Raw genomic sequence first — 69,222 nt, 5'->3', positions numbered from 1 at the left:
TGACATTGAGGGGCTTACTGGAAACAAGGTACGAACCGATGAATTTTGCTATTTATTGGATACCCTTTGTAAGTATGGCTATGTGAAAGTTGCGGCGGAGGTTTTTAACAAGAGGAAGGCGGAGTTTCATGTTGATGTCAAGATTTATACGGTTTTGATATATGGGTGGTGTAAGATTGGGCGATTTGAGATGGCGGAGAGGTTTTTGAAGGATATGATCGGGCGTGGGATTGAACCGAATGTGGTTACTTATAATGTTTTGTTGAATGGGGTTTGCAGGAGGGCGAGTTTGCATCCGGAGGGGAGGTTTGAGCAGACAATTAGGACTGCAGAGAAGGTGTTCGATGAAATGCGTCAGAGAGGGATTGATCCTGATGTGACCAGTTTCTCTATTGTGCTTCATGTGTATAGCCGTGCCCACAAGCCGGAGCTATCACTTGATAAGTTGAAGCAGATGAAAGAGCTTGGCATCTCCCCGACCGTCGCTACATATACTTCGGTGATCAAATGCCTCTGTTCTTGTGGGAGACTCGAGGAGGCCGAAAACTTGGTAGGAGAAATGGTGAGAAATGGAATCTCTCCATCCCCTGCAACTTATAATTGTTTCTTCAAAGAGTACAGAGGTAGAAAGGATGGGGCAGGTGCTTTGAGATTGTACAAGAAGATGAGGGAGGATTGTCTATATGCTGCTCCTAGTTTGCATACCTATAACATATTACTGAGCTTGTTTCTAAATCTTGACAAGAAGGAGACACTGAAAGAGGTGTGGAATGATATGAAGGAGAGCGGGATTGGGCCGGATTTGGATTCGTATACGACGATGATCCACGGGTTGTGCGAGAAGCAGAGATGGAGAGAGGCCTGTCAATTTTTTGTTGAGATGATTGAAAGGGGGTTTCTTCCCCAGAAGGTGACCTTTGAGATGCTTTACAGAGGGTTGATACAGTCTGATATGTTGAGAACTTGGAGGAGATTGAAGAAGAAACTGGAAGAAGAGTCTATAACTTATGCCTCTGAGTTCAAAAACTATCACATTAAGCCTTACAGGAGATGACAATCATGTGGTAATCCACAATTACACCCTACTTTTTGTTATAATCCTTAGTTACTTCATGCATATCTTAACATATACTGACTAAATGTGCATTATTTCCATGTGGGTCAACCAAAGAATGACAAAATCTCCGCATCAACGAGTTTCGAGAGCTTTACGAGGAACGAGAGTGATATGAACCAAGATATCTCGATCATGCAACATGAACTTCAAGTAAGTTGTGAGGAAATATGTTATTCAAATTATCGTTGTTGCAATTCATGCCATATTAAAGAAGAATCAAGGTTTATTTGTTCTTGGATGGTTACCGATTTTGTGTGGATAGTAATCTAGAGTTATGATGTTTCGATTATGTATTTTAAGGTTGCATTTATATAATGGCTAATTATGGTCATAAAGTATGAAGTCTACAACTCTTAGAATGTCTCCTCGTGCAAGGTGAAGGGTTTTATTTTGAGGTTAAGTAGGCTTGGAAAAGGTAGTAAAAAGTTCGTTAGCTAACGGTTCAATTTTTTTGCAATTCTATGTAGTTTAAGTTGAATGTTTAGAATCATTCAAGCTTGACGGAATGATTCAAATCTCAAACAACTATTCTTGTTTTGAGGTATCCGATCACCCATGTAACCTGAATCTTACTTTCATTGGGTGTGGTTTTTATCGTTTTGGAGTTCTTGGATAGTTAGATCTAAAGGTTTTCTTGATCAACAAGGTTTTTAGATCGAATTCCCAAGAGTTGCGATCGTTTGGATATTCTATGTAGTATGTCTTGTGCATCGCATCGTTCAAGCTTGATTGTTCATTAAATTTGTGAAGGATTTCAAGCTTTGGAGCGAACAAATTCACTCTATTCAAAGCTAAGTGGATCAAGTCTTGTCGTGTGGGTTTATAAGGTATTTGTTCGCACAGTAAATGTGTAACGTTTATTAAATTTAGGGACCAACTAGAAACTAGACTCGAAACCTAGGAACCAAAATGATATTTTTTCTATAATTTACAAATCTAATTTGTCATTCTATTTTTTAACTAAAAAAAGATTTAAATGTTTATCTTGGGTCATCGAAAAATTAGGAAAAGAACGTTTACCATCCATGAACTTTGAAAAATAGTCTCTTGAGTTACGAGTTCATAGTCCATATGCTAGGGAGAAATGACGTCAACTATTATATTACTTTTACTTGGTAGATATTGTTCGCTTTGGCTCAACCTCACGGTTTTATAATGCATCTACTAGGGAGAGGTTTTTACACTCATTCGTTCCCCTTTCAAATTGATGTGGGCTCAGCGTCCTCATTGGCATACCGCTTGGTGTCTAATTCTGATACTATTTGTAACAGCTCAACCCTATCGCTAGCATATATTGTCCGTTTTGGCTCATTACGTGTTGTCGCTTCACGGTTTTAAAACGTTTCTACTATGGAGAGGTTTTTCCACCCGTTCTCCTCTTCAACCGATATGGAATTTCACATTTGTTGTCTTGACCTCGAGTTTCACAAACGTTGGATATATTAATTAAAATATAAGGCATAATTGATTGAAGTTAAATGAGGATGTATTTGCAAAAAAAAAAAAGGCTCAAAAAAAAAAAAAAAAAAAAAAAAAAAAAAAAAAAAAAAAAAAAAAAAANCCACCGTTCTTCATCGCTCCATCTGCTTCAAAATCAAAATGATTCGAGGTTCGAACACGACTCTCCACAATGGTATGATATTGTCCACCTTGCAGTATAAGCTCTCGTGACTTTGCTTTGGGCTTCCTTGACTTTGCTTTGGGCTTCCTTAAAAAGCCTCACACCAACGGAGAAAATATTTTTTGTTTACAAATTCATGATCATTCTCTAAATTAGCCTACGTGCTACTTACGTCATCCAACTGACTGTTTATAAATCCATGATCATTCCCAGGTTAGTCTCGGACTTACCAAACCAAAGAGTAGCAATTTAGCAAAGGATGCAAAAGCCCGAATATTCATAATGCAGCACCAGTGTACTTCTCGTATTCTCAATCTACAAATTCTCGACGGCGAATCATTTGCAAAACAAATTCTCGACGGCGAATCATTTGCAAAACAAATTCCAGCAGCCACTTCTCTCTTTTTTCTACTTCGATCTTCACTGAAACTGTCCGACTTTCCAATCTCAAAAAGCTGAAGTTCTTAATCTTCTCAAGAGGTGCCTTTTGAAATTTCATTTTTGATGTATGTAATCAGCTTGAACTGCGTACATTGTGTATTCTGTCATGTCCTACTTGCATAAACTTACAAAAATTTCCGTTGTTTCTTCTTCGATTATTGCTGATAGCAATTTCAACTCATTTCGTTTCATGTATTGGATAATTGGATCTTCCTCTGTTGCCTCGAACCCTAGATTTTATCGCACTAAAAAGCCTCCTCAAACAGGAGAATGTGGAAATTCCGGGGGAATTTCGACTAGGGATAGCAGGAATGGTAATCGGATTCCTCGGGCCACTAGAAAGGCGGCTCAGTTTATGGATGCTGAGAATATGAGTAGAAATTCACCGATCTTTCTTGAAAAACTTCTAGGAAGAGTTGAACATGAGAGCGATATTGGGCGATCGATTACTCGATTCTTGCGCTATCATCCGATTAATGAATTCGAGCCTTTCTTTGAGAGTGTAGGCCTGCAACCTGCAGAGTATAATGCGTTTCTTCCCCGTGATTTGATGTTCTTGAGTGATGATAGTTTATTGCTAGAGAACTATAATGTGTTGTGTAACTATGGAATTGAACGAAATAAGATAGGGAAGATCTACAAGGAGGCGACTCAGATCTTGGTCTCAGCCAAGCTAGTGTAGTTAAATTTGTTGTTTGTAGCCCTTATCTATTGGTTGGTGGTGCTAATGAGGGGTTTGTCATGGTATTAGATAAATTGAAGAACATTGGATTTGAATCAAGCTGGGTTGAAGAACAGCTGAAGGATGGTAATCAGCCAACATCCAGATTTTCTATTTGAGGATTCAGGAGGTAAGTCCCTTTCCTTAGTTGGGTTGTTACTGAAAATGGGATACTCATTGATCCATATATGTTCTGTGTTCGTGCAATTCCCTCGATTCCGAGTTGGTAAGTTTGTTTCGAATATAAGGCTATGCCTTTTGTTTTTGAATGAAATCGACATGGGTATGCAGGAGATACAACACCTTTTCCAGTCTCATCCCTTGCTATTGGAATCATTTACTCTGAAAAAGACGAACAGCTTACTCGTTGTCTCGAATGTTGGGAAGAAACTGTTGAGATATGATTCAAAGTATTCAAAATGAAGATATGATTTGAAGTAGTTGAGATATGATTCAAATATTCAAACTACCAAGATTTTAGGAGATTTTAGGAGATTGTTAGTAGATTTGAATTTTGATTTACTATTTCTGGTCTAGTGTATTAGGTATAAATACTGAATTGTGTAACCCTCTAGGCATCAAGTCAGTAGACATTAACAAAGCACGGCAGCTTCTATCTATTCTCATTTATTCCTATCTCTTTCACTATCCCTCTTTCCAACAATTTTGGTATCAGAGCCAGGTTCGTTTGACACGAGGGCGAGTGATTATTTTCTTTCACAAAACAAAAATGGCAGTAGCTGGTTTTTCTTCCTCTGCACCGTTGTTACCAATCTTTAATGGTGAGAAATATGAGTGGTGGAGCATCAAGATGAAGACCTTGCTTAGATCGCAGGAGCTATGGGACTTGGTGGAGCACGTGTTTGCTGATGTATTAGAACCCACAATAGAAGAAAAGGAGAGACTAAGAGAAACCAAGAAAAACGATGCCAAGGCTCTATTCATTATTCAGCAAGCAGTTCATGAGACTATTTTTTCACGAATTGCAGCAGCAACCACATCAAAGCAGGCATGGTCAATTCTACAGAAGGAGTTTCTAGGAGACTCAAAGGTCATGACAGTGAAATTGCAATCTCTAAGACGTGATTTTGAAACTCTACTCATGACGAATGGCGAATCAATTGCTGATTTTTTGTCAAGATCAATGGCAATAGTCAGTCAGATGCGTACCTATGGAGAGAAAATTTCAAACGAAACAATTGTTGCAAAGGTGTTGAGAAGCTTGACTCCAAAGTTTGACCATGTGGTGGCCGCCATAGAAGAAGCTAAGGATCTATCCATACTCTCCGTTGATGAACTGATGGGCTCGCTTCAGGCTCATGAGGCAAGAATCAATAGAGCATCAGAAAGAAACGAAGAAAAGGCACTACAAGTGAAGGAGACAACCAATAACGAAAGAGAAAATATTCATTTAGCAGGTAGAAGTCGTGGAAGAGGAGGATTTCGCAACTTCCATGGTGGTCGTGATAACAGGTGGAGAAGTGATGGACAGAGACAATTCAATGAACAAAGGAATGTCATACAATGTTACCATTGTAGAAGGTATGGTCACACAAAATCTGATTGTTGGTATAAAAATCAACGAATGAATTTTGCAGCAGAGAATGAAGAAGAAGAAGAAAAGTTGTTTGTGGCGTGCATGGATACTAATCCGGAAAAAGGTAACTTATGGTTTGTTGATAGCGGATGCTCGAACCATATGACAGGCACCAAATCCTTATTCAAAGAGCTTGATGAGACGCAAAAGATTAAGGTGCAACTTGGAAATACAAAAGAGATGCAAGTTGAAGGAAAAGGTACAGTGAAAGTCGAAACCAGTCACGGTAAGATAAAACAATTAGATAATGTTCAATTTGTACCTGATTTAGGGTACAATTTATTGAGTGTTGGACAATTGATGACCAGAGGACACTCAGTTCTATTTGATGATAACACATGTGTCATCACAGATAAGAAATCAGGCCATAAAGTTGAAATTGCCATGACTTCAAATAAGATGTTTCCACTTGATGTTTCTAACATGGAGGATTTTGCTCTTACTGCTAGCATGAAAGATGATTCAACATTATGGCATCTCAGATATGGACATCTTCATATGAACGGCCTGAAAATACTTAGGGATAAAGGTATGGTTTTCGGATTACCAAGAATTGACTCAACTAATTTATGTGAAGGATGCATTTATGGCAAGCAGACTAGGAAGTCCTTTCCTGTTGGAAAAGTTAAAAGAGCTTCACATTATCTAGAACTAATTCATGCTGATTTATGTGGGCCAATGCAAACGAAGTCCTTGGGTGGAAGTATATACTTTTTACTATTCGTTGATGACTATAGTCGCATGAGCTGGGTTTACTTCCTACAACATAAGTCAGAAACTTTTCAGAAGTTCCAGATTTTTAAAGCTATGGTAGAGAACCAAAGTGGCTGTCACATTAAAGTTCTTCGCACAGACAGAGGTGGCGAGTTCATATCTAAAGATTTCAATCTCTTTTGTGAAGAAGAGGGCATCCAAAGGGAATTAACAGCTCCCTACACTCCAGAACAGAATGGAATCGCTGAACGAAAAAATCGAACTATTGTGGAGATGGCAAGAAGTATGTTACAAGCAAGGAGACTTCCAAACCAATTTTGGGCCGAAGCCGTAGCAACATCTGTTTATCTATTAAACATCTCACCAACAAAGGCGGTTATGAATCGAACTCCTTATGAAGCATGGCATGGAAGGAAACCATCTGTAAGTCATTTACGAATCTTTGGTTGTGTTGCTTATGCTTTGAAACATCCTCAAACTCGTCAAAAGCTTGATGAAAAATCTGAAAAATGCATTTTCATTGGCTATTGTACTCAATCAAAGGCATATAAACTATACAACCCCGTTAGTGAAAAGATTTTAGTTAGAAGAGATGTAATATTTAATGAAAACGTGAGTTGGGATTGGAGTAAAGAACAGGAGCAACAAAAGATTACAGTTGAAGTTTCCCCAAATGAAGAGACAAGGGTCAACTCCAGTGCATCTCCCAGTGGATCCACTGCAACACAAAGTGTGTCAAATTCATCATCTTCAGCATCACTTAATAGCAATTCTTCTCTTGAAGAACTTTCGGATGAGACACCTCCAAGGAAGTATAAATCTTTAGCTGACATATATGCATCATGTCAGTTTGCTCTTACTATTTCAGACCCTATGAATTATGAAGAAGCAACTGAAAAAGAAGACGGGAAGAAAGCCATGACAGTAGAGATGCAGTCCGTTAAGAAAGATGGAACATGGGATATGGTTGACCTACCAAACGAAAAGTTTTATGGAGATTTACAAGAAGAGGTTTATGTAACACCGCCAGAGGGATTCATAAAGGAAGACAAAGAAACAAAGGTATACAAGTTGAGACAGACATTGTACGGGTTAAAGCAGACATACTTACGAAGCCCTTGTCAGAAGAAAAGCTCTGTACTTACATCTGCAACTTTGAATCATGGGGGAGTGTTGAGATATGATTCAAAGTATTCAAAATGAAGATATGATTTGAAGTAGTTGAGACATGATTCAAATATTCAAACTACCAAGATTTTAGGAGATTTTAGGAGATTGTTAGTAGATTTGAATTTATCTAGATTTGCATGATTTACTATTTCTGGTCCAGTGTATTAGGTATAAATACTGAATTGTGTAACCCTCTAGGCATCAAGTCAGTAGACATTGATAAAGCACTGCAGCTTCTATCTATTCTCATCTATTCCTATCTCTTTCACTATCCCTCTTTCCAACAGAAACGGCTTTGTCGATTTATCTTAGAGAATCCAGAGGAATTGAAGAACTGGAAGCGCGGGGCAAGAGTTACACCGCTACCAGATACTGGAGAGGCGATGAGATCAAGGCAACAGAAAATTCGATTCTTGTTGAAATTAGGACTGAAGGAAAACTTGGGTAAGATGAAAGAAGCACTCAAGGTGTTTCGAGGGAAGGGAGCAGAGTTTCACAATCAGTGGGGCGAATGCGCCCTGAGAAAGTCATCGAGGACGATGACTAAATTAAGTGGGAGAGAATGTCACAATCTGCAATATGATTGTGACCCGAGTAAGTCATCGAGGACGATGACTAAGTTAAGTGGGGAGAATGTCACAACCATACTATGAAGAGAGTAAGTTGTGACCCTCACGCCATGACAAGCAAAGTGGCGTCCCTCAAAAGAGCCCATCCGGCCATATGCGGGCCAACAGAGAAGAGTGTCATGATGCGATCGAGGAGGACTGGGCCATATGCGGGCCAACATAGAAGAGTGCCATGATGCGATCGAGGAGGACGATGCATCATCCAACACACCACCACGCAAAGTGGGCATTTAAAGGAGGACGATGCATCATCCAACACACCACCACGCAAAGTGGGCATTTAAGACATGTTGAGACATAAGTAAGACAGAGACATCAGAATAGACATGAAGAACAAGATAGGCTTGTTGAAGGGCCGGGTAGGGCCCCGGGCCTTAACTTCAAAAGTCGGGGTTTCGGAAGGAATTTAGGTATGCAGTTCGGGAGTTAAGTCCGTCCATATGAAATATGAATGCTCGCCAAGTTTGGTGTCAATCGGACATCGGACGGACAATGCACGACACCGTATGACACCTCGCCAAAATCATGTCTACATTTGGTAGAATGAAAATGGCTCAAAATGTACTCAATACCCACTTTGCGTGGTGGTGTGTTGGATGATGGATCGTCCTCCTCGATCTCATCATGACACTCTTCTATGTTGGCCGGCATATGGCTGGATGGGCGTCTCTTGAGGGACGCCACCTTGTTTGTCATGGTGTGAGGGTCACAACCTATTCTCTTCGTGACATTTTCCCCCACTTAACTTAGTCATCGTCCTCGATGAGTTACTCGGGTCACAATCATGTTGCAGATGAGAATCATGTTGCAGATGAGAAGGATGTTTATAAAATGATTGAAGTTTCTCCGCAAATCCTTAACCAAAAGAAGGATGTAATAGAAGAAAAGATAGATTTTCTTGTAATTCTGTTTCATCATTACTAAATTTCCCTTCATATCTTTCCTATACAGCTCAGAGGGTCACTCTTAGGTTCTCAATGTATAGTTGGCTCAAGGAACAAGGAGCAGCCGACCCTGCATTGGCGTTGCGCACCATTGTTGTGTGTTCGGAAAATACATTTCTAAGACGGTATGTGAATCATCGTCCCGGGGCCATGGAAGTTTGGCAGAATTTAAACAGAGAAATATGTTTGAATTCTTTTACATCTCGTGCTCGTTAGACTATACTCGTGCTGTTATACTGCATTTTTTTCAATAATTCATGGATTTGAGGGCTAATCTGCTGTTAAAGATCAGTGAAAACGTTCGATTTTCCGGGAAATGACAGTCGAACTTCGAAGTGTTGCATCATTTTCACAAAGTAAGTTCACATACTAAATAGTTTGTTGCTTGCAGTTCCTGTGAAACTGACCTTACCTGGTTCAACATTTGCAGGTTTTGATGGTCCTCTTGGGGGAGTGTAACGCAAAATTGTTTTGTTCAGTACTGGCTATTCGAGGTTCCTTTTACATAGTACTTACTAACTTCGAGGCTTCGAGGCATATTCTTTAGTGGCTGCATATGAAATCCTCATTATGTAACGGCCAAATCCCACCGCTAGCTAGCAGATATTGTCCTCTTTGGATTTTTCTCTTTCGGACTTTCCCTCAACGTTCTTAAAACGTGTCTGCTAGGGAGAGGTTTCCACGCTCTTACAAGCAATACTTCGTTCCCCTCTTTGATGTGGGATCTTACCGTCCACCCCCCTTGATGGTCCAGTGTCATCGCTGGCACACCGCTCGGTGTCTGGCCAGTCACCGGATGGTACAAGGCACTGGCCGGAGTAGGGCTAGACCCTCTCCATAGTAGATGCATTTTGAAACCTTGAGGGGAAGCCCGAAAGGAAAAACCCAAAGAGGACAATAGCTGCTAGCGGTGGGTTTGGGTTGTTACATCTTATGTGCTGTTGTGCTAGTCACCGGATGGTACAAGGCACTGGCTGGAGTAGGGTAGACCCTCTCCATAGTAGACACGTTTTTAAAACCTTGAGGGGAAGCTCGAAAGGAAAAATCCAAAGAGGACAATATCTGCTAGCGGTGGGTTTGGGCTGTTACATCTTATGTGCTGTTGTGCCAGTCACCGGATAGTACAAGGCACTGGCTGGAGTAGGGTAGACCCTCTCCATAGTAGACGCATTTTAAAACCTTGAGGGGAAGTCCGAAAGGAAAAATCCAAAGAGGACAATATCTGCTAGCGGTGGGTTTGGGCTGTTACATCTTATGTGCTGTTGTGCCAGTCACCGGATGGTACAAGGCACTGGCTGGAGTAGGGTTAGACCTCTCCATAGTAGACGCGTTTTTAAAACCTTGAGGGGAAGCCCGAAAGGAAAAACCTAAAGAGGACAATATCTGCTAGTGGTGGGTTTGGGCCGTTACTTCTTATGTGCTGTTGTAGCAAAGCATTTATATATATATATATATATATATATATCTTATTCTATCAACAACCAAGTCTTTGATGGCATCGGTAGTACTTATGGTGGTATTTCTGTTGATATGTGACGAGCATAGTATCGGTGTCTACCGCCTTGCTAGTTTGCAGTCGAGGTGAACAATTTCGAAATACATGTCTAAATTTCATTTAACACTTCTGTCATGGTCGAGTATCCGTCTTACATGTGCAACTTTTTTAACTTGTTGAGTTTCGAAATTTCCCATATTATTGTAGTTTAAGTTGTATGTTTAGCTTGTGATCATAATGCATCTATGCATTAGATAGAAGATAGTTATTGACCGAAGCTATCACTTTGCTGCTCCCTAATGACGGTTGAATATATATATATATATATATATATATATATATATATATATATAATACACGTGAACGTATGAAAGAGCACGAGATCTTTTTGGAGTTCTAAATTTTTTGTAAAAAAAAAAAAAAAAGGTTAGATTTCATGTTCTTTTGTTAGCTCTTCGTATTTTCTTAAAATTTTAAGGGATTTGATTTTGATTCTTGGAATGAGTGGACAGACTAAGCGGTTGTTTGGGCTTAGCTAAGGTCAAGATGGTTCGGGGGCTACAAAATTCAAATACTCTGGTAGTTTTTTTTCGTGCGGAGTTTAGTACTTTTACGTCTCGGTTCTTTGGTTCCCTCATCTAAACTCTATTATTTCCATTATTTCGTTCTGTGTTTGTGTTCTAGTTCCTTATTTGATTATTACTCGACACTTGAAGAGGGTCGGGTAAGGTCTCGAGCCATAACATCAAAAGTCGAGATTTCTATGAGTTTTGGCATGTAGGTCGGGAGTTAAATCCGTCAATATGAAAGATGAAAGCTCACCAAATTTGGTGTCAAATGTACAGAAGGGGGGACGTATTTGAATTAGACGTTAGCTCGTCCAACCTTAATCTTTTTATAATTTATTTTAATAAAAAAATGAAAAATTGGCGGGGAAATATAAGAGCGGTGAAATTTTGGCGGTCGGAAAAAAGAAGAGGGATTCAACCTTTTCGATGACGTCAACGCGACACGTGAATGTCACGTGCGTCTTTTTTTTTTTTTTTTTTTTTTTTTTTTTTTTTTTTTTNGCGCGGAACCCAACGGGAAGAATTAGCCAATTTGAAACATTAATTTAAAAATCCGCCCACAATTATTTTGATTTGATTTTATTTTGATTTAATTTAAATATTTAAATATTTAATTATTAATATCTTCCTGGCTCCACCCTTCTCCGCTAATTCCCCTATCTCTCTAATTTTCTCCATAGCTTTTAAGAAACCTCGATTTCCTTCCCCGCCATAACTCTCCGACTCCACACTTAGGGTTTTCACCTTCTTCTCCTTCTTCCTCCAATTGTTCTTGCGTTCTCTCTTGATCTCTGCAACTCTTCTTCCACTGCTTGCTTTCTTTCTTTCTCGATTTACTTTCTCGATCTCGATCTGTACTTCCTTACAATGGATATGCGCAAGCGAGGGAGGCCTGAAGCTGCCTTCAATTCTAATGGTTCCTTTAAGAAGCATAAGCAAGGTTCGCTTTTTTTGTTTTTTTTGTTTTATTTTCTGTTTTTTGGGATTGTGTTCGTTGTTCTGTTTGTTCGAGTGGTAGTTCGATGCTTTGTCTCGTTCGTTTGTACCACTAGTTTGAGCTTTGTCTGCGAGGAGAGAACATTTATGTGCTTAGCTAGTGCTTTGCTTTGTTCGTTGTTGGGGGAGGATGGTTTTTTTGGCCTCTGTTTGTTATTCGTTTCTTTTCTGAAGTTGGAACTTTTCGCTTTTACTGTCTCACTGGTTCTTCTTTTATTTGTTTCTACGGATTTTTGAGTTAGTGGCGCCACGTGTTCGAGCTCCGTGATCTACCCGTATATATGCGTTTGATCCGATGTCATTTTACTATACTTCTTCAACTTGGGATAACTGGAATACTCCTTTAGTGAGTGCATCTGCTTTAAGTAATTGAAGACGGTTGTTGTTTGTAAGTTATGAGAGGGGTTAGATATAACTAGTGGTGTAATAGGAGGGTTAGTAATTGGACGACTTTTAGAATTGTGCCTGTTAGTGGTGAGATGTGGGAACATGTGAGGGTTGGTTTTAGTTTTCATTGTCATCCTTTAGCAAAGTGTGCGTTGGGTTCAGTATCGAATTACAAGTATGGTGAAGCGTGGAGCCCTTTTCTTGTTTTCCATCACTTCTGTGTTTTTCATCAACATTCTCAACAGACCATGGTTTGGTCTCTCTCCACTTTTAACACCTCAGACTCGATCATTATTGCTTTATGTAGTAGTATGTTGAGAATGTTGATGAACGGCAAAGAATTGGGAAAGACTATCTCTTGTTGAGTGCCTCTTCTTTCAACTATTCTCCTTGGACTAGAATCTAAAATTGGTAATGCAGATTTGAATCCAATTTCTTTCCATTTATTGTGAACTTGAAATTGTCGTAAAAAAATTCCAATCAGTTTGATCCTTCCTTTTGTTTTATTTAATGTTCTGCCTTGATCCACTTGGCTACATCCGCCCCTACCCCCGCACAGGTTTAAGTCTCGAGTTTTTATTCTTTATTCTTGATTACAACTTTCAAGTCTTATATTATGGAAAAACCCTTGGTTTTTAAAGCTCTAGGATTGTTGTAACTCAGAAGTACTGGTCACCATCCATCAAAGTCGCTAGTTACCCTGTCCTAGGTGACTAGCTTCTCAGCCTTCCAGCATATTTGAGTTGTATACACTTTGAAGGGAATATGGGTTGAATATGGAAGAGATCTATTTCAAAAATTATGACTTTAAGAACAATTCCTGAATATCTTGTTCATTTGCTGCAATATTTTTTCTTTGAGCGATGGAGTGAGGGAAACAATTGTTTGCATCATATTTATTTATGGAAAAGGTACACTTTGGATAAAGAAAAGAAAATTAAAATTGTTCTCGGAATAATTTTATTTCCTTAGGTCAGTCATTAAGCTTGGAGTGGAGGGTTAAAATACTTCATCTACCATTGACAAAATTTGGATCTGGGTGGTTTTTTTTTTGTTTAAAAAATAAACTTTGTTTCGGTGTTGGGCCTTATTGTATATATAAACCTAGGTAACCCCACAATTCAACTGAAACAGTTGAAGTTACCAATCATATATTTAGATTGTTACCCTACAGCAACAGAAAGCTACAAATTATTTAGTAATTGTTTTAGTTGCCTAAATAATTTAAGTGTGAAGATGTATTAAAGTATTAGAGTAAAAATCTTAACAAACTGTAACTGAGAAAGAATAATTAATGTTTTGCAACAGAACTGGAGTCCTTATCAACTGTAGGGGGCAAATCGAAGCCATGCACCAAGTTTTTCAGGTTCATATCTTACCTACCTAAATAAGTATTTAAGCTGCATATTATCTCTCCCTAATCATCTAAACTTGTTGTAAGAATTTAATTGATCATGAATTACAAGATAAAGCTGAGTAATTGCGCCTCTGAAAACTGGGAATACAGGTATAAATTATTACTCTAAGCCTTCAACCAAGTCAATAAAACACAAAACACAGAGGCTCTCTCTCTCTGTTTCATTTATATTTTGCACTGCACGTGGGATACCATCTCATTCTCATTGGTTACAAATTAGTTTGATCCGTTCTTTTTATTTTTTATTTTTATTTTTTATTTTTTTTTATTTTAAATTTTGGTTGATTATTATTCCCTTTTGGTCCAGTTCTATTTTACTAGCTTGCGTCCATCATTTATCTTTGTAATGAGGTTTTGAGCCCTAATTTTTTTTGTCCACATCTCTTATCTGAATAGAGATGACTTATCTTCCTTTCCCTTGTGAATCTCTAGTAGAGAGAAATATGGTCAGCATCTAACCTTTAAGCACAAATTGTTTTTTAATAAAAGAAGAATAGAGGGAAAAATCAATTTTGTACCCCTAAACTTTGAGGCTTGTATCAAATAAAACAATAATTGTATAAATTTGATTCCTAAACTTTCATAAGTGAATCAATGTAGACCCTATATTAGTGAGTTATAACAATTTTAACTTAATTTCATTTCAAATCAACTCATAGTTGGGTAAATATAATTCTTCTTCCAAAAGTCTGCTAAAATAGTAGGAAAACGTATCACATAATTCTTCCTTAATAAGTAAAGAAAAATAGAGGAAGAAGAAAAGATGGAACCACTCATAAATAGTGAGAGTTGCTACTATCCATTTGATTCTTCTCTATTAATGTCATATACATGTGTGAGAATTATGCATTAAAGGTCTTAAAATAGAATCCTAATGAAGGGTCTAAATTGATTCACTTGAAAGTTCAGATTTTCATTGATACAATTATTAGTTTGAGGTTTTAATTGATACAACTCTAAAATTTGGAGGTGTAATTTGATTTTTATCTTAAAAAAAAAAAAAAAAAAAAAAAAAAAAAAAAAAAAAAAAAAAAAAAANAAGAAAAAAAGAAAAGTTATTACAGTTGCCTTTGCATTGTTTTTCCTTCTAGCAGCTAATTTAACTAGAGCATGCCATTTGCTTCAATTTTTAGTACCTCTATTTAATATTCTTCAGTATATTGATGGCTTGTAGAAATATGGGTAGAAAGTATGGGTGGAGGGGTTGAGGCTTAAAAGTATTTTGTGATCTGTGTTCCAATTTGCCACATTGTATTCGGTCGATGTTTGAGTTGTTTGTTATCAGCTGTGGGTTTTCTAGTATTAATGGATCATGCTGATGGCTTTTCCTTATCTTTGTATTTGTTGGCACTTCATGTCTTTCAATCTCTTTTTTTCCCCGCTATAAATCATTGTAAGCGTGCATCTTTATTCTTTTAAAAAGGACACAGGCCTCTGTTTTTTCTTGTCCCAGTAACAATTGATTTTCTAATTGTTTGTGACGATCTACTAAGTGCCTATAGTTTTGAATTTCTTGAATGGATTAGACCACTTACCAATAGATTTATTGTCTGCTTATCTCGTGAAAAGTGTTAAGTTTTCATATCTTTCTCCCAAGATTTCAACTCATGTCTGAAATAGATTTTCTTGTAGGGCAATAATTAGCCATAAGACCCTCCTATTCACTCTCCTGATTGCATTGTGTTTAATCTTTTATCAAGATGTGAAGATTTAGTTTGGGTTATTTGATTTGCTTAAGCTTCTCTTTGAGGTGTGGCAATTTGATTTGGTTACTTGATATGCTTTAAACGCTTGCCAACCTTATACTTGATACACGGGGTCCTACTTAAGATACTAGGTTGAACGTTTAAAAATAGTTTTCTGTTACCAAGTATAATTTTTTTTTTAATATGGATAACCCGTTTGGCAGGATAAATTTTCATCAGAATAAATAGCGGTAGAAACTAGAAATGAAAAAGAACAGAAAATAGTTTTAAAGTAATATGTAGTCTAATGTTAGGACTGTTTGGAGGCTGTTTCTAAAAAATGAAGTCTTGTTTCCAAAAATGAAAAGAATTAACTGTGGTTTTAAGTTTCAAACGATGGTGGTGGTGGGTTTTTTACTTTAATTTCTGCGCTAATTCTTAAAAATGATTTTGATCTTATAATAAAATAAAAATATATATTTTGGTAGCACGGTGAGGGAGAAAACTGTTCTAAAAAGGATGGGACCTTTTAGCACTAACAGGGAGTTGGGGCTTGATGGGAGGTTGGTTGACAGATTTGGTACTTATCACCCCAAAGGGGAGAAAAACTGCTAAAGGTTGCCAAGTTAATTGCAAAAGACACAAAAGGTCTTTGTGAGGAAGCTCGAGTAGCAACTTCGTTTCTAGTGGGGCTGCACTTTACAAAAAGGCTGTTTATAGTTTCTTTTTCCAGTAGAGCAGATCTTTGTTTTATTTGTTTCGTTCTAAAGTTTCTTTCTAGACTGAAGAAAGCCATTTTTCAAAACTACCCAAAATATCTCAGAAATTTTTTATGCTATTTCTCAATAATATACAACTTCTGGAGGAGTTTGGGCATTTAGAAAGAGGAAAACATGATATTACTTTATGTCAAAAGATATGCATGCGGTTCTTGCGGAGATTGATTTCTCCTCTTTGTATGCTTGTGTTTGATTTCTCCGAGTGAATACTAATCTTTAGATTTATGAATTTCCGAGGGATTCTGGTTCGGAGGTTTGGTTGATCTAATAGTTGTGTTCATCTTTTTGGATTTCAGCACTGCTGGTTGCCCATTTGGTGAAAGCTGCCACTTTTTGCATTACGTTCCTGGTGGTTATAATGCTGTTGCTCAAATGATGAATCTTGCTCCTGTTGGTTCTCAACCATCTAGAAATATGGCTGCCCCTCCTGTCACCAACGGCGGGTCCTCTGCTCCGTCCCAAATCAAAACTCGCATGTGCAACAAGTTCAACAGCGCTGAAGGCTGCAAGTTTGGTGATAAATGTAACTTTGCCCATGGAGAGTGGGAACTCGGGAGGCCTACCCCTCCATCTCACGATAATCCCCGTGGTATGGGAGGACATATGGTTGGTCGTATGGGTGGGCGAATGGACCTGCCACCACCAGGTCCTGCTGCAAGCTTTGGCGCTTCAGCTACTGCGAAGATTAGTATAGATGCATCCCTCGCTGGAGCGATCATTGGGAAGGGTGGGATTAACTCGAAACAGATTTGTCGCCAAACGGGTGCCAAACTCTCCATCAGGGACCATGAATCAGACCCAAATCTCAGGAACATAGAACTGGAGGGCACTTTTGAGCAAATCAACGAAGCAAGTGCAATGGTGAGGGAGCTCATTATCACAGTTTCAATGTCAGGACCCGGCAAAGCCCATGGTGCGATGGGAGGAGGAGGCCCTGCTCCTTCAGGTAGCAACTATAAAACAAAGCTATGTGATAATTTTGCAAAAGGTTCTTGTACTTTTGGTGAGAGATGCCATTTTGCGCACGGAGCTGCCGAGTTACGTAAGTCTGGAGTATGATCAAGTTCCCGATTTTGTCGAACTTTTATTGTTATAAGGGAGTTTTTGCTTTTAAAGCGTGTCATCGACACGAGTGCGATATTGAAGTTGAAGTTGAGAAGGGTTGGCGGTTCTTGTTCTTGTTATGTTGTAGCTTTATGAGAGTGTCTTAATATTTGTTGATTAGAAGATAATTAAGTTAAATCATTTTCTTTAATGTCCATTGCATCAGATGTTTTCATAATTTACATAACTTGGTTAAATGTTTGGCCCTTTCAATCGTAGAACAGCAAAGAGCTAAATACAGACTTCGATATTTTTTTTGTAAATCTCGAAGGACTAAATCGAAATTTTGAGTTGGTTGGGTTGATGACTCGAGCAACTCAAATAGAGTGTCTAATTCAACTTTCTACTTTCGAGTTGGATTAAAATAACCATACTTATCCATAGTTCTTGTTACATTAATTATTAAAATTTCATAAAATCAAATGTTAAACATTCACGTGTGTGATATAAAATATTTTTAATCTTTACAATAATTTTAAAAGTAAGTTGTAACGCTATTTTCACGTTTGTTAGGTTGACCCGACTAAAGTTGTCAACCTACGAACCAACCCAGCATTTTCATTCTTCTTTGACGCCTTGTTTAAATAACCTAACTATTCTTACTCCCATGTCAAACGCGGTTCCTCATTAAGACTAAGTCACTTCCAAATATCGAATGGGAAGAGAGCAAAATTCATCAAAATCTAGTTTTTTAAACGAACACCTCCCCTAAATTTGTAATCAAAATAATAAAAATTAGTTTTGATATGAATTTCAATACGGAAAGTTGAAAGAGAGCGAAAAGTAAATTCAATTATAAATGTCTATAAGAGGAGGATTCAAACATGTTTCAACCCTAGTAGAAAATGCACCTATCTATGTGCCCAATGTTTCTAAACTAGGTCAGGTTAGCAAGTGATTTTTACCTCAATATACATGCATCTCTCGAGTTTTGTAAGTTCGAGCAAAATGCTACTTGATTGTATTGCTATCCAACTATTTTCAATACGAGCTTAAGTAATTAAACACATGTCTTACAACGGTTAAAATGAACAACTTTAAGGACTCTAAATATTAGGTACTAAACACAAATCTCATTTTCTTGGTATTTTTTTAAATTGATTTTTTATATGAAAATACGTGACTTTTTAACAATTTTTAGATATTGTTATTAATTTATACATTTTGTAGTGTCCTCAGGTAGTGTGAAATGAAGGTATAATGTAGTGAGGTTCGTGAGAGAAGTTTGTGTAATTCAACAATCTCGATCTTATTTTTTATATGTAACTTCTCTTTTTGCTATTCTTATATGTACATTATACTTGTTAATATATAATTATAATATTTATTATTTGCTTTCGTATATTTTGTAGTGAGAAGTCTTTTACACGAAAACTTGACGATATATCGGTCGAATAGAAGTAAAACATGTATCAAATTTCACTTGTCAACCTAATGCGTAACTTTTCCAAAATTTTGGTAGCTTTAAGGCAAATTGTATATATATTTTCTCAATCTTTAGCTCTTAAGCAATTACTTATTGGCTAGTTTTTTGAGAACTACAATGTAATTGAATGGCTAGTTTTTTGAGAACTACAATGTAATTGAATATAGTTTTCTGATCAATGTAATAGAATGATGGAATGTTTTGAAATGGTCATTTTACTGACATATTTAGTTGGATTGAATTGAATTGAATTAGTTATAACAGAATTACTGTACATATTTGGTTGGATTGAATTGAATTAATTATAACAGAATTACTGTACAGATCAATTTTATACAAGTTTTGAGTTCAAATTATCGATTTATATAAGTTTTAAACTATCATTTTATACGGAAACAATGGTAAGTATAACACGTCCTCTAAAATTTGTCTTTAGATATATATGATGACATTGGGTATGACGTTAGTTTAGAACTGACATCATAGTTAATCGTCATTGTATAATTATAATGACACTAGATTTGACGACCATTCACAACTGATAGTATTGACATCAATCCACAACCATTATTATTGTACCTTCAATTGAAAGCATTGGAGGACAAACACAAATCATAGCTAAAACTACTTCCTAAGTTAACCTATTAAATCTATTGACCTAAACTCGTGAGTGATTTCTATTTGTTAATAAATCTAATTTGTTAAATTGTAAGAAAGAATAAGTTAAAGAAAAAGAACAGATTTATTTAGTAAAAGTAATGCAGCCAATTCATCTTCTAAACATGGCACCTTCGAATTCTATTGTAGCAGATAATATTGTAACAATAATATTTCTGTTCTACAAGGAAGGGATTCAATTGACAATTATCTCACAATTGACAACACAACAAATCCAACCATGCAAATCTTTTCTTTTAGAATTTAAATCCTCCCATTTCCTTCTCATTTTCCTGGGTAATCTCGCACAATCGACCAAAAGGAATTTCTTCCATCTCGTGGAGAAGTAGCGATTCAAAGGTTTGAGAGGGCCAATAGAATGGAATGCATGCACAATCCTTTCACCCCTAAACAAATTTATTCAAAAGGATTTCCTATTCCTAGACCCTTGTGTTGAATCCTAGGTAGCTAGATTCAACGGTAATATCTCTCTTAGATTCTCCGATCAGCCACTTTTACAAAGTACTGTAGGATAAATTGATACTAAAATGGTATATGATTAACTAACTGCTTACTGATACTTAGGAGGGAAGTCCTTCCTCGTGAGATCCTCCTATAATGTTAGGCGAGGTGCTTCTGCTCTCTTTGATTTAGCGAGTGGCTTTCACTCTTTGGTCTATCTATTGATGTCCAGTCCTGCATCACCTCCCTTTCATTTAGTCCTTGACTCATGGACTAGTAAATACACCTAGGAATGCCAAGGAAGTTGGGATAGATAGGACCAAAATGCAGTAGTCCTTAGATGTCATGAGGCTTCATATAGAAATGTTCGCCTTACCTGTCATCTTATACTAAAACAAACCCAGAAAAAATGAGAAGGTCAACCATGCAAATCGTCGATCAAATTCGCCTAGATTGGTGATCTGTGTTTTTTTTTTATGCACAGAGAACTAAGAGTGGCTTGTAAAATCGTCCAAAGCATCAAATTGCAGACTTATAAGCAAAATAGCAACCAACCAACCAACATTCAGCCTTCTCATCTGAATGATATTGAAAATAAAGAAGGTTGCTTTGTTTTACATAAGCAGAACACTGACAAACTGGCCTCACAATACACACACACAGATATATATATATATATATATATTACAGACAAAAGGGCATGCTTTCAACAAAATTCTCAGTTTCATCAAAACCTACATTACATACTCAATATCATTGGATTTTGTGAGGAAAAAGAAAACTATGAACTCACAAGCAAATCTCAACTGTTAGAAAACCAATAAGGGAAAGGTGGAATTCACAAGGCCCTGAGATTAGCAAATGCAGAGACATTATTTGTTTCTTTTTCTTTTATTTATTCATTTTGTTACCCATTTCTTAAAGTAGAAACTTTTACATTATTTTAAATATANTGCAGAGGGTTAGCTCTCAGCTACTCATAGCAAGTAGAGTACCAAAAAGGAATTGGCGGAAACAACTAGTTGACAATTTAATATAGAAACAGATGGGGGAAAAAAAAAGAACTTTTCCTTGCCTTTACCATCATATTTGACTGTAAAACCCACGTTTTCCCGTCCCAATCAATCAGTCACCTTGTAAGCAATAAAGCTGACGGATGTTCCCTGAAGCTGCAGGAACAAAAAGACAACCAAAATAAGCCATTTAACTATCATGCAGCGCGGTAATAACAGGCATAACATATTACAGGTTGAAAGAGAAGCCATGTTCATTACTACATAAAAAATAAAAAAAAATAATAAAAAAAAAAGAAAAAAAAAGAGAGATTAATAAACGTCTGTTGTCCTAATAATCTAGCTAGTCTAGTCGCCTCCTTTATCCAATATCTTAAATGCAACCTCAGGAATTTGAGGCCCGACCTCTCTCCACTCAAATCAACAACTTTTCTCCCTTTTACTTTTACTGCAGATGGTAGGATAGGCTCAATTGAACTCATGCTGATAGTATTCTGTTAATTGGTACCGAAATTCTCTATTGATATGCCAAATGAAAACAAGATGGCAAGTAGATCGAAGTAATGGAATCAAAAAGTTGGGAATAGTGGCAGAAGAATTCAATTTGATCCAAACAGAAAACATCTCTGAATCCCTAGGAGTAACCCAACTTAAGACGAGGAAACCAAGCATCTGGCAAATGCCATTAGCGCAAAAACAGGTTAATGGCCGAGGAATTGGCAAATGTGGGGATGCAACGACCAGTAAAGAAAGAAAGAGGTAGAAAGAGTGGAAGAAAGAGGTAGAAAGAGTGGAAGAAAGAGGTCAGTTCACAGGATAAGCTACCATTGTTCAATGGCAGCAACCCCTATGGATGGGATATGAAAAAGTTCAATACTTCGATGCCAATTGAGCAAAATAATTAGAAACATTATCTCCAGTAGGTTTGGGCGAGATCAGGGAGGCTATGGCAAGATTTTTTTATGGGTCAAAAGGAGGTGACAATTGCAATCGTGGGAGAATTTCAAGCAGGCATTGATCGTTCAATTAAATCTAATCAAGAGGAAACTCTATTGAGTAATTTTTCTCGCTTCATCATGAGAGCAATGTGAGACAACATTGGCAGCTTCCTTACTAAAGGTTCGACTTTGTAGTCGAGAAACTTCTTTAATAGGATGAAGACGGAGACCAGAGTGGAATTAAGGATGTTCAAGCTTGTGAGCCTGAATGCTACAATGGAAGTCTTCCAATTGGCTGAATATCAAAGCATAGTGTCAAAAATAAAATATTTTTCAAGAAATACAGGCTTAGGATGGGCAAATGCTTTTAGCCCAACCTCTTTTCCACATCAAACGAAACAGTTACCAACTAAAGAATGCACAGAACAAGGACTAGAGTAATGCAACTGGGTGAAAAGTCAACAGTAGCTCTAAGTGTGAAACCTTGTTCAAAAGGGAGTTAGATGTTGAGTTACAACATCAAAGGTAAAAGGCTATGTTTTTGATCTACAACGAGATTGCTGGTTCAAGAAGACTACAACGAACTATCAAAGCTAGAACAAGGAAATGAAGAGATTGCTGGTTCAAGAAGACTACAACGAGAAAGGGAGCAACATCATTGCAGTTAACATGTTAAAGGACCATCAAATGTTAACGTCTCAACTGTAAGGGTATTCTCCAGCTTCAAAGAACGAAATCCAGGGTCTAGATGGAGAAATCTTGGCCACTTAAATTATTGACAATTTCTTTATAGCATAGTTGATGAAAGATAAGGATGAGAACCAGAGATTTTGAATGCATTATGGATTAATCGTGAGGTTATCCTAGCCAGACAGACCTAGCTATGATTTAAGCTTCTTCATTGTCATCTGCATCCAGTTCTGTGTAATTATTTATATTTAAGATTAACTCAAGTTGGAATTTTGAGCCCTGTTAATTTATGGATTACTTTGTAAGCTTTTCAATAAAAAAAAAAAAAAAAAAAAAAGTGACTTCAANTTCGATCTCAATTCATATTTATTTTCTATGTTATTGATCATCTTATATCCATGAACCTTCATGCCAACTTGCGCAGAGATAAGTAGATCATTCTTTGCAGTAAAAAATAGGGCTCTTAAATTAAAATAACAAAAATGGACTATTATCAATCACGACTTTGATGTATACATAGAGTACATGCAAAGAAAAGAAAAGATCATTACCATATAGCCAGTCTTTGAAGTATACATGAAGTGCAGATGATAATTCTCGTTTGCGGTTCTCTTCAAGTGGGGTTTCTCTCAATATTTGCAGCACTTCCCCCAACGACTTTTTCTGAGGGAAAAAAAGATATAATAAGTCCATTATACGGAGTAATTGAAACCCACAAAATCTAAAATGAGGTCAAATAAAGACAAAATCTTAATGCAATTGTTTGACGAACATGCACATGCCAATGCAAGCTTAAAATCTAATCAGGACAGTTTGATGGACATACATTCCTCTCAAGAGAGGCCAAATAAGCATCTGGTAATGGGAATGGATTGCAGTCCGTAGCTCCAGGAAATTCACCAGAAACCCAGTTTGGAATCTGCAACAGAAGATAGTGCACCATAAGAAAAAATGTAAAACGATCTTTTCCATCCATAGAGGGGCAGAAACTCACGTGACTCTTATAGGAAACTGCTGTGACAGACTCTAAAAACTAGGCAAACGAATTCATCAATCAAAAGAGAGAGGGTATACCAAGACCGTGATGAGATATCCTCAACCAGCCAAAGGGATTATGAAAGGGACTCCCAATTGGTATAAATTTGTATCTAGCCATAATTACAAAAGTCAACATGAAGAGACCACTCAAAACAACAGAAGGGAACAGTCTGACTTGATCTCCTCAACCAGCCAAAGGGATTATGAAAGGGACTCCCAATTGGTATAAATTTGCATCTAGCCATAATTACAAAAGTCAACATGAAGAGACCACTCAAAACAACAGAAGGGAACAGTCTGACTTGATCTTGAAAATCTTAACGGCAAGAGTCAAACCCTTGAAATTGAAACAATTTCTGGCTTCTTTCATACCGAAGTATCCATAAAAGAGCCACTAGACAACTTAATTATATCACAATATTCTGATAAACAGAACTAAACAACTCTAACTAATGGTTGCATGAAACAGTAAGGAAAAATACTGCGCAACGTAACTTTTTCACCCTAAAAGAATAAAAGGCCTACCAAAAAATTAGTGAACTGGTCAGGATCCAGACATGTAGCAGTCTCAGTTTGTACATCAGAGACACCCGCAGGATGAGATAATGAATCATGAGGATCTAGAACTCCAAGGGCAAGTGGTTCGTCCCATCTGTTCAGAGCTGCCTCGATGCCAACTTCACTCATGTGGGATCCCAATTGAGAGTAAAATGTATTATATGGTGCTACCTGCGATGAGATATAAAATGTCCAGTTTCATGAAAATTTAAGGCAATTCAAATTTCTAATGAATATGATTAAATAACAACTCACCTGCAACTTGTGATTATCACCAACAATCAGCGGTCGTTGATTTACCCCCAAAAAGAACAAACACTCTCGACAATTTGCAATGCAAACTCTTTTTGCAACTGTTATTAAATGAACTCGCTCACAATGTTCGACTCTTACAGCCTGAAAAGAAAAGAATACATTTAGGACAGCTCGGATGAAAAATTACTTTTTTCATGGGAATTTTTTATTATTTATTTCTTTTTATAAGAGACAATTTCATTGATGATTGAAATTTACAAGAGGGTATGTATAATCCACGGTGTTTACAAAAGACCTTCCCAATTTGCAATGAGAGAGGTATAACTATAGGAATTAAAAATATTAGATATTTTACACCAAAATATAGCTTGGTAAACAACATTGTCAAAAAGTTTTGTGTAGGTCTTTGTCTTTTCTGCAAATATTCTTTAATTTCTTTCTTTCCACATATTACAAGAGAAAGCCATGATGGGGCTTTTCCATAATAGTGCTTTTGCATTCTTGAAAAGGTGGGGTGCGTTAAGGTCATATCCAAAAAATCCTTTATCTCCCTAGGAAATTTGAGATGTCATCCAAGTATATTGAGAATCGTTGTCCAAAAATTCTGAGTATATATGCATTGCATAAACAAGTGACTTTGTGATTCGTTTTCTTTCTTGCATAATGGACACCAATTTGGAGAGAGAGTGATGTAAGGCATTCTTTTTTGAAGATTTTCACTTGGGTCGATGACTTTATGCGCTATTTCCCAAAGGAAGAACTTCACCTTTTTAGGTTGATGTCCTTCCCATATTGTCTTTGCTAGCGTGAGATTTATTGCTTCTACTTTTCCCCCCATGTCCATCATCAAGGATTTTGTAAAAAAGACCCCGTCAGCGCTGGGGAGCCAAGTCAGTGAGTCTTCTTTGTTTGACAATACCACAGGGGCAAAGTCAAGGCTTAATTAGGCCCACTCCGTTGCTTCATTATCCTTTAAATTCCTACCAAGCTTCAGGTCCCAAAATTTGTTGACAACATTCCACGTTTCTTTAATCGTGGCTTTTTTGCTATGAGCCTGTACAAAAGTGGATACTTCAAGGCTAGCGTGGTGTTTTCAATCCATGGGTTGGTAAAAAATGATGTGCTTCCCCATTACCCTCCTTATGGCGAGTTCCGTTGGTGATGAGATTTTGATGTTTCTTTATGCACTTCCAAGGCCCTTATTTAGAAGATGGAAGGGGTGATTTTTGTTTGATGTAGGAGTATATTTAGCCTTTATAAGATTTCACCATAAGGTCTTTTCTTCATGATGATATCTCCATATCCATTTGGCAAGGAGAGCTTTGTTCTTCTTCCTTATCGAGAGAAGACCGAGGCCTCCCTTTTCTGTTGGGAGGTTTATAATATTCCAACGAACAAGGTGTACATCATCTTTCCACAAGTAGTTTTTTTAATAGTTTTTCTATATCCGCGGCCACTTTTTGTGGCATTTCAAATAGAGACATATAGTAAGTAGGGACGTTGGACAATGTAGCTTGTATTAGGGTGAGTCTTTCGCCTTTTTTAGTATAACATGTTGACCATGTTGACAACCTTCTTTCTATTTTCTCAATAATCATCTTCCCGAAGGAAAAGGATTTGTGGTTCCCTTTTAGAGGTAGTGTTATGCACATATTTGGCCATTCTCCTTTTTTACAACCATATATGCTATCAAATTCTTCAATGATCTCTGTGCTAATATTGATTCCTATGATTTCTACGTTTTTGGAGATTGATATTTTGTCTAGAGAATCCTTCAAAGGTTTTTACCGTGTCAATCATGTTTTTTTATGGAAAAGACATCAACCAAATCAGAAAAGAGGATTGTGTCATCTGCGAATTGAAGGTGGTTGATGCTCAGGCCTTCATTACCAATCTGAAAACCTTTTATCTGCCTTTCGTATTCTGCTTTTGATAGTAGGCAACTGAGGCAGTCCATTACCATGATGAAGAGAAAAGGGGATAGTGGATCTCCTTGTCTCAGACCCCGTGTGGCATAAATCTTCCCTCTCGGTCTTCCATTGATAATGATGATGGAGAAGTTTAAGATTTATGCAAGAGACCTTGGGCCCAAAGATGGAAAAACTTCTGCCTAGATGATGTTGAAATGCAACGTTGTGTTGAGAGACCTTGGCCCCAAGTAGAGGCAAGGTCGAGTCGAATGACTTGGCATAGTGTAGAGGCAAATTGGTTGGGTCTAAGATAATTGAACATGCAGTGGCGTGTGGCTGAACAAGCTTGGGTTCCGCACAAGATGTGTTCAGTGGGTGAGGACAAACCTTGACTAAGGTCTGACAAAGCCACAAAGTCGAATGAAAAATGAATATGGGTTTGGTTTCCCCTCAAGACTGGTTGTGAGTGTGCCAACATCACGACACCGCACGGTGTTGAAAAAGTACGACCGTGACACCACACACCAACAAGTGCCACGTAAGCTAAATAGCCCACCAAACTCATCCTAGCGCTCCTTCCTCTCGCTTTGTTTGGGAGGCTCATAAACCCAGACAACCACTCCTCTACCCTTGAAAGGTGATAAAAAAACTAACCCTAAAAAGGCCGCTTTAACCACTTCCAAAGACTTGGCAACTGAGGCATCCCACATTAATATAATGCCTCATATGGCACACCTTAAGCCTCCCGGCACAGCCGCTCCACCTTTCTTCTGCCCCGTAAACTCTTGACCAAGCCCCTACAACAATTCCTCCATTTGGATTCAATAAGATTGATAATGCTTACACGGGGAGGTAAAAAGATGAAAAGTAGTCCAATCAAGTTCGATAGACATATAGGAATGATATATCTTTGTTTGAGGGGTGGGATTAATGGTGCATGTAACAGCCCAAGCCTACCGCTAGCAGATATTGTCCTCTTTGGGCTTTTCCTTTCGAACTTCCCCTCAAGGTTTTAAAATGCATCTTCAAGGGAGAAGTTTCCACGCCCTTATAAGGAATGTTTTGTTCCCCTCTCAACCAATGTGGGATCTCACCATCTACCTTTGATAACTCTCCAAAAGTAGAGTTATATCATGTCTTTTTGTAGTTAATTTTGCACTCATATCCACCATTTTCTCATTAATTGCTCCATTTATTCTAATTGGTATACATGAAATAGTCAATTGGGGATTAACATGAAAAGAATATGAATTTGCATAAATCGAGCTTAATTGTACATTTAATTGAGTTATGTGGTAAAATTTCAGACATTTATGCTGAACCACGATGCAATATCAAATTTGAAAATTTTAATCCACATCAATAGTCCAAGAACCCAATTACGAACATCCTAGGTGGACAATTTATTCCTTTTCGAACCTATATGGGGAGCCATACACAATATAAAAAGAAAGAGGAATAACTAAAAACGGGAGCCACACTTTGGGAGTAGATTTTTGGATTAGACAGCAGCAACCTCTGCTGCTGTGAACTGCTGTGTAATCAGAGAAGAGGAAGAAAACCCTAATCCAGCAGTTGTTGACAGCAGAAGGAAAGAAGATCAAGAAGGATTGATTGAGGCAAAGACGTAAACGTGAGAGCTTAAAGGAAAGGAACTTCCATTGAAGAGTAACAACAAGCTTGATAACTCTCTATTTCCTTACTCGCTATTTTTACTCTATCCATTTTATAGGATTGAGATGTGGGTTCCTCTTTTTAATTCGATTTGTATGGAAAGCTCAGCTTTGTAGAGGAGGCAAGAGAGCTTATATAGTTTAAGTATGTTGACAATATGATTTTAGTTTATTAAAGAGTTGTTGTTAATGATTTACATGTGTGTTTAATTAGCTACTTCACATACATAGTTGTTCTCTCATTCAGGAAGAGAAGGAGAGATGAAATCCTCTTTAGTACTCTAGTTCCATTGCAAGGAGACTTGAAGGTAATAGAAGGGTTAGGAATAATTCTTCTCCTAGAGTCTTGTTAATAGAACTTTAAAACGATTATGGAAGTAATCACTATGCATGACCTTCGGAAGTGAGCTTGGGAATCTATTAGAAGAAATTAACCAAAAAGATAGGTTTTCTATGGAATCGATAATTTACTTATTACTTGCTACTGGTGATAGTGTATACTTGCACTTATTCTTGTGAATTTTACATCATTTTATTATATACATCCTCAACCGATCAACCCTCCATGGGGGCCAGCATCCTCGCTGGCACAAAGCTCGATGTCTGGCTCTGATACCATTTGTAACAGTCCAAGCCCACCGCTAGCAGATATTTTCCTCTTTGGGTTTTCCCTTTCAAGCTTTCCCTAAAGGTTTTAAAACGTGACTACTAGGGAGAAGTTTCCGTACCCAACCGATGTGGGATTTCACAGTGCAATAGTAGTCAGCACCAAGTACATCTCACAATGAGATCCATGGTTGTCCTCTGTTTGAGTTTGTCATTAGCTTTCATAAAATCAAACAAATGATGACTATTCAAGGAGACATTTGGCAATGAGATCCATGGTTGTCCTCTGTTTGAGTTTGTCATTAGCTTTCATAAAATCAAACAAATGATGACTATTCAAGGAGACATTTGGGGTAGCACTTTATTTGAGGAGAGTACCGTTGGGAGTGCAAAAAAATTACACATTAACTAGAGAAGGAAAAGATACATGGAATAAAAGCAGGACAACAATGTATAAGGCCCCTTTCAGCTGAACCAAAAAAACAAAGTCACGACTACTTATACACAGAATGGACAATATCCAACCATTAAGGAGATGTTTGTGGGTTCCCATTTTCCTCAAAAATAGATATGCGAAACTCAAGAAATAGCGATTAAATGCCACAATCACATTACTCACCTAGCCCATAATCAAATTCAAACCAGTAAATATACTATCCTAATGGAAACGACAATACAACTCTTCACCTAATATTATGCATACACAATCAACAAATAGAATCCATTAGCAAAATGCAATTATTACCTTTCCAACTGCTCCAAGAACGATAGTAGTATCAGAACATCCATATATTGTGGCATATCTCAAAGGTGCTAATATGTAAATGACAGATTCATGGCAGTTAAGCACCTGTAACCACAAATAAAATATGAAAAAATAATGTAGCACGGATTTCACAAATCACATAACAGCTAAAAAAAAAAAAAAAAAAAAAAAAAAAAAAAAAAAAAAANGCTTAAATCTCTTGGATCAAACTGAATTTATACTCAAATAGGCATGGCCAAATCAAGTCACAATCATTCTCAGTCATCAGTAAAGGTAAAATAAATAAAGATGATTGGCATATTACTCCAAATCTACAAAACTAGAGACTTGACTACCTCATTTAGGTAAGCTACAAAATTGTCACAAGAACTCGGATTGAAATACCAAAGTTGCTTGATTTTGTAAAGAAATAGATGAAAGAAAGAAGTACCTTACATATTGTTATAAACTTACAAATGAAATCACATCCAGAGACAACTCACGGGTAAAAACAAAAATATTAACATTGCCAACTTCAAGATCTTTCATTCTACTTTGTCATACATCACCTCCATGAGGCTAGGGTCAAAAGGAAATTTGCCTAATTCCTTTGAATTTCATATGTACCTTGAATCCAATCAAATACCAATTGGAATTACGTCTGTCCCATATATGATGAAGAGATTTTGGAAATCAGTTTAATTGCCAGAAGATATAAGTGGGAACAAGTACAATGCCTATTACTAACAGCACTATTAAGTAATATGAAACCTTCACTAATAATATGGCCCATTTTAGCCTGATTCTGAGTCTATATGTCAAACACATCATAATCCATACGCTCAAAGGTAAAATAATAACAGATTCAGTGATCAAAACTTCCATTTGAAAATAAAAATGATAGCCTTACAATAAAGAAACTAAGCTTATTCTTCAACAGATTATTATTATACAGCAGTAATGAAACAATACAATGACAAACCTTCACAGAAGAACCTTTGAGATCAGAGGCTTGCTTCACAAGAGAAGACTTAGAAATGCCCTCAATATAACTAGGACCCCTGCTAGTGTTAGTCCTATTCACTGAACTTGTGGATGCATCAGCCATAGCAACATCTGGGTCAGATGCACCAGATGGTCCATTTTCTTTAAGAGAAGCTCTCTCTGAAATATTATCTAAAGCAGATGCGATGTTTTGCAAAATCCAGTCCAACACTTGAGCTGCCGGTACCGGAACGGCAGGCATATCAGGATCAGAATTGGCAAAAAATGGAGTATGTTGGCTCAGTTGCATTCCATCAGATCCTTTATCACCGAATTGAACCAAAAATCCAAGGTGCTCAAATCTTTCAACGGATAAAACCTACAAGATTGCATGCAGTTAGCAAAGAATAAGATATTTTGAAACTTGTAAATGAAAGCAAAAAGATAGGAACCAAAACAGAATCAAACTATATTGAAATAAGGATGAAATCTTACAAGATAAACCAAGTGTTTAAAGGTACGTGGACCTCCCTCTTGATATCACTCCCAAGCCCTAATTCACTCGCAAAAAAATTCTCAATGCCCCTCCTTTACTCCCCCTATTGATAACAAATCCCCTAACAACTCTCTGCTTTGATTACTACTGTACTCTTATCCTAATAATACTCTATCCTATCACAAAAGTTCAAGACGGTAAACTATTTTCAAGGAAAACCATCCATAATGAACAAGTATTATAAGAACATATAAAAATTCATTTTAATGTTCTAAAAGTTCAAGGATTTGTAGTGAGAAAATTTATACTAGCATATAAGAGAGACATCAGTACTTAACAAGCATGCAAATAACGAAATTGCAAGTACAAAGGAAGTGCATCAAAGTTTTAGCACGTTCAAATTAAGATTTACAACAAAACTGACAAAGAAGTAATTAAAAGAAGGCAAATGCAAAATAAGACAAGTCCATATTAGAAACGCTGACCAAATCATGGATAACTAGACTAGAAAATTACAAAAATATTTACACCGTATAACCTAGCAAAGGATAAGAAGTTTAACATAGTTAAGCTTCATCACAGTTTCTCTTCTGCAATCATTGAAGGGAAAATTGTATGAAAAAATTGAAACCAATCTAAAACAACTAAACATGAAATAAACTGCCTGCAAAGGGTTGCAATGAACCTATTATCAACCACCAGTATTTATTATTCCAATTTCTCCTCCGTCATCATAGTTGATTACTACTTTTAAAAAAATAAAAAAATGAAAAACATTAAAGTAACAAACAGATTTAACGGAAGATAGTCGCCAAAAATTACTAACCAAAGATTCCTCGCCTTCCTCCTCCACACTCTCTGCCAAGAGAGAGAGAATGTTGGGCAAGTGCTTTTGTAAATATGATAATTGGTGAGCCTCTTCATCAGCCTGTGATGGCATAAGTCGACGGCTGTTGCTGCGCACAAGCTGCAGTGTAATGGAAGAAACATGAGCTATTTTCACAGTACGCCGATAATAAAGTGATTGGTATAAACATTTCTACCATACATAAATAAAGAGATAATTCTCAAAAATGTGCAGGTACAATGAACCTGAATGGTAAAGCATCTAAAAGTGAACAATGAACTTCCTCAGTTACTTGCACATCTAAACACCAGCTCGTATGCATGGAAAGAGAGAGGAAGCACTATTTCTACAATGCAGAAGTACTACTGTCAACAAGAAAAACTCAGCAGAACCAAGACAAACAAATGATACTAACAGAGCCCTGTCCAGAAAAGGATTAATGCCATTAGTGCCATTAACAAAAAAAAAAAAAACCAACTTTCCCTATTCCTTTGGTTATTATAATANTCATGAAAACCGAAACAAGGTCTACATGATGGACCATCAATGGTTGAAAGCAAGTGATTTAATTTATAGTTCAGTAAACAAGTTAGTGAAATCCACTCCAGAAAAAACAAAACAGACATTCTAAGCTAATAGATAAAAATGAAAGCAGTTTGTTGAGAAAACAATTCTGAACGGCCTACCAACAAATCACTGTTACCAAGCACCAAGAAAGTCATTCGTAAATGAAAAAAGTACATATTCTGAGTTTATAAAATTGAATCTATCGATCCACTAAACTGAAGCTATTAATTCCAACAACAGCACATTTTACTTCGTCATTATATAGAATGAATTGTCCTCGTTCACAAAAGCACAGGCAACACCAATGCAAAAACTACCAAAAACGCAACGAACGAAAGATTGAACTCTCAACAATAAAATAGCCACCACCAATCAACATCAACAATCAGCAACCCCGAGCAAAAGACATCAAAACCTCTGACTAGCATAAATCGAGATAAAAAAAAAATACCTGCAAGGGCGAAAGGGCAGACAAGTAGCCATCAAAAGCAGAAGTGGAAGGCCAGACATCGGCAACAGCAGCGGAATCCTTATGCGATCTAGGAAGCAGCCTCTTGTAAGACTGAATATACAAGAAGAGAAGCAGATCAAGGACATCGACGCCAACAGAATCGACTTCGTCAGGAGTAGCATTGACGAGGGGGTCGGAGTCGGAGTGGAGAACGGAAGCGAGAGTGTCGAGGACGAGGCGAGCATGGTCACTAGAGATCTGGAGGGATTCGGAAATGGCGGAGGAGTTGAGACGGTGGGAAGGGGAAGCCTGAAGAAGCTTTTGCTTGAGAGGGATTAGGGTTTGGATGGGGTCGGAGAAAACGAGCTTGGGAATGGGGAGGAGGCCATGCTCAAAGGGCTCGCGACGGGGACGGATCAAGAGTGGATCTTTTACCGGCAATGAGGAAGATTGGTCAGTAGCTTCGGACATGGCGATGGATAGAGAGAGAAAGAGGGTGAAGCGCAACAGAGCCTCGTGGAAATGGTAGATCCTTTCAGAGATCAATAAGGGAGGGAGAAGGGGTTGGGCTGGAATTGCCTGCGGGCAGATGCATAGTTTTAGACACGTGGCTATATATGATTTGTCTAAAGGAGTCAAAGCATGGACCCTCATTCTCTTCCATGTCTTTTTTTTTCTCTAAATTTTGTGTTTTTTAAAATTAAGACAAAATTTGAATTTTTTAGAATTTTAAAAATAAAAAATTTAATGATTAAATTATTTTAAATGTAATTAAATTGTTCAAATAATTTAACGGATAATAAGTAATATTTTTTTTTGTCTCATTTGCGACTCAATTTCAATATATATTTTAAAAATAATTATAAAAAAAATGAAAAATTGAAATATAATTATAAAATTAATATATATATATATTAATTAAAAAAATGAAGGAAAAATTGCCTCTCCCTCGATCCTGAACAAAACTCTTACACACCCTAAGCAACGATTTCTTAGTGCAAAAAGAACTATGGCTGCCGACGATATTCGGAATCTTCCAATTGACATCACATTCTCTCGTCTTGGTGGTATCAAATCCACTTACAATCTCCGATTCTTGTTCGATTAGTGATTTTGATTTCGTTACATACTTCGTTTATTGTTTGTTTGAATTGTGCTTGTTTTTTTTCAACAATTTGATTGGGGTTGATTTTTGCACCTTCGTGGGAGTGAAGAGTGGCTTGTCGATCGGAAAAGAGTCCCTGCTGATTGGCGTAAGCGTTTGGCAGCGTTGAGAGTTCGCATCTCCAAGGAGTTCTTGTCTCTTCCCAAAGATACCGATCCCTATTTCCATACCTTAGGCCATGAAGGTTAGATTTGATTTTTTCAAGTTTTCTGCGGAATTATTATGTTTAATCTACTGGCATTAAGTGAAGTCTAGTCTGAATAAAATTTGATTAACAAAAGACAGAGGGAGAGAGAGTTCCTTTTTATCACTAGTTCTGCAATTGACGGGAGTGGAACCTTTAATTGACGCTGCTGCAAAGCTAAGAAACAAACTTCCATTTTAGTAAAAAACGAGCACTAACCTAAGATATTAAATTCTATGGGTTCCTCGATAACTTGTCATTTCTATGGGTTGCTTGATAACTTGTCTTGTGAGATTAGTCGTAAGCCGGCTGGCTTGTACATTCATGAATGGAAAAACTAAATTGGGGAGGGGTGGCGTCTTCTCAAGCAATGGCCAAACTAGGATTAAAAATCATTCTCCTATATCTTTTCTACCAGTAGGGTGATAAAAGAAATTAGCGTATAGTCGTAGGATAGGCAGGGAGTATTTGGTAAGATATCAACTGGTGTGGGGTTCACTGAAAAAGTCACATTTGAGAAAGAGTGTGACATTAATAGTATTTTAGTTGGAATTGTATTGAGAGATAGGTACTCTTTTGATTACCAGGGGCATTATGTAACAACTCACTTTTCAAGCCTTCGAATCACGGATTGCCACGTGGACTCAAGTGTAAAAAGGGCGATAAACTTTTTCAATTCTGAAAAAAATGGGGAACATGAAGAATTCGAAGTCAAACATAAGCAGGAATTTTGATATAAAAAGTATTTAAGAGTACAAAATCACTTCCACGGAGTTGCATCAAAATAGTTTTCAAAATGACTCAAGTTTCAAGATGGTGTTTAAGAATAACATTAAAATGTCAAAAGAGGAAAAACAACTTGATCTAGGGGACCTCTCTGTAGTTGCACGGCTCCGTAGGCTCCTGCTAGCAATCGAGGTCTCCACTCCATTTGTAAACAAAGAATAGTAGGAATGAGTATAAAAATACTCAATGAGCACCTACTTGTAGGGTCTCATTGAAACTTCTCCTATTCAATGCTTCTTAAGCTATGTGCTCCGTCAGAATCCTACAGTCGGCTAATTCCATGGCTTGGGTTCATTTCTAGCCTTCCCAATCTCTTAAGGTTCATATACCCTACTTACTCCTATTCCAAGAATGTAAGCTACCCATCGGGGTATATTTAGGTTTCAGGATGCTCTTAACCTCTCATTTCCTACTTTCCAAGGTCCATATAGTCATTGTGCTTCTTGCGCATAAGTCAGGGTGCCCTCGTATGTCTCAAGCTCAAGGAAAGTCTAACAGTTATGGAGGAGCCATCGCTCGCTCTAGGTGACCTCTCAATCTACCTACATCTCCATACGCGCCTACTACTAAGTGCTAGCTGGAAACTCCCCAAATGGCATATGAAAATGCTCCCTATTCCTACGTCATTCTAGGCTAGAACAATGCAACGCCTACTCTCCACTAGGTACAATCGGATCTCTCTTAGTAGTAAATAAGCGCTAGTCGGAAGCTACCATAATGGTACCAACGATGCTCCTTATTCCTATGCCATTCTAGGCTAGAATAGTGCAAAATTGGCATCCACTAGGTACAACCAGAGCTCCTTCAGTAGTACCCTCTAGTGTGCCATGGGCTCTAAGTGGGTGACATTGCGTTCCTAACACGCTTCTAAGGGTATAAATGACATGAAATCAGAAATCATACATATCTGCACAACTCCATGCATATCAGGTACAATAAGATATAACATGCCATAGTCCTAACAAAGCATTTAAATAAATTAGTGTCATCGGTTACATGGTGGAAGTCCTAAACGTGCATATCGAGCTAAACCAACATAAATCCATCATCCAGGGTTTAACTAATCCATTTCCATGCTCAAATTATCCCTAAATCATGCTAATAATTCATATACCCAAGTCCTAGTCCATCCCTACAAATATTTGTTTAAAAATTCAAACGGCGACTTATTTGGTTGTTAACTTCCTGGGCTCAATTCGAGTCTTCAGAAAATTCTAAATTTCCTTAAGTTCCTCCAATATGGCCTACATTAAATCAAAAGAATAAAACTAGTCACAAAAGCTTGAAGAACGAACTCCTAGAGGCTTAAAAGCTATACAAAGAGTAATGAAGTTAAAGAAACTGACAGTTGACCATACGGTCACTCTGACATTATGCTGACCCTCTACTGACACATGGCTGACGTTACTGATCCCTCTTTTTTCCCCCTTTCTTCTTCTTCTTCTTCTTCTTCTTCTTTTTTCCCCTTTTATGGTACAAATCGAGATATTACACATTAGAAACAGGTGAGTTAGGGCAGTGTACTTCTCTATTGAATAAATACAGAGGTTCTATCATAATTCTATTAACATCTCTAAATTCTAATTGATGTAATCTCTCTATCTTGTGCATCAAATGTCCCTTGTTATTCAGTTCGTTTACTTATGAGTCATAGTTTATATCTCATCAATAACTTTTACACTGGTTGTATGGGATTTTTTTTCTCTCTCAGATATTGGTTATTTAGAGGCAAAAAAAATATATAATATTCTTCTAGAGTCAACCTCAGAAACCCGGAATATATTTGGCCGGCTATCAGGTGCTGCTGTAAGACTTGTCTTTTCCTGCTCTTTTCTCAGCCTTCACTGTACATTGGCAGGCTTGAATTAATGTAGAGCTTTAGTCCGTTTGTTTTCTAAATAAGAAATATTTTGTCAGGGTGCTTGGGAGGTGATTGTACGAACTTATGAGAAGGATCATATTTTTCTTGGCGAGGCAGCTCAAATAATTGTTCAGAATGTGACTTATGAAATGTAAATGTCTTGTTATGAACTTTGTGTAGTAACTGATGGATATCGAAGAGCTCAATTTTCATGCTACTATTACTTTTAATGTGAAGCCCATATCAGAAGAAACAGGTCCAAAAGATTCATCAACAGCTTGCTGAGCTGGAACGTAAAGAATCTGATACTAAAAGAAATGCTTCTCTTTCGGCAGCTAGATATGTAGAGGCTTGTCAGGACCTCGGTTTGCAGGTTGTAACCTACTCTGTATATTTCCAAGCTTTAGGAGACTCTTTTTGTATCTTCCTTTTATTGCGTGGATTTATTTTTTGTTGAAGTCAAGCTTCTTCATCTTCTTCCTCTTGCAGGGAAAAAATGTTAGAGATGAACTTCTGGAGACTGCAAGGTCACTTCCAAGCACATTTAGCAGAATATTAGAAGTCATAAATGGTGATTCTGTGTCACGTGCTATTGAATACTATTCCAATTTTGTAAGGGATGCTCACTCGGATAAGGATGTAAGGAAATAGTGCAATAAGCATTGTCTGATCATAAATGTCCAAGAGAGGAATAGAGAAATTTATTTCCTGATACTGATGACTAAATTATTGTGATGTGGAATGTTAATTCTGAGTCTCTAACATTTCATACATGTGTACAGAAACACGTGACTGTATTACCAAACCTGGGGCATATACGTGAGCATCCTCCTTCTTTACATGTGTCTGTGGGCTTTGAGATGGTTGATTCTGTAAATGTTCAGTCAAGCTATATAGAACCAGATGCTATTGGACAAACAGGAATTGCTGCTGATAATATTGACTGGGATATATCCTTGGAAAATACTCAAATTGACTGGGATATAGGTGCACTGGAGGAAACTGAGGATACAGGAAATGGTTTGGGACCTTACGAAATAGTTCATGCGAGTGAAGCTTTGGAATCATCATACCAAATGGAACCTAGTAAAGAGGGTAGTACTACATTGCCAGAGGCTACTGTGTCTGAGATCTCATGGGATGTCAGTGTTGAAACACCTCAAGTTGATATCATCGATGATGTAACCTTGCCTGATATAGAAGTGAATAATAAAACATTCATTCCTTCAACTCATTCTGCAGAAATCACTGAAGTTAGAAGCCAGCTTTTGGAGACCGAGTATAGGAATAAGATTCTTGATGATCTATATGAGGTATATCACATAGCTTTGGTACAAAACTTAAGTGGCATTAAATACCTTATACGAAGGTTTAATGGCTATATCTATTTACAATTTCAGATAAAGGCATTTCTAAGTCAACGTTTGAATGATTTGAAGAATGATGAAACTCTGTCTTTGCAACATCAAGTCCAGGCAGTTTCTCCCTTTGTGCTGCAGCAATATACTCCTGATGCCATTGAGATGATGCTATCAGATGTTTCCATGGCTATATCATTACTGTCAAGTAGGAAAACTCAAGATTTAATTATGATTCTCAATTCTAAAAGGTACTACTGTTACTACATTGGTCATTGTTTTCTTATTTGTTTAATCCACCTCTCGTAGGGATTTTCCAGATTTTGATAAAAAAATTCTTGAGAAATGCCAACAAAATGAAGTTACTGTTACCCGATTTCACCCACCTTTTCAGTAAAAACTAACCCACTTAATTTACTATTCTAAGTTCATATGTATTAGCATTTGCTTTGGTGCTAATATTAACGTTTCTATGTTTTGATGCAATAAGTTATTTTTGCTTTTCATTTGTAACTTTAGTTGATTGATGAACTAGTGCTGGTAGGTTTATAATTCTGTTTGACAAACTTTGCAATTACGATAATCTGCATGTGTACTTTCTAAAACATATCAAAATATGTAATGTGATCCTAGAAACTGTTTGGTTCAAATACTATATGATCTACAGTTAACATGTTTGACCCTTCTAATTATTAGGTTAAACTTCATTTTTGGGTCCTTGTAAGCATTACGTCTAACTCAAAGGTCTTAGTTACATCTCTAGATTTTGAATTCTACTTATTTTTAGTCTTGACGATGAATATTAGTTAGCAATACACAGAAGTAGCACTCTTTACTTTAACTAGTTGTTAAATTGTCACTTCATCCAAATTTCAAGAAATGAGTTCCGCGTTTGCACTTTATCTACTGGTAACGATTATAGGCACTGGTTAAATGTAGTTCAATGTTTAGAGACATAATTGCAAATTTTAACAGTAAGGGACACAATTAATACAATGCTGAATGTCTGTGAAGGAAGTATGTATTCAATATATTTTCTATTTAATTGTCTTGTTGTCGAGAATCAGTATCAAAAACTTGGTTTTGAGTTGATGGCTTTTTCACTTATTGGGAAAAGTACATTTTTGAACCCTGCGATTTGGATCAAGGTTCACATTGGCGTACTTATCATGGGCACTTGACTTCTGTTAGTTTGTTTCATCTGTTAATAGGTCTAATTAATTTATATAATTATTAGTTTGATTATTAATTTGGCTGATTCATTTCATTAAACATTTCTTGATTAATTATGTTAATTGTCAATTTTCGTTCCTAATTTTAATTAATATATTCTTTTATCAGCTAACTTACTAACTCAGGAAGTAATACGACAAAAGTTAATGATAAAAGCAAGTCAAGAGAAGCCAATGTGAAAATATAAGTTCACTTTTTGTTAACGAAATACTCTCTTTTTTATTATGTCAAGAACTTTAGAAGTTCAAATGGTGGATTTATAACCTGAAAGCCAAGTGAAACCATTCTGAACGGGGGACCAATATTATAATTTTCTTCTTAAAATTTTATTTTAGGAGACAAATTCCATATTTCGAAGGACGAAATATTGGATAAAAAGGGGAGGTGGAAAAGAGACGTTCCAACTCAGAGTGAAAGTAGGCTTTCATGAATACTCTCCATTTGATTAATGATACTCTTCTGTTTTTTTGGCGGCTTGAGTTATGGTACATCCCTGCATTCTTTCAATTTTGTTTCAACAAAAGTTCCATACCTACCAAAATAATAATAATAATAATAAATAAATAAATAAAAATAAAAAAACAAGACAGAACAAAACAAAATGAAGGCCAGTTGAAAAACGCTCCTGATAGCTCCTGTAGAGTGATCCAACTCTATTTTATAATTTTTCTCTAAGATTTATTTTTTTCTAAAATTTGATCGTTCTCAGGGAAACTGATGTGAACTTTGATTTCAGATTTCTAGAGAGATTAGTTAGTAAACTAGAGGAAAAGAAGCAGCGTGAAGTGAAGCTGAAGGAAGGGCTGAAGGACTTGTCTGCCAAACGTATGGAGCTTCAAAATTCATTAGCTTCATCTTGGCCAAAACAAGTAAGTTTTTCTTCCTTTTGACTTATTTATTTATTTTATTTTAGTTTTTCTTCCTTTTTTCTTTATTTTTATTTTATTTTAGTTATAAAAATATTATGTTTCAATGATGGAATAAAATATACAAAAGAAGAGGGAAAACCCGCCCCAAAGCTGATGGAAGTTACATAAAAGCCTTCTAGTTGGGCGGATGATAATTTAAACTATAATCTGTAAATGGCGAAAAAAACACTTTCATAAAAAAAAAAATGTTTAGGGTTTAGCTAAATGAAAGTTCTAACAAGTTGTAGCCAAAGTTCTAACAAGCTGCAAAATAGAATTCATTCCCTTTTAATTCCTTGGGTTTCCTGATTGGTGGAAATTATGGGACAGTGGCGGTTTGGTATACATTTGTTGAGAAATTTTGAACTAAAGTTGTCAAATGGAGAGGGGTCTCTCTGAAATGGGGGGCAGTAACCCTTGCCCAAGCAGCTGTGCTGAATGACCTCCCTTGCTATTTCTCTTACCTCATGGGAGCTCCTATGAAGGTGATCAATTGCTTAGAGAGAATTGTCAGAGATTTTATTTGGGATGGTGGTATCTTTAAACCAGGACCGCCTCACCTTGTGGCTTGGAAATGGACTTCGTTGCCCACAATTTACAGTGGCCTTGTGATTGGCTATCTCTATCAACGAAACCAATCCCTCCTAATGAAATGGTCGTGGAGGTTCACTGAGAAGAGGTATTTGCACTATTTATGGGATGGAGCTTATGGGTTGAACTACTGAAACTACCAAAAAGAAAGGGAGACAGCGGCTGAGGTCAAATACCATGAAGGACAAAGACCAGTTTTTCAGTTTTGTGGAGTTTTTGTTGGGGAATGGAAGAAGAATTAATACGTGGAAAGAAAATTGGTGTGGAACAGAGTATTTGGCTATCAAATTTCCTGATATTTATTCCATTACTATAAAGAAAGGGGTCTCCATTGCCGATTGTTGGGATTGTGAGCATCAAGCATGGGACTTGGGTATTAGAAGACCACTTTTTAACTGAGATTTGGGGAACTCGGTCCATCTGATTGCGTTCCTGTATGCTTGGGATGTAGGTAATTACCATGATAGAATAAGGTGGAAGATCAACTCATCGGGTTCTTCTACTGCTAATTCTACCTTTCTGAAGCTAACCAACGGGGAGACAAATTTGACCTACCCAATGGTGAACCTAATCTGGAACTTTAAGGTCCCAAAAAAGGTAAAGTCTTTCTTTGGTCGTTGGCTTGTTGAAGTTTGGGTACCCACGGAAAAGTTTAGAGGATATTCCGAAATTGGCTGATTTCCCCTTCTGTGTATTGTTTATGTTTGCGTGAGGAAGAATCCCTAGACCACTTGTTCCTTCACTGTCCTTTTGCAACTAAAGGGTGGCTTGCGTTATTTAAGAAATTTGGGGTTGAGTCTTGCTTTCCTAAGAACTTCGGGGAAGGTTTGTTGGTGGTATGGGAGAAGTCCTTTGGCGTTGTACAATGCTTTCTCTTCTTTGGGGCTTTGGAGGGAAAGAAACAACAGGGTGTTTGAAGAAGTCCTCTCCTTCTGATTCTTATTGGCTTTTGTAATTACAATCTTTTAATGATTATAAACAATTGGAAGGCTCTCCATTGCTAGGTTTGGTAGAGAGGGGTAATCTCTACTAGGCTGTCTTTTGTTATTCTTTTGATGAATATACGTATTTGTTTCCTATCAAAAAAAACAAGTAGATGGAAGAAAGCAGGCCTCTCATATTGGTTGCAAGAGGGGTCTGCTAGCTGAAGGAAGATAATAAAGAATTCCAAAACCTGTTACCAAGCTGCATGTAAAGAACATATGACCTTCAGTTTCAGATTCCTTCTTACACATCACACCAATTTGGTGAGAGGGTGAGGGAGCAGATGAGTGACGTCTTGATTGTTTATGCTTTTGTGACCAAATTCCCTTAGTAAGAATTTAATACTCTTTTGAGACTTGTATTTCCAAAGTTTTCCTTGGAGGAGTCATGTTCTACTAATGGGGTGTTAGTAAGGGTTTAATGATATAGTTAATTAGAGGTGGTTTGGTTATAAATAGGAGTTAGGATTTATAGAGGGGAGGTCATATTTTGGGAAGTCGATCCATAATGAATGGCGTAAGACTATTTGATATTTTAATTTTAGTTTTGGGTTCCCAACGTCAACCTGGTCTCAGACTCTCGATTAAGATGTCAGAAGTTTGATTTCTCTACTCCATATGTTGAACTAAAAAAACGTTAGGTATCTAGATACAAAAAACACGAGTAACAATGAAATTACAATATCTAATTCCAAAAACAGATATGAGTTTATGTTTTGTTTTGTTCCTTTAATCTTTGTAATGTATAATTTAATGCAAACCCAATTATCTTCTGGCTTCTCTCTACCAAGACTCTATGAAGAATTGTTCTATTTGCTACCCGAGTACCGTGCCTGCTCTCTCGAGGAGAGAATTTAGTGAAATTTTTCACCATAGGGCTTATATACATCCACACGACCCCAAAGGGAGAAAAGGCTTGGTCTGTCTTTTGCCAAGTGAAATTGAAAGCTAAGCCGGGAATTTGTCACTTCTTCCTATAGTACATTTTGAGGCATTTTAGCCCTAGTGGGTGTAGACATGGTTTTGGTGAACAGTCATACACCTCCGTATTAACCCAATGTAAAATGGTAAAAACCTATCTAGGATGAAAGTATGTAAAAGAGGTTTAAAATGGGCATGTGACTATGGACAACACGTCCGGGACAAGCAAGACTGGGACATCTGTCGTGCGGTCATAGACAACACGCCTTGGACAAACATAACCGTGACATCCTCCTCCACTCAATTGGTTGACGTCTTTGTCAACCTACTTGGACAAGTAAGACTGTGACATCTGTCATGCGGCTATAGGCAACATGTCTTGGACAAGCATGACTGTGACGTCCACAACATTTGTATTTGCCTCTATCTTCTATCTATTATATTTTTATGAATGTTGCCGGAAATTTCATTAACCTGGATTGCATATGATGAGATACATTGCCCAAAAAGAAAAGGGAAACCAACACTAAAATGAGCAAATATTGGGTGGTATTGCAGGAAGCAGCTCTGACGAAAACCAGGGAGTTGAAGAAGTTATGTGAAAGCACTTTATCATCCATGTTCGATGGAAGGCCTGTCAACATTATTGGCGAGATCAATACTGTCTTAACAAGTGGCCTCACCGCGTAAGTACCCAACAATGTCTTTGCCTCTGTCATCACCACACACTTTTGAAGCTAACTCTTGAGAATAAAAAGAATATGTGGATTGCTGTTCCTCACCCTATTTCTCCCTAAACCAATCTGTAAACACAGTAGCTTTACTAATGCTTTTAACTTTACATCATCATCACCTTTCAGTTTGTTTTGATTTGTTTTTCTGTAGTGTTACGAAGGCTAAATACATGTTTTTAAGAGTTGTGTTGGAGTCTTTTTTCATATAAGTTCTATTTTATCTTTTAATGGTAACGAATGATCGAACGATGTATTTGCTCAAAATTTGATAATACAAATAGTTGTGAAATGGGACAAAGCAGTTGATCATGTATGTTTGTAATCAACTTTAATTTAGATGAATAACTGCTCAATTCCTTAGATCCTTTAGGCAATTGGCCCATATATTGGGTTAGTTAACAGATGTCTATGCTTAAACACTTCTCCTATATTGGTTTTATGAAATTCATTCATTATTAACAGCTTTCAACATTGGGTTAGAACTTTGAGAGCACATTTTTTAAAAAAAGTGATTGGATAATCGAAGGTTTTGTTTAAGATATCTCAATACAAGATGTTGCATAAGAATACTATCAAAAGTTTATACGTTTGCTATTATTGCCCATTTTTTCACCATTTTAAATGGGTCTAAACGTTTTCTCTTATTATTTTTATTAGAATACAACACTATTGAAACCAGAGTGGAAGAGTTGCTTTCAACATTTATCACTCAAATTGTCTTCAAAAAGCCTTTTGTTCCCTATCTAACCAACCAAAACGTCGCAACAATATCAGTTGTACACAAGTTGAACTAATGACTCGAACAACTTGAATATATTTCATAACCCAACTCAATTTCACCCTCTATTTTTGAATTCGATTAGATGAACAGATTGTTCTTTTTTTAAAAAAATCATATATTTATCTAAGATACATGTTATCAATAACTAAACTCAACATTTATAGCATCACTAACCTCAGTTACAAATATCAAATATTTTTAAATCTTCATAATAATCAGTAAGATAGAGTAGTAACTAGATCCCAACCAAAAAAAAAATGTCCACAAACTAATCTACGTTTACAATTTTCCAACAATTCAACCCAACCCAAACTAGAAAAAAAATGTAACACAACACAGAGTAGTAACTAGATCCCAACCAAAAAAAAAATGTCCACAAACTAATCTACGTTTACGATTTTCCAACAATTCAACCCAACCCAAACTAGAAAAAAAATGTAACACAACACAACCTTTATACTTTGGATTTGGAAGTTCAGGTTGGTCAGGTTCTCGGGTCATCTATACCGTCGAATTGCCAACAATGAAGCCCTAGACTTAACATTTAACAAATGTAGGAACCATACTTTAAAATTGTGTTCCCATTTCCAAGCATAAGAACACAGACATGTGAGAGATGAAAACAAAATAAAAGGAAAGGAAAAATGGTGTATATAGATTGAAAGACCATCATCATCATCATACACATCGTGGGACCAAAATAAATACATGAAGAAAGAGGAGAGAATGATGGCTTCAGATTTTGACATTGAGCCATTACACATCAGAGGCAAAGATTTGTTGGGAGTTACCAAATTTTCTTCCTCAATGAAAAAAAAAAAATCAAAATAGGAAAGAAACAGCATGCTGCCCAAATCTTATCCCTCCTTTGCAACAACACTTACATCGGTATCCAACATTATTTCATTGCATCTCTTCAATGAATGTCTCCACATCTATTCTACAAACAACCATTAATACAACAATTACCACACAAACCATTATAATCTCGTTTCACAAATACTTTTCATGACAATCTCCACATCTTATTCATGAACCAAGTAACTAAAAGCACAGGTTTGGATGGGAATTTTCATTGCATCTGTCTAGTGTTTTGTGTTAATCGCCACGTCTTATTAAGGTGACCGTTCTTTTTCGATACAAAAAGCTTAAACAACAAGTACTTCACCAATAACTTTAGGGGTCAGCTCAGTTCATGCTCATAACTAATGCAAAGTTTGTAGAAAGCTTAAACAACAAGTAGTACTAACACAATTAGCAGACAGAAGCCATCCACAGGACACAACTAGAACCCTCAAATTAGCTCAATAGGGAACTACTCTAAGTGAAGAAAAGAAGCAAAATTTTGAATATGGAGAAATATGGAGTTACCTGCATCGAAGTCTCAGCGTCTGATTCGAGGCTTGCAGCAGAACTGAGCGAGCAGGGCCACATGATCAGAAGACCACTCCGGCGAGGGAAGTGCCGTGTTTTTCCTCATGCTTTCCTCGTCCAGGAGCTCTAATAAAGACTCGACGGTTAAGGAGTCCACTGTAAACAAAAAGGAAGAGAAATGATGAAATAAATGGAAATTGTTTTTAGTGATGTATCAATACAAAAAAGGTGTCTAAAAGCTTTTACCAGTATAAAATATGTAGTCTAAGGTGCCAATGAAATCTCTAGTACAATTTGTAAACAAGGGTTCATTTGTTGTTGGGTCAAGTCTCTTCCTTTGCTTCTCTGATCCAATACCAGAACCCATTCTTGCGAAGGATGAATAAGCACTAACCTGTGTAAATGCAGCCCCAAGTTAACTTTTACTTGTTCTATCCTATTTAAATTATCTAAAAATAACTAAATAAATAAAAAGAGAGGGAGGGGAGAGGGGAGGAGAATAATAGTACCAGTTGAAGCTTATGAATCAGCTTGCTCGGTGGACGAAATAAATTGAGAGGATCGACTGCCAGATCTGGATGTGATGGTTCTACCTTCCCCAATGCAAGAAGCGAATGCGGGGCGCTGTAACATATTTCGGTAGTAAAATTGAGCAGTGAAAAACGATCGAAAAAGAGAACGTCAGCATTCTTAGAGCTTCAGTGCTGAAGACAAACCTTCCAGGAACAGAATTGAAATCCCCACATACTAACATTGGAATGTCAGCACTAACAGCTATTTTCTCCAGTCCTTTTAAAAGAGTAGACACCTGATTTCAAATAAATATTTAGAGAAAGAACTTTATAAATCTCTTTTTTTTTCTTTTTTTTTTTCGGTGGGTCGGGGATGCGGGGACGCACCTGCCACAGCTTGACATCTTTTAAATCCTGATGGTCATTAACATGAGTATTGGCCTGAACAGAAGATTCCACCAAAAAATGGTCAAATTCTGTTTGCAAGAGTGTCGAACAGTGGCATGATTTTATCAGTTAATCAAAGTTAAAAGATGATAAACCTCTATAAGAAATAAGCAGCCAGTAAAAAGTACTCTCCAAATTATTTGGTTAGTATAACAGGAAAAGGATAAAAATAAGCCACAGAAGAGAATCAAAAAATCTAGGTAGCCTAAAATGAGACTATCCAGGGATATAATAATGGTTTTTTCTTCATAATTGAGGATCGTATCGTTCTTTACAAGTCATGTATATCAGAAAGAAAGCTATCTAACCAGTTGTACCTAAAGGACTGACCTCTGCTTTCTAAGGGATGGCTGCCAATAACCAAAAGGAGAAGCTAGGACACTTCAAGTTAGGCAATTTATATCGAACACTCATATTGATAAGTAGGCATGAGTTCAATGGTAGTTCAACTTGAACAAATCGAACGCAATTCGACATTTCTTCGACATCAGTCAAACATTGTTTTAAGCTTACATGAAAAAGACCATTTAGGAAGCCTTGCAATTTCAAAGCGACGCCACTGAGATGTGTCTGGGTGTTTTTTTTTTCCAACAATAAAATGGACACTCACTTGAATTGAAGTGTTTGAATTTTTACTATCTACATAACATGTTTTTCAAATATTTTGATATATGTCACTATATCCTTGGAAATAAGTAAATGGTTTCTTCAACCTCATAATAATTTTATGGCTTCTGAACCACCAAGAATCATGCGAAGGCTACAAAGGGGACGACAAAGGCAACACCTTCCCATCATTAATAATCACGAGAAGGCTATAATTACAAAAGAATTTTCGCAACAAAATCAATTAATGAAGTGTTTTTTTCCCATAAGGTATACACTTCTTCAATCATCACCCGTTGTAAAGATCGATGAATAAAAGGCAAAAGTATATCTTACCACACACAGAAGCTGCCTTTTCCCCAGATTATCAGCTCCCTGATTGCCAAATTTTGCTTCAAGAACGACTATCAGTGCAACATTGTCCTAGGCATATAATGTAGTTAAGTTGATTATAGCTAGAACAAAAACAAAGTACACGAGAGAAGTAAAACGAGAATCACAAATTTAATTCATTGATCAACCTAGGAACAAGCAGTCTATACCTTAGCTAATCGGGTTAAAGTACTCTTCTTTTGTGCAGTGGGAATTTGAGCATCAGTCAACGACTGGGCAGCCTTATTAAACTCAACCTGAACGAAAGCATAAAGCTCTCTTAGATATAAAATAAACATAAAAATTGGAAACCATGCAGTTCGAAAAAGTTTTCAAAACCTCATATTTCTTGACATGCGCAAATCTGTCTCTACGGAAAAATGTTGCACAACCATCAATTGTTTGTGTGTTTCCGCTATAAACCTAAAAGACAACAATAAGGATCGTGAGAGGACCGAACAGAAAAGGAAAAAGAAGACAGATCATGCCCAAAAAAACAAAAGCCAAATGAGAAAAAGTAGGAAGCTAAAGGTAATAAAAAGAACAAGGACACAGAAACCTCATTTGTTTTTCTTTTGTACAGAGCTTGATAGCCATGTTTGTCAAGTTCGGGTGCAAAAAATGCCTCAAAATGATTGCTTTGAACCTGTAAAAAATATATATATACATATTTTAGCATAGGCAGCGTTCACGTAATCCCATCAGATCACTGCTCATTAGTTCTTAAAGACGGAGGCGATTCTAACAAGTTCCATGAAGTAAACCGTGAAAGCGATACACCACAAAAAGGGATGAAGACATAGGAATTTATCTCAATGGTTTCTTTTAAGAAACAATAGATTTTGCATTCCAACACAACATGAGAGAGTTGTCTTTTGAGTGCCAGTAAACAAAATCCACATGGTTTTGGAAAAACGCACCACGTATGTCCCATCATACCTCCTGAAGACAAACAATATCAGCATGATAGCCAACTATTTCTCGTAACAAATTCTGTCTGCGATATGCCCAGGAAAGAGCCCACGAAGGACAATAGCTGTATGATTCACTTGTTGCATACACATCAGCAAGAATGTTGTATGAAAGCACGGTGAAAGAACCAGAAGATGAAGCACGACCATTGGAGTCCAAATTCCCAATCACATCAACACCACTAACAGGGACTAAACAGCGTGGACTAGGGGATGGAGCTGGAATCACACGGGAAGTTAGTAAAGAGTTGACTGGTCCAGAGGGCAATTTTGTCTCTGCATCTATCACAACACACTCAAACTTGAGGACATGGCCAATATCTTCAGCTGATGGTGTGTATGTTTTAGATCGTCCAACTTCAAACCAAGTCTCACCACCACTCCTTTGTGTAGTGGATGAAGGATAAAAAGGAGTCGGACCGTTGGTCAAGCTAGTACTTGATACTGCACCAGAGAAGGTAGCACTGATCACTCCAGAACCTGGGTTATTGTAGCGTCCAAATAACTCATCGTCCTCAGTTACAGTATCATTCACAGCAGTAGTAGCACGATCATGCAGCACACGGTGATGCTGCCATGCATCCGCAAAACATTTAGTCGAGCAGTGATAACTTTTAGCAACAGGTATTTTCGCCTTAACACAGCCTATGCATTGCAAGGTTGCTTGCACAGAAGAATGTACACTACATACGGCTACGTTTCGATCACTTTGTACACGGTACCTGCAACAGAAAAAATGGAAGAACAAAATTAGTGAATATGTCAGAAACAGATAACTTCTTTCAATAGGAAACGACAAAAAACAAAAAAAAATAACGTACATACTAAAGAAGGGATAGTCTATTGAATTCAATCCCTTTTTCAATAAGAAATTTAATTGGAGAAAAATTAAGGATAAACAAACAACAAATTCATTTTGTAATGGGAGCCCATCAGTAAGCAAATCTTTTCTCACAAATCAATGTTTTATTTCTTAAATACATGTACGTATACATATAAATCAAAGCTTACTATGTTCACAGTTGGTGCCTATCACCAGACGTTTTTCCCTATTTATACAAGAACTAGAAAGAAAAATACATGAAACAGAATCAGAGAAAAAGGGATCCTTTGGCTTCTTGTATTTATCATTCATATATATATATAGGAAACAGTAAATAGATGAGATGGAATTACAAAAGGGGAATTCCAATCCAATGTATTAACAAACTTCTCTAATTGGCCATGAGATTAGTAAGACTATAATTACATAAAAGCAGGGCTCAATTTACACAGGTACTGGAGGTAAGAAAGTCTCTATAGCCTTGTTCCTTATCTGTTAAAATACAAGTTTCGTGCAAGCCATGTAGACCAAAGAACGTCCCTAGTGTGGACAGGGAGGGCAGTCTGCCGACCAAATTCACCAAATAGGAACTCCCAGAAGAATCTAGCTTGCTTGCACCAATAAAAAAAACAGATGTACTTGTGTTTCCTCTGCTGATTTGCACATGATACAGCACTTTGATGAGATGGAGACCAAGGAGATTGCTTCTGTAGCTTATCCTGTGTGTTGAGGCAAGCGTCGCTCAACTCCCAAATAAATAATTTTACCTAGATGTTTGCAGCCCAGGTCACCCTTTGAGAACAACGTACGGGATAGGGACTTGGGTGAGAAAGCTCTGTTTTTCTCAAAATTCCAGCTCAAAATGTCAGTAGAATCATTGATGTGAACAGTGGCAAGAGAGGGTGAGGTTGGCCCATTCCTTGATTTCCTCATCTTTTAATTTTCTCCAGGGATAAAAGTTCCAGGATTCCGAGGAGGAATTCTACATAACAGCAACAGAGCCTTTACCCTTCTGTGTGATGGCAAATAATGAAGGAAATTTGATTACATCCCCAATCCATAAGTCAGACCAAAAACCAGTGTTGCTGCCATTACCAATCCTGGAAGAGACGTGTGCATAAACAAACATGGATTGCCCTTTATCTCAATAAAAACATGGTTTTGTATACGCTTATGTTGGGTAGTGTTTTCGTATGCTCCTCTCAAAAACATTACTTAGAACATCCACAAAAAACCACAAACAGAAAGGTAGAAAAGGATTGTTCGGCCCAAGTCCTCAAGAATTGAGGATCCTACAAGGGTTTTTATTATTATTATTATTATTTTTATAGCAGCATGATTGGTAGGAAAGAACATAATAAATCTTCATTGGAAGCCAAACATTTTTTTCCGAATCACTTGTCCAAGAAGCTCCAATCTTCGTACTTGTCCAATCTCAATTGCCTAGTTTCTATGAGCACTTGGTTAGGAACAACACTATTTTTAGGAAAGTAAAAGTGAAAGAACAACACCAATCTAAAGCCCCATAACCAGTACAAGTTGCTCTCCACTAACCCAACTTAAGCCCCCTTAATCCTCTACTGAAGACACCTCAATGTACCGTATGAGTGTCATGCTCTTCAACTTTGAGGATACCACCAATGATCAATCAAAGGTCCCTCATCATATAACTCAAATCCTTATCTGTGAGGAAAAGGAAATGCCCCACATTTTTCCTATATAAAGGACCACTTTAACCATCATACCAAGAACACAGCATAACACAATCTCAATACCAATCTTGGCATCTGATCAATATTAATACGAAGAAGATATACAATCTGAATCTTTTTAAGCCTCAATGCTCTTCATTAGAAATTATCATAAGCTTTTGGAGCCTACCAAGACATAAGCTATCACAGAGATCCTAGTTTACCTATTAACGAGCTTCATAGTCTCATGTTAATCAAGAATGTTTTTAGTATTGAAGCATTCCCATATGGTTTTCAAGCTTCCAAGAAGTATTCAACCTTAATTTATAAAACGTCGTTTGATTATGAATGATAACATGGGCATAGCACAAGTCAAAACACTCGAAACCCAATCGTGGCAAAGCATGCAACCTACCAAATATGCTATGGACAAATATAAGAAAACTCTTGGGCAGCACCAAGCTGAAACCTCGATCGTGTGACCTAACGCCGCAGCAAACCAGCCTCCCAGCATACCAAAGACAAACCCAAAAGTAAAAAACCTTAAAAAAAAAATGATGTCGAATGGGGCTTACCATTTATACTTGAGAAAATAGCCATCGATCGGAGCCGATTCCGGCACATCATCAGTAGTGACGGTGGTATCCGGACGGCGGAGGAGCACGTAGGGCGTGAGTTCGCAACCTACAATGGGGATATCAGAAGGAAGGTGCACCCGTAGCACGATCAGCATACTTTATGGTTAATCACACGTCGCAACAGAATAACCCTATACACCAATTGATCAAATACAGAGATAAAGAGGCAGACACTTGGCGGATCTGCCATTAATACTTCTTCACACGAATACTCGCCAGCTTCGGGAGGCAAAATCAAACCCCTTAATCACCGAATTCAAGAAACTTACAGGCAGCCCAGGTTGCAAATCGCGAAACAACATCCGAATTCCAAACCTCGAAAGGCAATCGAGTGAAAATTTAGGAAGTTGGATTGGATTGGTGACGATTGAAGACCAAATTGTGTGCTGGAAATTAAAGGGTAAGGATAAATAGTAGAGAAAATTGGGGAAATGTATCGATTTTTAGGGTTTCACGGAGGAAGTAGAAGTAAAACTAAAATTCAGGTTCATATGTCGATTGAGAGAGGGAAATCGCCAAAAAAATTAATCTTTTCCCCCTTTTTGCAGCTCTTTACAATTTGAATTCACAGTTTTTCTTCAATCTCTTCTGCTTTGCATCTCTTTTAACAGATCTCCCATTTACAGGGAAAATTGCCAAAAATAAGCCCAGATTTCAGGAGGGTAAAGAGTTTAAGAGATGAGTTTTTGATTTATTGACTAGGTCGACTTATTAGAGGCAACAATGTTGGTTTAAATCTAGTCTCTTCCACTTTCATTTTAGTTTATTACTTGATTTCCATCTCAAAACTTTATGAACCCGAAATCGTTTTAAAGAATTTAGTGAATACGGTGTCACGTCACGATCATGCATGTCCAAGGCGTGTTGCCAATGGCCGCATGATAGATATCCTGGTCCGCATGATAGATATCCTGGTCTTGTTTGTCCAGGACGTGTTGTCTATGGTTGCATGTCTATTATACTTTCATCCTAGACAGGTCTTCATCTACACCTGCATGTGCTAAAATGCCCCAAAATGTACTATATAAGATATGACTAGTTAATATTTTAATAAAAATGAAAGGGCTAAAATGGTCATTTTAATAAAGTATACGATCAAAACGTACGACCGAAAAATCACTCCTCTATCGTAACTGGCTCATATGGGGGACCTGACAAGCGTGTTCGATGGGCTGGTATACGTATAGGAATTCACCCCAAAACAAATTATGCAATCTAATTGTGCTCGACTTCGCACCATTTCAGTTTCGGTACTGAACTAAATATTGAAGCGTGTTACGTAAAATACTCATTGGTGTGAGGTTTCTGTTTTGCAGGTCAACTCAACCATAAAAATTAACTCACTTGCTTGACTGGAATCACGAATCAATGTGTATTTTCTCCATTACATCGAGTTACTGATATCATACATGGCTCAAAGACATGACCTATCTAGAAAAGATGAACTCGAGAACTAGGATCCCCTCAACCCACAAATAGGAACTCAAACTGGCTAAGAAAGACTCGACTACGAATAGGAAGCCCTCTTTCATGGCATAGATGATGGTCTATAACGACCCAGATCCACCACTAGCAGATATGTCCTCTATGGGCTTCCCCTCAAGGCTTTAAAACGCGTTTGCTAGGGAAAGGTTTCCACACCCTTGTAAAGGGCCGTTTGTTCTCCTCATCAACAAATGTGGGACATCACAATCCACCCCTTTTGGGGCCAGCGTTCTCGCTGGCACTCACTCCTTTCTCCAATCAACGTGGGACCGCCACCAAATCCACCCTCCTTTGGGGCCCAGCGTCCTTACTGGCACACCGTCTCGTGTCTACCCCCTTTTGGGGAACAGCGAGAAGGCTAGCACATCGTCCAGTGTCTAACTTTGATACCATTTGTAACGACCCAGATCCACCGCTAGCAGATATTGTCCTCTTTGGGCTTTCCCTTTAGGGCTTCCCTTCAAGACTTTAAAATGCGTTTGCTAGGGGAAGGTTTCCACACCCTTGTAAAGGGTCTTTTATTCTCCTCCCCAACCAATGTGGGACATCACATGGTTGCATTCTAGGCTGCAATGTGTGAGTTCATGGGAAGCAAGGAGGCTATGACACATATAATGAATTGAGCCTTACTAACAACTCCATCCCCCACGACTCGAGAAAGGGAAAGGCAAATATGCGAGGCAGTTAGACTCACGATTGGTAGGGCCAATTTCAATGAATGAACTAGTGGAGACCAATGAAAGTCATAATAATTGCGACCCTCAACCTTCACGAAAGGGAAAAGGGAGGGTGTTAGACCACCGACAAAGGAAATTTTAGGAACAATTGTGCACAACTACGAATCTATTGTCCACGTTCTCGTCCAGGTTAAAACAACCTGAAATCTACACCACAACGAACACTTTGATCCACCAACTGGTTGAGCTCCAAAAGCATGATTGAAAAAAGTACTAAAAGTTCCATGAAGATCACGATCATGACACGACCATGACACGACATACTATATTGACCTTAAATATCATAACGATATATTGATTCATCTAGGTTAAGAAAGCTTATGATCCCCTTAATCGACACTGAGAGAAGGAAGCATCCATGTGACCAAGACACTCGAGTTCGTGTTCTTCTTGTGACTCACGAGGACAAAGCTGTAATCAAACCTATGGTGGCAATCCACGGCCTAAACGTTGACCCCAGTTCCAAACCAAGTCTATAAAAGAGGCATACGATGGACGCATTTGAGAAATTTCACTGCCACTGCCACAGTTGACTAGTTGTTTTGAGTAAGCTTCATACAAGAGTCGTAATTTCAGGAATGACTCTCTAACGTTGTCCTCGTAAATAAGCCTAACGGGAAGCAATACACGTGCATCTATTACCTTGGCTCAATTGATTGGTTGATGCCACAACTGGGCATGAGTTACTTACTTTTGTGGATACAATCACATCAAGATGCACACGTGCTTGACAAGAGCTTATGTAACAACCTAGTTTTCGAGGTTTCCTATAACTTCACGACGTTAGAGATCTAAGGGTCCCCTACAGCTTCACGACTCCTAAATGCTTCCACCAATGACTGCTACCCTCACGACTCCTACCTACTCGGTAAATAACCTGCTTTTATGATCTGTCAATTCAATGTTCTTTGTCAATCTAGTCGTATCAGACTTCTTCATGCATTTGAACCTTGTCACTCCAAATTTAGAGGTGTACTTCACCTCTCGAGATTACTTGGGATAGGTACACTTCGTCAGTTGGTTACTCATCTCATTGGTCCGTCTAAGTCTTTATGGAGTTTGCATAGAAGACAGGGGGCTGCCCTCCTTTAATCTCGAGGACTAGGGTTAATCTAATAGGTATTGATTTGGTTTCTCTATGATCTCCCTACGAAGTACTCTTCTCGGCTCCCTCAATAGTGCAATGTAGGCTCTCGACAACGTTTTTCGTAAGTTATACATTAGGTAACTTAATTGTTACATTACAATACTTCATTACCAATCACATATTTTATAAGTCAACTTATATGTTATGTTAAAGTAAGAACCCGAGCATAGCTTAGTTGACTTAGACATATATTTTCAATCTAAAAGTCAAAGGTAAATAAATTAAAAACAAATTTTAAATATCTAATTTGACTTTTTTTTTTTTTAATTGAAATTTTTTTTTAAAAATCCCAACAAAAATTTGTTATAAATTTCATCGGAAGTGCTTCCTTAAAGCTCCCCCCACAGGAAAAATGATGATGGTGCGTTGGTCAATCATTGTACCGCTGTTCCTCTTCTTCCTCAGTGTCCCTCCGGCGATTGCACAACAGCCGCCGCCCACTGTATGTATTATTGGCAGTGGTATCGGCGGCTCCTCCTTGGCTCACTTTCTCCGGCAATATGCTCCTTCGTACAACGCCTCTGTCGATTTCAACATTCGGATATTCGAGCGCCACAACATCGTCGGCGGTCGGATGGCCACTGTCAACGTCGCCGGAGATACATTCGAGGCCGGAGCGTCCATTTTGCATCCCAAGAATCTTCATGCTTTGAGATTCACTAAGCTACTCAATCTTACCGTCAAGAAACCCTCCTCTTCCGATTCGTTCTCTCTCGGCATTTGGGACGGCCGTAAGTTCGTCTTCAGAACCCTCAAGAGCGGCCTCACCTCCATGTTTCCTTATCTGGATAAGATCGTGGAGCTATGGAATCAGGTCGTCATGTTCATCCGATATGGCTTCTCGCTTCTCAGAATGGAGAAATTTGTTGAGGTTTTTTATCATTTTCTTCGTTGATTTGATCTGGTTCTCTAAAACGCCCTAGCGTTGATTCTATTCTTGATGAATTGATGATGCAGAGTGCTGTGGAAAAATTCTCGAAGTACTACGAAGGCTTTGAATCTAGGCCTGTCTTCGAGACTGTAAATGATATGCTCAATTGGTCTGGTTTGTACAATCTCACCACTCGAACTTTGTATGAGGAATTAATTGATGCTCGGTTGTCTCGCTTGCTAATACAAGAGCTTGTCACTGTAAGAACTTTTGACTTTCGTTTCTTTTTCATTCTTTTTGTTCATTATTTATGGTGATTTGTTGCTTTTGGGGATTGGGGAGGTTTCTTTGTTTTGCTGGATGTAAGTTACATCCCTGAATCTGAAAAAGACAGACAGGTATTATCAAACGTGTTAAAGCTGTTATCTGTTGGTGTGAGTTACTGACATTTCTGAGTGAGATTTGAGTTGAAACAAAGGAAGTTTGTTGATTTTATTTAGATGTGGAAAGAAAGATCGGCTGTTTAAAAGGCTAGGAGATGAAACTGTACGTATTTCCAAGACTTTGTATGAATGCCCCAAATCAAAATCAGGGGTAGGATGTAGAACTGTTTTAAAGATGTCATGTTTTTGAGATCTAGATCTGGCATACCGTAAAAATAGATAGAACTTTCATGGCAAATTCTGATCCACAAACTTTTGAAGTCAAAACCTCTGACAATCTGTTTCTATGGATGAATTAGACAATCCTTTTATTCCCTACTAACTTGGTTTTGATTAGAGATTTAGTATTTGTCACCATGGTGATATAGTTCTAGTATAGTATAACATAGCTCAGATTTGCTTACAATTTTTGTTAGTTAGTGAGATTTTTTTAAGGGTCAATGCACCTTTGGAAAGATTCAAAGTGCTGTAGAAGGTGGTCTCCCTTTCTCGCGAACGAACCACACTCCTTCATATACATTAGGAGTCCATTGAGGAATGAAAGCGAAAACAAAGAAGTTCCTAGTTCAGGTAATGGAATTGTGAGACCAATATAATGGGCAGCCCTAAAACGGATCAGAGAAGAGTGGGGAACCTCTTGCTGGTTTTTGGATGGAACCTTTCAGAATGGAGATACCGTTTGTGATCCATGGATCTCCGATTGGGAAACTATCATGGCAGAGGTAAAAGGGAATGAGGAGGCAAGCCCATTTTCAAATTTTCATGGTGTTTGATTTGGTGATCAAAAGTGACATTGAGATTCTAAACGTACGTGTACTTTTGAAGTTCTTTTATTTGGAGTCACTTAATTGGGTGCATGTTTAGTTGTGATTTTAAAATCATAACAGTTTTGAAATGTTTAAAATAATTTCAAAACATGTCTTTAATCATTCAAATTTCATTTTGATAGCATGAAAATGACATTTAAAAATGTAAAACCAAGCTTTAAACTGAGCTAACATGATTAAAAGTATGTTTCAGAATGATTCTGAACGTAAAAAAGTGATTTTAACCATTTCAAAATCACTCCCAAACATACTATTCATGCTCTCTTACTAGTGCTTAGAGAAGAAGTGCCTACTTATAAGCATTTTCCCAAAAGCCATCTCAAAGTTACTCAAGGTTAGAAAAAGCACCAAACTATTATGGTGTCAGTAGTAATATGATCACATCACTTTTGATAGAATATCGAGTATATCTAAGAATATATTTATTCATAGGTTTTTGTCAATTTCAAAACTTGGCATTGTTGATACCAAATACTTTCATTGTTCATTCAACCTTTGATGTAGAGTACAAATACTTCTATCATTTATTTTGCTCCATGTAACTAGTTATTCACATGTCACACAAATCAAGTTAGAAGCATTGATGAACATGGCTCGCTGGAAAGAATTATTCCATCTCTGTATTTGTTTCTTAAAGTTTACCATCTTTAGACTGCTTAAAACGTAAAAGTTATGTTGATTTCTCGTTTACTAATTCAAGCTCAAATATCATTAAATTTAGAGGTGCAGAATGTGGAAATATATATACATATATTTTGTTCTTATAGAGCAAGTGGTTATGAAGTTGATAATTTCTGCTTCCTAGCCCATTCTCAAGTATTGTATTATTTTTTGCCAATTTTTAATTTTAATTATAATATTTTCTTGGATCTCAGCTTACTATATTTCTTAATCAATTACCTAATGGTATAAAACTCGAACCGTGGTTTAACTTTTAAACGATGTAGGCTTGTTACTCGAGATTGTTTTTGCCCTTGCCCCCTCCATTTTAGAGATGTACACCTTTTTTTTTTTTTTCATTCGATGCAACAATTTATGGAACTTTAGAAAAAATGTCATTGGTTGATCTGTGCAGGTTATCACAAGAATTAACTACGGTCAAAGTGTCTCTATTAGTGGACTTGCTGGGGCAGTTTCGTTGGCAGGATCAGGCGGAGGGTTGTGGGCAGTTGAAGGTGGTAACTGGCAGATAGCTGCTAGACTAATAAATCATTCAGATAGCACATTACATTTGCAAGAGGAAATCGAGTCCATCTCTTACCTAGGTGAATATTATGAGGTTAAATCTAACAAGGGAAACAGTTATTCCTGTGAAATTACTGTAGTAGCTACTCCTCTAGATGAACAGAACATTCAGTTTACACCTCCGATTATAATTCCTAAGAGAGAACTGCAGCATACTCATACAACATTTGTCAGGGGCCTCTTAAATCCTGTGAGTGTACTTGAGGCTTTGAATGGTTCTATAGTTTCTAATTGTTTATATTCATTCTTTTCAAGTTCTCTGACGTCTTGTTTCTTTTGATTCTCTTTTATGCGCAAAGGGGTACTTCGGCTTGAAAGCTTCATCAAAAATTCCAAAGTTGGTGGGTACAACAGAAACTGAGGATGTTCAATTTTCGAGTATTTCTGTTCTTAAGCAACATGATGATAACGATATGACTTACAAGATATTCTCTCGTAAACCAATGGAAGATACCCTACTGGATAAGATCTTCAGGTAAATCTAAATGACTGTTAATTTTGTATGGTTTTTGATTCAAGCCTTTACATGCGCTATCGTATCATCTTCGAGAAACTTTATGCAAGTTTTGGAGTGGTGGTTTAGGGAAAATATGGTTAGTATAGGTTGATTCTTTCAAAAGAATAAGCTAGATGCTTAGATTTCTAAAACATGAATGTAGCAGTCCAAGGCCACCGCTACTAGATATTGTCCTCTTTTTCTCTTTCGGGCTTCTCTTCAAGGTTTTTAAAACGCATTTGCTAGGGAGAGGTTTCTACACCCTTATAAAGAACGTTTCATTTCCCTTTCCAACCGATGTGGGATCTTACAATCCACCCCCTTCGGGACCCAGCATCCTCGCTGGCACTTCTTACCTTCTCCAATTGATGTGGGACCCCCCAACCCCCTTCGGGGTCTAGCGTCCTTGCTGGCACACCACCTCGTGTCCATCCCCCTCGGGGCTCAACCTCCTCGCTGGCACATGGCCCGATGTTTGTCTCTCATACCATTTATAACAGTCCAAGGTCACCGCTAGCAAATATTATCCTTTTTGAGCTTTCCCTTTCGAGTTTTTTTGCAAGGTTTTTAAAACGCCTCTACTAGGGAGAGGTTTCCATACTTTAGAGAATGTTTCGTTCCCCTCTCCAACCGATGTGGGATCTCACAATGGACCATGTAGTTCAAAGTACATGCAATTTTCTTGATTAGAAGCATGAATTATATGTGTGCATGTCATTTTTAATATTTTTTTTAATTAGATACATGAATGGTATGTATGCATGTACTTCTGCGTATATATATATACATACACAAGCATACAAACACATACATACACGCGTATATTATTTTAGCTTCTTGACTATCTTTTAGAGTTGAGTATATAATATTAAAGTCATCGTCCTTTCTTTTAGTTCAACAAACATGAATATGAAGATTTGAGCTTTTAACCTTGAAAATATAAGTGTCTTAATGACTGAGCTATGCTCGAAAGTTAAGATATTCGGTTGTAACAAAATAGGCTTCTCTTCAAATTTGTGAGATTTGAAGTTTATATTATATTGCTTGAGGGCCATCAATATTTCCGATACAATGTTATAAAAGATGTCAACCAAAGTTCCATCTTTCATTCTTATGCTCATGGTAGAAAGAAGAAACGCCTCATTTTGGGAATCGCAAACATGAATATGAAGATTTGAGCTTTTAACCTTGAAAATATAAGTGTCTTAATAACTGAGCTATGCTCGAAAGTTAAGATATTCGGTTGTAACAAAATAGGCTTCTCTTCAAATTTGTGAGATTTGAAGTTTATATTATATTGCTTGAGGGCCATCAATATTTCCGATACAATGTTATAAAAGATGTCAACCAAAGTTCCATCTTTCATTCTTATGCTCATGGTAGAAAGAAGAAACGCCTCATTTTGGGAATCGGAAATGAACATGGAGTTAGCTTATTAGTGGAAGAGAGCCGCCCTTGAGGAACTTTTAACCTTTTCCCGTAAGCTGTACACTAAGGAGGCTCTTCTCTAAAGCCAGCTAGATTTTAAGTCTATTCTTATTAGAAATTTAGTTAAATTATAAGGTTTTAAAATTTTAAGTTGGTATCTAATAGGTTAAATTTTAGAACTATCCAAATTAATAGTTTTTAGACTTATTAGACACTTTTTAAAGCTTAAAAACCAAAGTTCCGAACTAAATATGTAGTTTAGACTAGAAATTTTCATACCATTCTTCCTCCCATCATATGTCTGCCTTCTCACATTACTTGTTGTTGGTTGTCAGTGTAAGAAATGAGACCATTCGGATAGATTGGGCTGCATATCCCCACTTCAAAGCTCCTGAAGTATTCGCACCTTTTATTTTGGATGGTCGGCATTTGTACTATGTGAATGCTTTTGAGAATGCAGCCAGTACCATGGAGACCAGTGCTGTTGCAGCTGAGAACATTGCACGACTCGTTCTATCCAGATTTTTTGGAAAGGTCGGCCCCGATTTGTTACATCTCAACCTTAATTCCGATCGAGATGCTTCGACTTTACATGTGGATCTTTGAATTCCCATTTCTCTGTTTGAGATTGTGATATCATGTAACATGTCATGTACATTATCAGGTTTTTGTTATGGTGAAGATAAATAAACCCAAACTCTTGTTTTTTTTCTTCCTGTAGAAGTATTGAACAAATAAAATTTATATCACCGTGAAGATATTATACGCTTAATTTGGTTCAATACCTAAGAAATTCTGTCCATTTGAATTTGTAGGCGATGTTTGTATGTAAGAAAAAAAAAAAAAAAAAAAAAAAAAAAAAAAAAAAAAAAAAAAAAAAAAAAAAAAAAAAAAAAAANAAAAAAAAAAAGAAGCTGATTTCAACAGGAGACAACCCAGGTCCGATCTAAACCTCTTAAAGGCTTCATCCAAATAAAAGGGGAATTGGTCTAGCGTCGATTAAAAAAAAAACAAACGGATTTCTTTTGTGTAATTAACCATTACTTTTTCTTTTAGAAAGAAATGAAATTATGTTAATTCATGGTTAAAGGATCCTATCCATCGCATATAGGCTTTAAGGACATCGTGACATAACCGTCGAGGTGAAGTAGGAACCTAAAAGATCAAGTTATTTTATTATTTTTCACATATAGACTCTCTTCCATTTTCTTACAATAAGAGTTTTGAATCAAGCTTCATCATATTTGTATAAAAGTTCCTAAAACTTCTAGGTTACTTGAGAACAAAGTGCGAGAACTTGGGTAAGGAAGGAAACATTTCTTATAAGAGTATAGAAACCTCTTCCTAGTAGACGCGTTTTAAAACTTTGAAGGGACGCTCAGAAGGGAAAATCCAAAGAGGACAATATTTGTTAGCAGTGGACTTGAGTTGTTACAACTTGATAAAATAAAACGAGTAACAAAGCATAAGGCATGAGGTACAAGAAGAGTCAAATAAATTTATGATCTTATATATAAAAGAAACCTAGAAGGAGATTCATACAAAATTGAGGCTAAACATTGAAGAGGTCATTCTGGATGTGGCAGAGGTTAAACTGGAAGCATAACTCACTTGGGGTTCTTGGGAAAATGTAATTTAATCAGCGCGGGAAGTTCGGCTAGCTCAATCTTGGACTTGCCTAGCAATATACTCTTTAACTTCTCATCACAAATGACCACATTCTTGTTGGTTGGATCCTGGACAAAGGTACATACCCAGAAACATATTTTTAACATTTAGAAAAAGAAGTGCTACTTCATTCAAGTTTCAAGTACTTCTAGCTTCCCAAAATCATAATACATGACCATAGAACAATAATAACGTGTAATGCAAATGTTATGAACCATGACTCTTCACAATGGTATGATATTGTCCACTTTGAGCATAAGCTCTCGTCGCTTTGCTTTTGGTTTCCCCCAAAAGGCCTCGTACCAATGGAGATGTATTCCTTACTTGTAACTCATGATCAACTAAAAGTTATTGAGTTTACAAGTAAAATCAAGCATCATTCTCTTTTGGGGTGGTAGTGGATGTGCTTAACGGACTTATTTTGAGAGGCATGGATAAAGGTTTAGCAGAAGGGTTGTTTGTTGGGAGAGACAAAAATCATCCATCTTACTCATTTACAGTTTATAATACTATTTCCTTATGCTTAAGGAGGAGTCCTTTGTGGGCCTTAATAGAATTTGATAGGTAAAATAAGACGAAATTTTTGTTAGTTGGTATTAGCATTGAGTCAGTAAAGCTTGAAAGATGGGTTTGGTGGGTTATGAGCTCCTCTATGTTGCCTATGACCTAGTAGTTAAGTCTTCCCTGGGGTAATAAATCAAGATCACATTTCTTCTGTGACCCTGTGGTTGAACAATATGAATCGGAGTTTGAAGAAGGGGGAGGAGGAGTCCTCGACCTGCAACAGATAAAGGAGGATTTATTCAATCACATAGTTTGAGCTCCTAGAATATGGTCCCCTGGGGCTTTTAAGAGGAAGAGCTTCAAGAGAATGATTCGGAGTTCTTCTAGAGTGGAACCGTACAGTACCAAGCACAAGATAGAACTTCCAACGAACAAGGTTTTTTTTTTTTTTGAAGAAGCCAATTCATTTGGGATCTCTTCTTTGATAAGAATCCCACCGGAGTAGTTAATATTATTTGGGTGAATTGTTGGGGGGATTTGTTACAAATCCAGTGAGTGGTAAACGATGAAGGTAGAGAACTGTTCAGATGGTTTAGGCTCGAGTGTGTATATTCAAATCTAGGAACGTTCCAAGTACCTCGAATACTTGAGTATCTTGTAGCTCTTCTATACAGTTTCAAAGTATACGTGGCGTTCCAAGGACCAAGGACTGTCACGTATACTTAAGAACCTAGATTATGTCATGTACATCAGGTTCTCATAATCTAGTTTCAAAGTATACATGAAGTGACGTTCCAAGGACTGTCACATATTTGATTATTCAAATCTAGGGACGTTCCAAGGACCAAGGACTGTCACGTATACTTGAGAACCTAGATTATGTCATGTACATCAGGTTCTCATAATCTACGTTCCAAGGACCGTCATGTATTTGATTATTCAAATCTAGGGACGTTCCAAGGACCTTGACCCTCCATCAGGTTGTCATAACTTCCATTTCAAGATATTCTTTATCATCCTGATTATTCAGATTCATGACCTTTCTTCTCCTCTTTGATTACTCTTTTCCTTTCGTTCCTTACCCTCGTGCCCATTTTACGCCATACTTCAACCAGAATACAATATAGAATCTATGAAAACTATTTTGAAAGTAGATTTAACAAGGGAACTCTCTGTTATAGGTTGATAGCAGTATAAACAATATGCATCGAAAACTATATATATAAAAAAAAGGCCATAATTGGAGACAAAGAATAGAACCTGAAGATTATTGGTTTTGATATATGACCACACATACTTGAAACAGCCGAGACGAGAAATTTGGGACTGTCCCACAAACTCCCTGAGAGTTGAAGGAAGGTTTACGAGATCAATCAAGCTAGCAAGCTTCTTCGGGTTATCTGTAATGGCCGTCTTCATCCGTTGCGGCAGCATTTTTTCTGCACAACTAGTTCGCTTCCACCTCCACTGGAAAAACACATAAAAACTGTTTACTCGGAAGATGAAACGAAGCTTTGGAAATATGAAAAACACAGAAAGTCCTGCAAATTGAGGCGCGATAAGCTCATTCAATAACCAAAACCTCCTAAGCAAAATCTGAGCATCGGTTCAAGGGAATTTTATCAAACATCTTATGTGCAATAGATTTTCAATCACAGAGAGTGAAACAGAACACGAAATTTCTCGGGAAATCAAGAGAAATGAAGTACAGCGAGTTCAAATCAAGAAAGCCAGTTCAGAGAATGAAAAAAGTAGAAGCAAGGAAATCACAGAAAGTCCTGCAAATTGAGGCGCAATAAGCTCATTCAATAACCAAAACCTCCCAAACAAAATCTGAGCATCGATTCAAGGGAATTTTATCAAACATCTTATGTGCAATAGATTTTCAATCACAGAGAGTGAAACAGAACACGAAATTTCTCGGGAAATCAAGAGAAATGAAGTACAGCGAGTTCAAATCAAGAAAGCCAGTTCAGAGAATGAAAAAAGTAGAAGCAAGGAAATCACAGAAAGTCCTGCAAATTGAGGCGCAATAAGCTCATTCAATAACCAAAACCTCCCAAACAAAATCTGAGCATCGATTCAAGGGAATTTTATCAAACATCTTATGTGCAATAGATTTTCAATCACAGAGAGTGAAACAGAACACGAAATTTCTCGGGAAATCAAGAGAAAAGAAGTCCCGCGAGTTCAAATCAAGAAACCCAGTTCAGATAATGAAAAAATCAAGAAGCAAGGAAATCGAGTTCATGGAATAGATAGCTTTAATTCGCACCTGGGAAAAGGGAGAAGAAAAACCTCTAGAAATTGGAAAGAATTGACAGAAAATACAGCGGCTAAAGCGAATTAGGGTCGGATCACCAAGGGGAAGGAGAACTTGGAGCCCTTGAATTTGTTTGCCAAGTGCATAGATTTTGAGTTGTTTAAATGCCAAAAGTAATTTGGAAAAAATGAAGATTTTTATTTTTTTTTATAAAAAAATTGTAAGGACCAAACAACAAGATCTATAAAGTCGATAGCGGGAACGTATTAGAGCTACACGACTATAGGATGATTGCTACATCGTGTATGGTCGTTTCCTTTGTATTTTAAAGCTCGTTTTGTAAAAGGAGTCTATAATCCTGGTCTATACGTGATTGTCCGTGATTCGAAATATCGAAGAACGGGCTGTTACAACCCTAATATTCAATTTTATCATGACTTCTTCCCAATCTATTAGAGGTGGTCATCATGTACCTTCTAGAGATGTCTATTTTATCTGCAGGGACCCGTCTCGAAGTGGGAGAGGATTCACCATTTAGATGGGGAATGAGGGACATTTTTTCACGTTAAATAAATGGGATGGGGGATAGGATTATATTCTGTTGAAATATCATCAGCCCAATAGAGTCAAGCCCAATAATTGTACCAGCTATTTTAGTAGAGATTTTAGGAAACAATATCTATATATTTTAGGGAGATATAGATATTTTAGGAAAAAATTTAGATTTGTTAGGTCTCGTAGAGTCTAGTATATACCCTAACACCCTACCTAGGTTTCATCCAAGAAATCCAAAAACAATAAAAAAAAAATAGTATTCTGAGTGTCTTGCATTCTCCGGTTGGTGTTAATAAAAAGTGCAAGTGTTTCCCACAAAGAGTTGTGTTCAACAATTTGGTATAAGAGTCATGCCCTAAACTTAGTCATGTCAGTAAAATCCTCAAATATCGAACAAAGAATTGTGAGCCTTGAAGGTGTAGTCAAAAGTGACTAAAGTGTCGAACAAAGGGTGTACTTTGTTCGAGGACTCCAGAAAAAAGGAGTCGAGCCTCGATTAAGGGGAGGCTATTCGAGAGCTCCAGCCTCAGGGGAGGCTTATAGTGTACTTTACTCGAGGAGAGGATTGTTGAGGATTATTAGGTGTGAGTCCCACATTGGTTAATTTAGTGGAAGATCGTGAGTTTATAAGTGAGGAATACTATCTCCATTAGTATGCTCTGTGGTTGCAGCTCTATCTGATCTTCCACGGTTACAGCTCTATTTGTTAGTGTAGGTTATCTGATCTCTTGTCTATTAGTGTAGGTTATCTGATCGTCTATTAGTGTAGGTTATCTGATCTTTGGAGTTTTTAGTATTCTCTGTGGTTGCTGTGGTTGCAACTCTATCTGTTAGAGGTTATCTGATCTTTGGAGTTCTTAGTATGCTCTGTGGTTGCTGTGGTTGCAGCCCTATCTGTTAGAGGTTATCTGATCTTTGGAGTTCTTAGTATGCTCTATCTATTAGAGGTTATCTGATCTTTGGAGTTCTTAGTATGCTCTGTGGTTGCAACTCTATCTGTTAGTGTAGGTTATCTGATCTATTGGAATTCTTCTGTTAGGTTATCTGATCTCTTGGAATTCTTCTGTTAGTTTAGGTTATCTGATCTCTTGAAATTTCTCTTGGAAGGTTATCTGACCTCTTGGAAGGTTAAGTGTAGGTTATCTGATCTCTTGGAATTCTTCTCTTGGAAGGTTATCTGACCTCTTGGAAGGTTAAGTGTAGGTTATCTGATCTCTCTTAGTATGCTTGATCTGATCTTCCACGGTTACAGCTCTATCTATAGGTTATCTGATCTCTTGGAATTCTTCTGTTAGTGTAGGTTATCTGATCTCTTGGAATTCTTCTCTTGGAAGGTTATCTGACCTCTTGGAAGGTTAAGTGTAGGTTATCTGATCTCTCTTAGTATGCTTGATCTGATCTTCCACGGTTACAGCTCTATCTATTAGTGTAAGTTATCAGATCTCTTGGAATTCTTATGTTAGTGTAGGTTATCTGATCTCTTGGAATTCTTCTGTTAGTGTAGGTTATCTGATCTCTTGGAAGGTTATCTGACCTCTTGGAAGGTTAAGTGTAGGTTATCTGATCTCTTGGAATTCTTCTCTTGGAATTCTTCTCTTGGAAGGTTAAGTGTAGGTTATCTGATCTCTTGGAATTCTTCTGTTAGTGTAGGTTATCTGATCTCTTGAAATTCTTAGTATGCTTGATCTTTCACGGTTACAACTCTATGTATTAGGATAGGTGAATTCTTAGTATGCTTGATCTTCCACGGTTACAACTCTATGTATTAGGATAGGTGAATTCTTAGTATGCTTGATCTTCCACGGTTACAGCTCTATCTGTTAGGATATGTTATCTGATCTCTTGGAATTCTTAGTATGCTCTGTGGTTGCTGTGGTTGCAGCTCTATCTGTTAGTGTAGGTTATCTGATCTCTTGGAATTCTTAGTATGCTCATCTCTTGGAATTCTTAGTATGCTCATCTCTTGGAATTCTTAGTATGCTCTGTAGTTGCAACTCTATCTGATCTTCCACGGTTAATGTAGATCTTCCACGGTTACAGCTCTATCTATTAGGATAGGTTATCTGATCTCTTGGAATTCTTAGTATGCTCTGTGGTTGCTGTGGTTGCAGCTTTATCTGTTAGTGTAGGTTATCTGATCTCTTGGAATTCTTAGTATGCTCATCTCTTGGAATTCTTAGTATGCTCTATAGTTGCAACTCTATCTGATCTTACACGGTTAGTGTAGGTTATTTGATCTCTTGGAATTCTTAGTATGCTCTGTAGTTGCAGCTCTATCTGATCTTCCACGGTTAGTATAGGTTATCTGATCTCTTGGAATTCTTAGTATGCTCTGTGGTTGCAGTGGTTGCAGCTTTATCTGTTAGTGTAGGTTATCTGATCTCTTGGAATTCTTAGTATGCTCTGTGGTTGCAGCTCTATCAATCTTCCACGGTTAGTGTAGGTTATCTGATCTCTTGAAATTCTTAGTATGCTCTGTGGTTGCAGCTCTATCTGATCTTCCACGGTTAGTGTAGGTTTTCTTATCTGATCTTCCACTAGGTTATCTGATCTCTTGGAATTTTTAGTATGCTCTGTGGTTGCAGCTCTATCTGATCTTCCACGGTTAGTGTAGGTTATCTGATCTCTTGGAATTCTTAGTATTCTCTGTGGTTGCAGCTCTATATGATCTTCCACGGTTAGTGTAGGTTATCTTATCTGATTTTCTACGGTTAGTGTAGGTTATCTGATTTCTTGGAATTCTTAGTATGCTCTGTGGTTGCAGCTCTATCTGATCTTCCATGGTTAGTGTATGGTAGGTTACGGTTAGTGTATGGTAGGTTATCTGATCTCTTGGAGTTCTTAATATGCTCTGTGGTTGCAGCTCTATTTGATCTTCCACATCAAAAACGATTTCTTGAGATTAGTAGTGAGACCACAATCGGAGAAGAGATGTTAGAACATATTTGGGATGACAAAACACCGAAAGAAGCATGGGACATGTTTGTGATGTTGTTCTCAAAGAGAAGAGATGTTAGAACATATTTGGGATGACAAGACACCGAAAGAAGCATGGGACACGTTCGTGATATTGTTCTCAAAGAAGAACAATACGAGGCTACAACTTCTGGAGAATGAGTGTCAATTTCACAATGTGACATGACGATTGCTCAGTACTTCCACAAGGTCAAGTCGATCTGTCAGAAGATTACTGAACTTGTTTGGTATTACTGAGGTATGGCCGGCCAACACGGTATTATGACAAGACACCGAAAGATCACAATCAGAGAAGAGATGTTAGAACATATTTGGGATGACAAGACGCCGAAAGAAGCATGGGACACGTTCGTGATGTTGTTCTCAAAGAAGAACGATACGAGGCTACAACTTCTGGAGAATGAGTTGTTGTCAATTTCACAATGTGACATGACGATTGCTCAGTACTTCCACAAGGTCAAGTCAATCTGTCGGAAGATTACTGAACTAGACCCGAAGTCTGCCATTGTAGAATCTCGAATGAAGAGGATTATAATCCACAGATTGTGACCGAAATATAGAAGTTTTATTACTGCTGCTGTACAAGTGAAAGTCGAAGCAATAATAGGGTGTCTACCAAACGTGGATATAATGGTGACAAAAGAGAAGCCACCAAGGAACTGCACAACCTGAGAGACACCAAGAAACTGCAGTGACAAAAGAAGCCACCAAGGAACTGCACAACCTGAGAGAGCTCAAAAGAGCGACAATAAGAGTTTCCAAGGAAAGAGAGATTTGGAGGTATTTTCTCTAATTGTGGGAAAAAGGGCCACATGTCTAGAGATTATTGGTCCAGGAAAAAGTCTGTTTAAAGCAATGTGGTAATATCCAAAAAGAAGATAGAGGATGAATGAGATGCAGAGGTACTATGTCCCATAGTAGAAGACGAGTTAACAC

The 69,222-nt window shown here is 37.4% G+C and overlaps 7 protein-coding genes, 1 long non-coding RNA gene and 1 pseudogene across 15 annotated transcripts in view; 6 read left to right on the top strand and 3 right to left on the bottom strand.

Moving 5' to 3' along the window:
* Nucleotides 1-1,958, top strand: part of LOC111804492 (pentatricopeptide repeat-containing protein At2g13420, mitochondrial-like) — a 2,450-nt gene extending 492 nt beyond the window's left edge. Inside the window, exons 1-3 of one of the 2 annotated variants that reach the window (XR_002816520.1) lie at nt 1-1,064; nt 1,172-1,267; nt 1,868-1,958. The exon at nt 1-1,064 is cut by the window's left edge and continues 492 nt beyond it. Coding sequence is in view for 1 of the 2 variants with exons in the window: in XM_023689319.1 (XP_023545087.1) it covers nt 1-1,054 (1,054 nt within the window). In the remaining variant the exon portion in view is untranslated. Of the gene's footprint in view, nt 1,065-1,171; nt 1,477-1,867 lie in introns of those variants that run through there. The other variant, XM_023689319.1, reaches the window with a different exon arrangement.
* Nucleotides 1,959-3,252: 1,294 nt separating this feature from the next.
* Nucleotides 3,253-8,230, top strand: LOC111804494 (annotated as a pseudogene).
* Nucleotides 8,231-9,182: 952 nt separating this feature from the next.
* On the top strand, nt 9,183-9,465 carry LOC111804497. The gene is made up of 2 exons (XR_002816521.1): nt 9,183-9,310; nt 9,385-9,465. It is a non-coding gene; the product is annotated as an uncharacterized LOC111804497 (long non-coding RNA).
* Nucleotides 9,466-11,606: 2,141 nt separating this feature from the next.
* Nucleotides 11,607-17,583, top strand: LOC111804495 (zinc finger CCCH domain-containing protein 31-like). The gene is made up of 3 exons (XM_023689322.1): nt 11,607-11,958; nt 13,710-13,767; nt 16,579-17,583. Exons 1-3 carry the CDS (start codon nt 11,886-11,888, stop codon nt 17,339-17,341), a joined length of 894 nt encoding a protein of 297 aa, XP_023545090.1. The 5' UTR covers nt 11,607-11,885; the 3' UTR covers nt 17,342-17,583.
* Nucleotides 17,584-20,890: 3,307 nt separating this feature from the next.
* On the bottom strand, nt 20,891-33,227 carry LOC111804488 (TBCC domain-containing protein 1-like). Its single transcript, XM_023689316.1, has 9 exons — nt 32,703-33,227; nt 31,664-31,804; nt 30,340-30,720; nt 29,358-29,462; nt 24,424-24,564; nt 24,136-24,339; nt 23,399-23,491; nt 23,124-23,235; nt 20,891-21,100 (listed from the first exon to the last, which is right to left on the bottom strand). The coding sequence occupies exons 1-9, from the start codon at nt 33,171-33,173 to the stop codon at nt 21,057-21,059; spliced, it is 1,692 nt and encodes a 563-aa protein (XP_023545084.1). The 5' UTR covers nt 33,174-33,227; the 3' UTR covers nt 20,891-21,056.
* A 412-nt stretch (nt 33,228-33,639) lies between these two features.
* Nucleotides 33,640-43,715, top strand: LOC111804489 (CDK5RAP3-like protein). 2 transcript variants are annotated; one of them, XM_023689317.1, is made up of 10 exons: nt 33,640-33,769; nt 33,917-34,051; nt 36,549-36,643; nt 36,755-36,849; nt 36,936-37,071; nt 37,188-37,337; nt 37,481-38,011; nt 38,099-38,307; nt 40,026-40,158; nt 43,251-43,715. In XM_023689317.1, the coding sequence occupies exons 1-10, from the start codon at nt 33,712-33,714 to the stop codon at nt 43,380-43,382; spliced, it is 1,674 nt and encodes a 557-aa protein (XP_023545085.1). In that variant the 5' UTR covers nt 33,640-33,711; the 3' UTR covers nt 43,383-43,715. The 2 variants fall into 2 exon arrangements, with proteins under 2 accessions (XP_023545085.1, XP_023545086.1); XM_023689318.1 differs by lacking the exons at nt 33,640-33,769; nt 36,549-36,643 and having other exon boundaries at nt 33,959-34,051.
* A 1,144-nt stretch (nt 43,716-44,859) lies between these two features.
* LOC111804487 (carbon catabolite repressor protein 4 homolog 1-like) lies at nt 44,860-52,306 on the bottom strand. Of its 3 annotated transcripts, none has more exons than XM_023689314.1 (12): nt 51,579-52,305; nt 48,458-49,211; nt 48,078-48,164; nt 47,858-47,941; nt 47,689-47,775; nt 47,483-47,569; nt 46,481-46,534; nt 46,298-46,389; nt 46,091-46,205; nt 45,828-45,975; nt 45,579-45,737; nt 44,860-45,142 (listed from the first exon to the last, which is right to left on the bottom strand). In XM_023689314.1, the coding sequence occupies exons 1-11, from the start codon at nt 51,734-51,736 to the stop codon at nt 45,592-45,594; spliced, it is 1,812 nt and encodes a 603-aa protein (XP_023545082.1). In that variant the 5' UTR covers nt 51,737-52,305; the 3' UTR covers nt 44,860-45,142; nt 45,579-45,591. The 3 variants fall into 3 exon arrangements, with proteins under 3 accessions (XP_023545082.1, XP_023545081.1, XP_023545083.1); XM_023689313.1 differs by having other exon boundaries at nt 45,070-45,147; XM_023689315.1 differs by lacking the exon at nt 44,860-45,142 and adding an exon at nt 45,221-45,231 and having other exon boundaries at nt 51,579-52,306.
* A 3,034-nt stretch (nt 52,307-55,340) lies between these two features.
* LOC111804493 (farnesylcysteine lyase) lies at nt 55,341-61,092 on the top strand. Its single transcript, XM_023689320.1, has 5 exons — nt 55,341-55,881; nt 55,968-56,141; nt 58,227-58,586; nt 58,696-58,871; nt 60,656-61,092. Exons 1-5 carry the CDS (start codon nt 55,363-55,365, stop codon nt 60,924-60,926), a joined length of 1,500 nt encoding a protein of 499 aa, XP_023545088.1. The 5' UTR covers nt 55,341-55,362; the 3' UTR covers nt 60,927-61,092.
* A 656-nt stretch (nt 61,093-61,748) lies between these two features.
* LOC111804496 (upstream activation factor subunit UAF30) lies at nt 61,749-64,915 on the bottom strand. Of its 4 annotated transcripts, none has more exons than XM_023689324.1 (3): nt 64,768-64,915; nt 63,753-64,033; nt 61,749-62,056 (listed from the first exon to the last, which is right to left on the bottom strand). In XM_023689324.1, exons 2-3 carry the CDS (start codon nt 63,924-63,926, stop codon nt 61,928-61,930), a joined length of 303 nt encoding a protein of 100 aa, XP_023545092.1. In that variant the 5' UTR covers nt 63,927-64,033; nt 64,768-64,915; the 3' UTR covers nt 61,749-61,927. The 4 variants fall into 4 exon arrangements, with proteins under 4 accessions (XP_023545092.1, XP_023545091.1, XP_023545093.1 ...); XM_023689323.1 differs by having other exon boundaries at nt 63,753-63,959; XM_023689325.1 differs by having other exon boundaries at nt 63,753-63,959; nt 64,791-64,915.
* Nucleotides 64,916-69,222: the final 4,307 nt, after the last annotated feature.

The sequence above is a fragment of the Cucurbita pepo genome, chromosome LG10 (assembly GCF_002806865.2).
Source record: "Cucurbita pepo subsp. pepo cultivar mu-cu-16 chromosome LG10, ASM280686v2, whole genome shotgun sequence".
In the NCBI taxonomy this organism is placed as follows: Eukaryota; Viridiplantae; Streptophyta; class Magnoliopsida; order Cucurbitales; family Cucurbitaceae; genus Cucurbita; species Cucurbita pepo.
Note: the sequence above shows the minus strand (reverse complement) of the source record. Positions and strands in the feature narration are given on the sequence as shown.

Coding starts and splice junctions, on each gene's coding strand:
- LOC111804495 (XM_023689322.1), top strand. CDS start 11,886: ATGGATATGCGCAAGCGAGGGAGGCCTGAAGCTGCCTTCAATTCTAAT. Junction 11,959..13,709: donor CTTTAAGAAGCATAAGCAAG/GTTCGCTTTTTT, acceptor GTTTTGCAACAG/AACTGGAGTCCTTATCAACT. Junction 13,768..16,578: donor CCATGCACCAAGTTTTTCAG/GTTCATATCTTA, acceptor TTTGGATTTCAG/CACTGCTGGTTGCCCATTTG.
- LOC111804488 (XM_023689316.1), bottom strand. CDS start 33,173: ATGTCCGAAGCTACTGACCAATCTTCCTCATTGCCGGTAAAAGATCCA. Junction 31,805..32,702: donor CTGCCCTTTCGCCCTTGCAG/GTATTTTTTTTT, acceptor ATTACACTGCAG/CTTGTGCGCAGCAACAGCCG. Junction 23,236..23,398: donor TGGCCTCTCTTGAGAGGAAT/GTATGTCCATCA, acceptor TTTTTCCCTCAG/AAAAAGTCGTTGGGGGAAGT.
- LOC111804489 (XM_023689317.1), top strand. CDS start 33,712: ATGGCTGCCGACGATATTCGGAATCTTCCAATTGACATCACATTCTCT. Junction 36,644..36,754: donor GCCGGCTATCAGGTGCTGCT/GTAAGACTTGTC, acceptor ATATTTTGTCAG/GGTGCTTGGGAGGTGATTGT. Junction 38,308..40,025: donor ATGATTCTCAATTCTAAAAG/GTACTACTGTTA, acceptor CTTTGATTTCAG/ATTTCTAGAGAGATTAGTTA.
- LOC111804487 (XM_023689315.1), bottom strand. CDS start 51,736: ATGCTGATCGTGCTACGGGTGCACCTTCCTTCTGATATCCCCATTGTA. Junction 49,212..51,578: donor TATTTTCTCAAGTATAAATG/GTAAGCCCCATT, acceptor TTTCTGTTGCAG/GTACCGTGTACAAAGTGATC. Junction 46,535..47,482: donor AAAGGCAGCTTCTGTGTGTG/GTAAGATATACT, acceptor TCTTCTGTTCAG/GCCAATACTCATGTTAATGA.
- LOC111804493 (XM_023689320.1), top strand. CDS start 55,363: ATGATGATGGTGCGTTGGTCAATCATTGTACCGCTGTTCCTCTTCTTC. Junction 58,587..58,695: donor TCAGGGGCCTCTTAAATCCT/GTGAGTGTACTT, acceptor TTATGCGCAAAG/GGGTACTTCGGCTTGAAAGC. Junction 58,872..60,655: donor CTACTGGATAAGATCTTCAG/GTAAATCTAAAT, acceptor GTTGGTTGTCAG/TGTAAGAAATGAGACCATTC.
- LOC111804496 (XM_023689324.1), bottom strand. CDS start 63,926: ATGCTGCCGCAACGGATGAAGACGGCCATTACAGATAACCCGAAGAAG. Junction 62,057..63,752: donor TCAAAACCAATAATCTTCAG/GTTCTATTCTTT, acceptor ACCTTTGTCCAG/GATCCAACCAACAAGAATGT.